Genomic DNA, 71,390 nt, shown 5'->3' with positions numbered 1-71,390 from the left:
GTTCGGAATTTCAGCAGGCAGCCGGTCACTCTGGGCCTAAGGGTCCAGGATATGAAGCATGGCCTTTCCACAGAGAAACAAAAGTCACCAGGCCAGGTTCCTGATGTCAGTTTGCAGGAGGCACTTGGCACTGTCAAACCAGCCACTGTTGCCTGTGGAGGTACCTTCGGTCTGAGAGGTATCCTGATCCGTTTGGAATTTCAGCAGGCAGCTGGCCACTCCGGGCCACCGGGCCCTGGACGTGTACAATGGCCTTTCCCCAGAGAAACAAAAGTCACCAGGCCAGGTTCCTGATGTCAGTTTGCAGGAGGCACTTGGCACTGTCAAACCAGCCACAGTTGCCTGTAGGGGCACCTTGCATCTGGGAGATATCCTCAGAATTGTGGAATTTCAGCAGGCGGACGGCCATTCAGGGCATCCAGGCCCTGTACATATACAATGGCCTGTCCCCAGAGAAACAAAAGTCACCAGGCCAGGTTCCTGATGTCAGTTTGCAGGAGGCACTTGGCACTGTCAAACCAGCCACTGTTGCCTGTGGGGGCTCCCTTCATCTAGGCGGTATCCTGATCCGTGCGGAATTTCAGCAGGCAGCCGGCAAATCAAGGCCACCAGGCCCTGGATAGCAACGATGGCCTTTCCCCAGAGAAACAAAAGTCACCATGCCAGGTTCCTGATGTCAGTTTGCAGGAGGCACTTGGCACTGTCAAACCAGCCACTGTTGCCTGTGGGGTCTCCTGTCATCTGGAGGCTATCCTGATTCATGCGGAATTTAACCAGGCAGCCGGCCACCACGGGCCACCGGGCCCTGGACATGAACCATGACCTTTCCCCAGAGAAACAAAAGTCACCAGGCCAGGTTCCTGATGTCAGTTTGCAGGAGGCACTTGGCTCTGTCAAACCAGCCACAGTTGCCTGTAGGTGTACCTTGCATCTGGGCGGCATCCTGATCCATTCGGAATTTCAGCAGGCAGGTGGCCACTCCGGGCCTAAGGGTCCAGGATATGAAGCATGGCCTTTCCACAGAGAAACAAAAGTCACCAGGCCAGGTTCCTGATGTCAGTTTGCAGGAGGCACTTGGCACTGTCAAACCAGCCACTGTTGCCTGTGGGGTCTCCTGTCATCTGGAGGCTATCCTGATTCATGCGGAATTTAACCAGGCAGCTGGCCACTCCGGGCCACCGGGCCCTGGACGTGTACAATGGCCTTTCCCCAGAGAAACAAAAGTCACCAGGCCAGGTTCCTGATGTCAGTTTGCAGGAGGCACTTGGCACTGTCAAACCAGCCACAGTTGCCTGTAGGGGCACCTTGCATCTGGGAGATATCCTCAGAATTGTGGAATTTCAGCAGGCGGACGGCCATTCAGGGCATCCAGGCCCTGTACATATACAATGGCCTTTCCCCAGAGAAACAAAAGTCACCAGGCCAGGTTCCTGATGTCAGTTTGCAGGAGGCACTTGGCACTGTCAAACCAGCCACTGTTGCCTGTGGGAGCACATTTCATCTGGGATGTATCCTCAACCGTTTGGAATTTCAGGAGGCAGCCGTCCACTACGGGCGACTGGCGCTGGGCACGAACTATGGCCTCTCCACAGAGAAACAAAAGTCACCAGGCCAGGTTCCTGATGTCAGTTTGCAGGAGGCACTTGGCACTGTCAAACCAGCCACTGTTGCCTGTGGGGGCACTTTCCATCTGGGAGGCATCCTGATCCGTGCGGAATTTCAGCAGGCAACCAGGCACGCCGGGCCGCAAGACCATGGACGCGAACTATGGCCTTTCCCCAGAGAAACAAAAGTCACCAGGCCAGGTTCCTGATGTCAGTTTGCAGGAGCCATTTGGCACTGTCAAACCAGCCACAATTCCCTGTGGGGGCACCTTGCATCTGGGAGATATCCTCAGCCATGCGGAATTTCAGCAGGTGGAGGGCCACTCAGGGCCTCCAGGCCCTGGACATATACAATGGCCTTTCCCCAGAGAAACAAAAGTCACCAGGCCAGGTTCCTGATGTCAGTTTGCAGGAGGCACTTGGCACTCTCAAACCAGCCACAGTTGCCTGTAGGGGCACCTTGCATCTGGGCGGCATCCTGATCCGTACAGTATTTCAGCAGGCAGAAGGGCACACAGGGCCGCTAGGCTCTGGAGACGATCTATGACCTTTCCCCAGAGAAACAAAAGTCACCAGGCCAGGTTCCTGATGTCAGTTTGCAGGAGGCACTTGGCACTGTCAAACCAGCCACTGTTGCCTGTGGGGGCACCTTGCATCTGGGAAGTATCCTGATCCGTGCGGAATTTCAGCAGGCAGCTCGCCACTCCAGGCCTAAGGGTCCAGGATATGAAGCATGGCCTTTCCCCCGAGAAACAAAAGTCACCATGCCAGGTTCCTGATGTCAGTTTGCAGGAGGCACTTGGCTCTGTCAAACCAGCCACTGTTGCCTGTGGAGGTACCTTCGGTCTGAGAGGTATCCTGATCCGTTTCGAATTTCAGCAGGCAGCCGGCCACTCTGGGCCACCGGGCCCTAGAGAGGAACGATGGCCTTTCCCCTGAGAAACAAAAGTCACCAGGTCAGGTTCCTGATGTCAGTTTGCAGGAGGCACTTGGCACTGTCAAACCAGCCACAGATGCCTTTGGGGGCACCTTGCATCTGGGAGGTATCCTGATCCGTGCGGAATTTCAGCAGGCAGCCGTCCACTCCGGGCCTTCGGGTCCAGGATGTGAAACATGGCCTTTCCCCAGAGAAACAAAAGTCACCAGGCCAGGTTGCTGATGTCAGTTTGCAGGAGGCACTTGGCACTGTCAAACCAGCCACTGTTGCCTGTGGGAGCACATTTCATCTGGGATGTATCCTCAACCGTTTGGAATTTCAGGAGGCAGCCGTCCACTACGGGCGACCGGCGCTGGGCACGAACTATGGCCTCTCCACAGAGAAACAAAAGTCACCAGGCCAGGTTCCTGATGTCAGTTTGCAGGAGGCACTTGGCACTGTCAAACCAGCCACTGTTGCCTGTGGAGGTACCTTCGGTCTGAGAGGTATCCTGATCCGTTTGGAATTTCAGCAGGCAGCCGGTCACTCTGGGCCTAAGGGTCCAGGATATGAAGCATGGCCTTTCCACAGAGAAACAAAAGTCACCAGGCCAGGTTCCTGATGTCAGTTTGCAGGAGGCACTTGGCACTGTCAAACCAGCCACTGTTGCCTGTGGAGGTACCTTCGGTCTGAGAGGTATCCTGATCCGTTTGGAATTTCAGCAGGCAGCTGGCCACTCCGGGCCACCGGGCCCTGGACGTGTACAATGGCCTTTCCCCAGAGAAACAAAAGTCACCAGGCCAGGTTCCTGATGTCAGTTTGCAGGAGGCACTTGGCACTGTCAAACCAGCCACAGTTGCCTGTAGGGGCACCTTGCATCTGGGAGATATCCTCAGAATTGTGGAATTTCAGCAGGCGGACGGCCATTCAGGGCATCCAGGCCCTGTACATATACAATGGCCTGTCCCCAGAGAAACAAAAGTCACCAGGCCAGGTTCCTGATGTCAGTTTGCAGGAGGCACTTGGCACTGTCAAACCAGCCACTGTTGCCTGTGGGGGCTCCCTTCATCTAGGCGGTATCCTGATCCGTGCGGAATTTCAGCAGGCAGCCGGCAAATCAAGGCCACCAGGCCCTGGATAGCAACGATGGCCTTTCCCCTGAGAAACAAAAGTCACCATGCCAGGTTCCTGATGTCAGTTTGCAGGAGGCACTTGGCACTGTCAAACCAGCCACTGTTGCCTGTGGGGTCTCCTGTCATCTGGAGGCTATCCTGATTCATGCGGAATTTAACCAGGCAGCCGGCCACCACGGGCCACCGGGCCCTGGACATGAACCATGACCTTTCCCCAGAGAAACAAAAGTCACCAGGCCAGGTTCCTGATGTCAGTTTGCAGGAGGCACTTGGCTCTGTCAAACCAGCCACAGTTGCCTGTAGGTGTACCTTGCATCTGGGCGGCATCCTGATCCATTCGGAATTTCAGCAGGCAGGTGGCCACTCCGGGCCTAAGGGTCCAGGATATGAAGCATGGCCTTTCCACAGAGAAACAAAAGTCACCATGCCAGGTTCCTGATGTCAGTTTGCAGGAGGCACTTGGCACTGTCAAACCAGCCACTGTTGCCTGTGGAGGTACCTTCGGTCTGAGAGGTATCCTGATCCGTTTCGAATTTCAGCAGGCAGCCGGCCACTCTGGGCCACCGGGCCCTAGAGAGGAACGATGGCCTTTCCCCTGAGAAACAAAAGTCACCAGGTCAGGTTCCTGATGTCAGTTTGCAGGAGGCACTTGGCACTGTCAAACCAGCCACAGATGCCTTTGGGGGCACCTTGCATCTGGGAGGTATCCTGATCCGTGCGGAATTTCAGCAGGCAGCCGGCCACTCCGGGCCTTCGGGTCCAGGATGTGAAACATGGCCTTTCCCCAGAGAAACAAAAGTCACCAGGCCAGGTTGCTGATGTCAGTTTGCAGGAGGCACTTGGCACTGTCAAACCAGCCACTGTTGCCTGTGGGAGCACATTTCATCTGGGATGTATCCTCAACCGTTTGGAATTTCAGGAGGCAGCCGTCCACTACGGGCGACCGGCGCTGGGCACGAACTATGGCCTCTCCACAGAGAAACAAAAGTCACCAGGCCAGGTTCCTGATGTCAGTTTGCAGGAGGCACTTGGCACTGTCAAACCAGCCACAGGTGTCTGTGGGGGCACCTTGAATCTGGGCGGCATCCTGATCCTTGCGGAATTTCAGCAGGCAGCCGGTCACTCTGGGCCTAAGGGTCCAGGATATGAAGCATGGCCTTTCCCCCGAGAAACAAAAGTCACCAGGCCAGGTTCCTGATGTCAGTTTGCAGGAGGCACTTGGCACTGTCAAACCAGCCACTGTTGCCTGTGGAGGTACCTTCGGTCTGAGAGGTATCCTGATCCGTTTGGAATTTCAGCAGGCAGCTGGCCACTCCGGGCCACCGGGCCCTGGACGTGTACAATGGCCTTTCCCCAGAGAAACAAAAGTCACCAGGCCAGGTTCCTGATGTCAGTTTGCAGGAGGCACTTGGCACTGTCAAACCAGCCACAGTTGCCTGTAGGGGCACCTTGCATCTGGGAGATATCCTCAGAATTGTGGAATTTCAGCAGGCGGACGGCCATTCAGGGCATCCAGGCCCTGTACATATACAATGGCCTGTCCCCAGAGAAACAAAAGTCACCAGGCCAGGTTCCTGATGTCAGTTTGCAGGAGGCACTTGGCACTGTCAAACCAGCCACTGTTGCCTGTGGGGGCTCCCTTCATCTAGGCGGTATCCTGATCCGTGCGGAATTTCAGCAGGCAGCCGGCAAATCAAGGCCACCAGGCCCTGGATAGCAACGATGGCCTTTCCCCTGAGAAACAAAAGTCACCATGCCAGGTTCCTGATGTCAGTTTGCAGGAGGCACTTGGCACTGTCAAACCAGCCACTGTTGCCTGTGGGGTCTCCTGTCATCTGGAGGCTATCCTGATTCATGCGGAATTTAACCAGGCAGCCGGCCACCACGGGCCACCGGGCCCTGGACATGAACCATGACCTTTCCCCAGAGAAACAAAAGTCACCAGGCCAGGTTCCTGATGTCAGTTTGCAGGAGGCACTTGGCTCTGTCAAACCAGCCACAGTTGCCTGTAGGTGTACCTTGCATCTGGGCGGCATCCTGATCCATTCGGAATTTCAGCAGGCAGGTGGCCACTCCGGGCCTAAGGGTCCAGGATATGAAGCATGGCCTTTCCACAGAGAAACAAAAGTCACCAGGCCAGGTTCCTGATGTCAGTTTGCAGGAGGCACTTGGCACTGTCAAACCAGCCACTGTTGCCTGTGGGGTCTCCTGTCATCTGGAGGCTATCCTGATTCAAGCGGAATTTAACCAGGCAGCCGGCCACTCCGGGCCACCGGGCCCTGGACATGTACAATGGCCTTTCCCCAGAGAAACAAAAGTCACCAAGCCAGGTTCCTGATGTCAGTTTGCAGGAGGCACTTGGCACTGTCAAACCAGCCACAGTTGCCTGTGGGGGCACTTTCCATCTGGGAGGCATCCTGATCCGTGCGGAATTTCAGCAGGCAGCCAGGCACGCCGGGCCGCAAGACCATGGACGCGAACTATGGCCTTTCCCCAGAGAAACAAAAGTCACCAGGCCAGGTTCCTGATGTCAGTTTGCAGGAGCCATTTGGCACTGTCAAACCAGCCACAATTCCCTGTGGGGGCACCTTGCATCTGGGAGATATCCTCAGCCATGCGGAATTTCAGCAGGTGGAGGGCCACTCAGGGCCTCCAGGCCCTGGACATATACAATGGCCTTTCCCCAGAGAAACAAAAGTCACCAGGCCAGGTTCCTGATGTCGGTTTGCAGGAGGCACTTGGCACTCTCAAACCAGCCACAGTTGCCTGTATGGGCACCTTGCATCTGGGCGGCATCCTGTTCCGTACAGTATTTCAGCAGGCAGAAGGGCACACAGGGCCGCTAGGCTCTGGAGACGATCTATGACCTTTCCCCAGAGAAACAAAAGTCACCAGGCCAGGTTCCTGATGTCAGTTTGCAGGAGGCACTTGGCACTGTCAAACCAGCCACAGGTGCCTGTGGGGGCACCTTGCATCTGGGAAGTATCCTGATCCGTGCGGAATTTCAGCAGGCAGCTCGCCACTCCAGGCCTAAGGGTCCAGGATATGAAGCATGGCCTTTCCCCCGAGAAACAAAAGTCACCATGCCAGGTTCCTGATGTCAGTTTGCAGGAGGCACTTGGCACTGTCAAACCAGCCACTGTTGCCTGTGGAGGTACCTTCGGTCTGAGAGGTATCCTGATCCGTTTCGAATTTCAGCAGGCAGCCGGCCACTCTGGGCCACCGGGCCCTAGAGAGGAACGATGGCCTTTCCCCTGAGAAACAAAAGTCACCAGGTCAGGTTCCTGATGTCAGTTTGCAGGAGGCACTTGGCACTGTCAAACCAGCCACAGATGCCTTTGGGGGCACCTTGCATCTGGGAGGTATCCTGATCCGTGCGGAATTTCAGCAGGCAGCCGTCCACTCCGGGCCTTCGGGTCCAGGATGTGAAACATGGCCTTTCCCCAGAGAAACAAAAGTCACCAGGCCAGGTTGCTGATGTCAGTTTGCAGGAGGCACTTGGCACTGTCAAACCAGCCACTGTTGCCTGTGGGAGCACATTTCATCTGGGATGTATCCTCAACCGTTTGGAATTTCAGGAGGCAGCCGTCCACTACGGGCGACCGGCGCTGGGCACGAACTATGGCCTCTCCACAGAGAAACAAAAGTCACCAGGCCAGGTTCCTGATGTCAGTTTGCAGGAGGCACTTGGCACTGTCAAACCAGCCACAGGTGTCTGTGGGGGCACCTTGAATCTGGGCGGCATCCTGATCCGTTCGGAATTTCAGCAGGCAGCCGGTCACTCTGGGCCTAAGGGTCCAGGATATGAAGCATGGCCTTTCCACAGAGAAACAAAAGTCACCAGGCCAGGTTCCTGATGTCAGTTTGCAGGAGGCACTTGGCACTGTCAAACCAGCCACTGTTGCCTGTGGAGGTACCTTCGGTCTGAGAGGTATCCTGATCCGTTTGGAATTTCAGCAGGCAGCTGGCCACTCCGGGCCACCGGGCCCTGGACGTGTACAATGGCCTTTCCCCAGAGAAACAAAAGTCACCAGGCCAGGTTCCTGATGTCAGTTTGCAGGAGGCACTTGGCACTGTCAAACCAGCCACAGTTGCCTGTAGGGGCACCTTGCATCTGGGAGATATCCTCAGAATTGTGGAATTTCAGCAGGCGGACGGCCATTCAGGGCATCCAGGCCCTGTACATATACAATGGCCTGTCCCCAGAGAAACAAAAGTCACCAGGCCAGGTTCCTGATGTCAGTTTGCAGGAGGCACTTGGCACTGTCAAACCAGCCACTGTTGCCTGTGGGGGCTCCCTTCATCTAGGCGGTATCCTGATCCGTGCGGAATTTCAGCAGGCAGCCGGCAAATCAAGGCCACCAGGCCCTGGATAGCAACGATGGCCTTTCCCCAGAGAAACAAAAGTCACCATGCCAGGTTCCTGATGTCAGTTTGCAGGAGGCACTTGGCACTGTCAAACCAGCCACTGTTGCCTGTGGGGTCTCCTGTCATCTGGAGGCTATCCTGATTCATGCGGAATTTAACCAGGCAGCCGGCCACCACGGGCCACCGGGCCCTGGACATGAACCATGACCTTTCCCCAGAGAAACAAAAGTCACCAGGCCAGGTTCCTGATGTCAGTTTGCAGGAGGCACTTGGCTCTGTCAAACCAGCCACAGTTGCCTGTAGGTGTACCTTGCATCTGGGCGGCATCCTGATCCATTCGGAATTTCAGCAGGCAGGTGGCCACTCCGGGCCTAAGGGTCCAGGATATGAAGCATGGCCTTTCCACAGAGAAACAAAAGTCACCAGGCCAGGTTCCTGATGTCAGTTTGCAGGAGGCACTTGGCACTGTCAAACCAGCCACTGTTGCCTGTGGGGTCTCCTGTCATCTGGAGGCTATCCTGATTCATGCGGAATTTAACCAGGCAGCTGGCCACTCCGGGCCACCGGGCCCTGGACGTGTACAATGGCCTTTCCCCAGAGAAACAAAAGTCACCAGGCCAGGTTCCTGATGTCAGTTTGCAGGAGGCACTTGGCACTGTCAAACCAGCCACAGTTGCCTGTAGGGGCACCTTGCATCTGGGAGATATCCTCAGAATTGTGGAATTTCAGCAGGCGGACGGCCATTCAGGGCATCCAGGCCCTGTACATATACAATGGCCTTTCCCCAGAGAAACAAAAGTCACCAGGCCAGGTTCCTGATGTCAGTTTGCAGGAGGCACTTGGCACTGTCAAACCAGCCACTGTTGCCTGTGGGAGCACATTTCATCTGGGATGTATCCTCAACCGTTTGGAATTTCAGGAGGCAGCCGTCCACTACGGGCGACTGGCGCTGGGCACGAACTATGGCCTCTCCACAGAGAAACAAAAGTCACCAGGCCAGGTTCCTGATGTCAGTTTGCAGGAGGCACTTGGCACTGTCAAACCAGCCACTGTTGCCTGTGGGGGCACTTTCCATCTGGGAGGCATCCTGATCCGTGCGGAATTTCAGCAGGCAACCAGGCACGCCGGGCCGCAAGACCATGGACGCGAACTATGGCCTTTCCCCAGAGAAACAAAAGTCACCAGGCCAGGTTCCTGATGTCAGTTTGCAGGAGCCATTTGGCACTGTCAAACCAGCCACAATTCCCTGTGGGGGCACCTTGCATCTGGGAGATATCCTCAGCCATGCGGAATTTCAGCAGGTGGAGGGCCACTCAGGGCCTCCAGGCCCTGGACATATACAATGGCCTTTCCCCAGAGAAACAAAAGTCACCAGGCCAGGTTCCTGATGTCAGTTTGCAGGAGGCACTTGGCACTCTCAAACCAGCCACAGTTGCCTGTAGGGGCACCTTGCATCTGGGCGGCATCCTGATCCGTACAGTATTTCAGCAGGCAGAAGGGCACACAGGGCCGCTAGGCTCTGGAGACGATCTATGACCTTTCCCCAGAGAAACAAAAGTCACCAGGCCAGGTTCCTGATGTCAGTTTGCAGGAGGCACTTGGCACTGTCAAACCAGCCACTGTTGCCTGTGGGGGCACCTTGCATCTGGGAAGTATCCTGATCCGTGCGGAATTTCAGCAGGCAGCTCGCCACTCCAGGCCTAAGGGTCCAGGATATGAAGCATGGCCTTTCCCCCGAGAAACAAAAGTCACCATGCCAGGTTCCTGATGTCAGTTTGCAGGAGGCACTTGGCTCTGTCAAACCAGCCACTGTTGCCTGTGGAGGTACCTTCGGTCTGAGAGGTATCCTGATCCGTTTCGAATTTCAGCAGGCAGCCGGCCACTCTGGGCCACCGGGCCCTAGAGAGGAACGATGGCCTTTCCCCTGAGAAACAAAAGTCACCAGGTCAGGTTCCTGATGTCAGTTTGCAGGAGGCACTTGGCACTGTCAAACCAGCCACAGATGCCTTTGGGGGCACCTTGCATCTGGGAGGTATCCTGATCCGTGCGGAATTTCAGCAGGCAGCCGTCCACTCTGGGCCTTCGGGTCCAGGATGTGAAACATGGCCTTTCCCCAGAGAAACAAAAGTCACCAGGCCAGGTTGCTGATGTCAGTTTGCAGGAGGCACTTGGCACTGTCAAACCAGCCACTGTTGCCTGTGGGAGCACATTTCATCTGGGATGTATCCTCAACCGTTTGGAATTTCAGGAGGCAGCCGTCCACTACGGGCGACCGGCGCTGGGCACGAACTATGGCCTCTCCACAGAGAAACAAAAGTCACCAGGCCAGGTTCCTGATGTCAGTTTGCAGGAGGCACTTGGCACTGTCAAACCAGCCACTGTTGCCTGTGGAGGTACCTTCGGTCTGAGAGGTATCCTGATCCGTTTGGAATTTCAGCAGGCAGCCGGTCACTCTGGGCCTAAGGGTCCAGGATATGAAGCATGGCCTTTCCCCCGAGAAACAAAAGTCACCAGGCCAGGTTCCTGATGTCAGTTTGCAGGAGGCACTTGGCACTGTCAAACCAGCCACTGTTGCCTGTGGAGGTACCTTCGGTCTGAGAGGTATCCTGATCCGTTTGGAATTTCAGCAGGCAGCTGGCCACTCCGGGCCACCGGGCCCTGGACGTGTACAATGGCCTTTCCCCAGAGAAACAAAAGTCACCAGGCCAGGTTCCTGATGTCAGTTTGCAGGAGGCACTTGGCACTGTCAAACCAGCCACAGTTGCCTGTAGGGGCACCTTGCATCTGGGAGATATCCTCAGAATTGTGGAATTTCAGCAGGCGGACGGCCATTCAGGGCATCCAGGCCCTGTACATATACAATGGCCTGTCCCCAGAGAAACAAAAGTCACCAGGCCAGGTTCCTGATGTCAGTTTGCAGGAGGCACTTGGCACTGTCAAACCAGCCACTGTTGCCTGTGGGGGCTCCCTTCATCTAGGCGGTATCCTGATCCGTGCAGAATTTCAGCAGGCAGCCGGCAAATCAAGGCCACCAGGCCCTGGATAGCAACGATGGCCTTTCCCCTGAGAAACAAAAGTCACCATGCCAGGTTCCTGATGTCAGTTTGCAGGAGGCACTTGGCACTGTCAAACCAGCCACTGTTGCCTGTGGGGTCTCCTGTCATCTGGAGGCTATCCTGATTCATGCGGAATTTAACCAGGCAGCCGGCCACCACGGGCCACCGGGCCCTGGACATGAACCATGACCTTTCCCCAGAGAAACAAAAGTCACCAGGCCAGGTTCCTGATGTCAGTTTGCAGGAGGCACTTGGCTCTGTCAAACCAGCCACAGTTGCCTGTAGGTGTACCTTGCATCTGGGCGGCATCCTGATCCATTCGGAATTTCAGCAGGCAGGTGGCCACTCCGGGCCTAAGGGTCCAGGATATGAAGCATGGCCTTTCCACAGAGAAACAAAAGTCACCATGCCAGGTTCCTGATGTCAGTTTGCAGGAGGCACTTGGTACTGTCAAACCAGCCACTGTTGCCTGTGGAGGTACCTTCGGTCTGAGAGGTATCCTGATCCGTTTCGAATTTCAGCAGGCAGCCGGCCACTCTGGGCCACCGGGCCCTAGAGAGGAACGATGGCCTTTCCCCTGAGAAACAAAAGTCACCAGGTCAGGTTCCTGATGTCAGTTTGCAGGAGGCACTTGGCACTGTCAAACCAGCCACAGATGCCTTTGGGGGCACCTTGCATCTGGGAGGTATCCTGATCCGTGCGGAATTTCAGCAGGCAGCCGGCCACTCCGGGCCTTCGGGTCCAGGATGTGAAACATGGCCTTTCCCCAGAGAAACAAAAGTCACCAGGCCAGGTTGCTGATGTCAGTTTGCAGGAGGCACTTGGCACTGTCAAACCAGCCACTGTTGCCTGTGGGAGCACATTTCATCTGGGATGTATCCTCAACCGTTTGGAATTTCAGGAGGCAGCCGTCCACTACGGGCGACCGGCGCTGGGCACGAACTATGGCCTCTCCACAGAGAAACAAAAGTCACCAGGCCAGGTTCCTGATGTCAGTTTGCAGGAGGCACTTGGCACTGTCAAACCAGCCACAGGTGTCTGTGGGGGCACCTTGAATCTGGGCGGCATCCTGATCCTTGCGGAATTTCAGCAGGCAGCCGGTCACTCTGGGCCTAAGGGTCCAGGATATGAAGCATGGCCTTTCCCCCGAGAAACAAAAGTCACCAGGCCAGGTTCCTGATGTCAGTTTGCAGGAGGCACTTGGCACTGTCAAACCAGCCACTGTTGCCTGTGGAGGTACCTTCGGTCTGAGAGGTATCCTGATCCGTTTGGAATTTCAGCAGGCAGCTGGCCACTCCGGGCCACCGGGCCCTGGACGTGTACAATGGCCTTTCCCCAGAGAAACAAAAGTCACCAGGCCAGGTTCCTGATGTCAGTTTGCAGGAGGCACTTGGCACTGTCAAACCAGCCACAGTTGCCTGTAGGGGCACCTTGCATCTGGGAGATATCCTCAGAATTGTGGAATTTCAGCAGGCGGACGGCCATTCAGGGCATCCAGGCCCTGTACATATACAATGGCCTGTCCCCAGAGAAACAAAAGTCACCAGGCCAGGTTCCTGATGTCAGTTTGCAGGAGGCACTTGGCACTGTCAAACCAGCCACTGTTGCCTGTGGGGGCTCCCTTCATCTAGGCGGTATCCTGATCCGTGCGGAATTTCAGCAGGCAGCCGGCAAATCAAGGCCACCAGGCCCTGGATAGCAACGATGGCCTTTCCCCTGAGAAACAAAAGTCACCATGCCAGGTTCCTGATGTCAGTTTGCAGGAGGCACTTGGCACTGTCAAACCAGCCACTGTTGCCTGTGGGGTCTCCTGTCATCTGGAGGCTATCCTGATTCATGCGGAATTTAACCAGGCAGCCGGCCACCACGGGCCACCGGGCCCTGGACATGAACCATGACCTTTCCCCAGAGAAACAAAAGTCACCAGGCCAGGTTCCTGATGTCAGTTTGCAGGAGGCACTTGGCTCTGTCAAACCAGCCACAGTTGCCTGTAGGTGTACCTTGCATCTGGGCGGCATCCTGATCCATTCGGAATTTCAGCAGGCAGGTGGCCACTCCGGGCCTAAGGGTCCAGGATATGAAGCATGGCCTTTCCACAGAGAAACAAAAGTCACCAGGCCAGGTTCCTGATGTCAGTTTGCAGGAGGCACTTGGCACTGTCAAACCAGCCACTGTTGCCTGTGGGGTCTCCTGTCATCTGGAGGCTATCCTGATTCAAGCGGAATTTAACCAGGCAGCCGGCCACTCCGGGCCACCGGGCCCTGGACATGTACAATGGCCTTTCCCCAGAGAAACAAAAGTCACCAAGCCAGGTTCCTGATGTCAGTTTGCAGGAGGCACTTGGCACTGTCAAACCAGCCACAGTTGCCTGTGGGGGCACTTTCCATCTGGGAGGCATCCTGATCCGTGCGGAATTTCAGCAGGCAGCCAGGCACGCCGGGCCGCAAGACCATGGACGCGAACTATGGCCTTTCCCCAGAGAAACAAAAGTCACCAGGCCAGGTTCCTGATGTCAGTTTGCAGGAGCCATTTGGCACTGTCAAACCAGCCACAATTCCCTGTGGGGGCACCTTGCATCTGGGAGATATCCTCAGCCATGCGGAATTTCAGCAGGTGGAGGGCCACTCAGGGCCTCCAGGCCCTGGACATATACAATGGCCTTTCCCCAGAGAAACAAAAGTCACCAGGCCAGGTTCCTGATGTCGGTTTGCAGGAGGCACTTGGCACTCTCAAACCAGCCACAGTTGCCTGTATGGGCACCTTGCATCTGGGCGGCATCCTGTTCCGTACAGTATTTCAGCAGGCAGAAGGGCACACAGGGCCGCTAGGCTCTGGAGACGATCTATGACCTTTCCCCAGAGAAACAAAAGTCACCAGGCCAGGTTCCTGATGTCAGTTTGCAGGAGGCACTTGGCACTGTCAAACCAGCCACAGGTGCCTGTGGGGGCACCTTGCATCTGGGAAGTATCCTGATCCGTGCGGAATTTCAGCAGGCAGCTCGCCACTCCAGGCCTAAGGGTCCAGGATATGAAGCATGGCCTTTCCCCCGAGAAACAAAAGTCACCATGCCAGGTTCCTGATGTCAGTTTGCAGGAGGCACTTGGCACTGTCAAACCAGCCACTGTTGCCTGTGGAGGTACCTTCGGTCTGAGAGGTATCCTGATCCGTTTCGAATTTCAGCAGGCAGCCGGCCACTCTGGGCCACCGGGCCCTAGAGAGGAACGATGGCCTTTCCCCTGAGAAACAAAAGTCACCAGGTCAGGTTCCTGATGTCAGTTTGCAGGAGGCACTTGGCACTGTCAAACCAGCCACAGATGCCTTTGGGGGCACCTTGCATCTGGGAGGTATCCTGATCCGTGCGGAATTTCAGCAGGCAGCCGTCCACTCCGGGCCTTCGGGTCCAGGATGTGAAACATGGCCTTTCCCCAGAGAAACAAAAGTCACCAGGCCAGGTTGCTGATGTCAGTTTGCAGGAGGCACTTGGCACTGTCAAACCAGCCACTGTTGCCTGTGGGAGCACATTTCATCTGGGATGTATCCTCAACCGTTTGGAATTTCAGGAGGCAGCCGTCCACTACGGGCGACCGGCGCTGGGCACGAACTATGGCCTCTCCACAGAGAAACAAAAGTCACCAGGCCAGGTTCCTGATGTCAGTTTGCAGGAGGCACTTGGCACTGTCAAACCAGCCACAGGTGTCTGTGGGGGCACCTTGAATCTGGGCGGCATCCTGATCCGTTCGGAATTTCAGCAGGCAGCCGGTCACTCTGGGCCTAAGGGTCCAGGATATGAAGCATGGCCTTTCCCCCGAGAAACAAAAGTCACCAGGCCAGGTTCCTGATGTCAGTTTGCAGGAGGCACTTGGCACTGTCAAACCAGCCACTGTTGCCTGTGGAGGTACCTTCGGTCTGAGAGGTATCCTGATCCGTTTGGAATTTCAGCAGGCAGCTGGCCACTCCGGGCCACCGGGCCCTGGACGTGTACAATGGCCTTTCCCCAGAGAAACAAAAGTCACCAGGCCAGGTTCCTGATGTCAGTTTGCAGGAGGCACTTGGCACTGTCAAACCAGCCACAGTTGCCTGTAGGGGCACCTTGCATCTGGGAGATATCCTCAGAATTGTGGAATTTCAGCAGGCGGACGGCCATTCAGGGCATCCAGGCCCTGTACATATACAATGGCCTGTCCCCAGAGAAACAAAAGTCACCAGGCCAGGTTCCTGATGTCAGTTTGCAGGAGGCACTTGGCACTGTCAAACCAGCCACTGTTGCCTGTGGGGGCTCCCTTCATCTAGGCGGTATCCTGATCCGTGCGGAATTTCAGCAGGCAGCCGGCAAATCAAGGCCACCAGGCCCTGGATAGCAACGATGGCCTTTCCCCTGAGAAACAAAAGTCACCATGCCAGGTTCCTGATGTCAGTTTGCAGGAGGCACTTGGCACTGTCAAACCAGCCACTGTTGCCTGTGGGGTCTCCTGTCATCTGGAGGCTATCCTGATTCATGCGGAATTTAACCAGGCAGCCGGCCACCACGGGCCACCGGGCCCTGGACATGAACCATGACCTTTCCCCAGAGAAACAAAAGTCACCAGGCCAGGTTCCTGATGTCAGTTTGCAGGAGGCACTTGGCTCTGTCAAACCAGCCACAGTTGCCTGTAGGTGTACCTTGCATCTGGGCGGCATCCTGATCCATTCGGAATTTCAGCAGGCAGGTGGCCACTCCGGGCCTAAGGGTCCAGGATATGAAGCATGGCCTTTCCACAGAGAAACAAAAGTCACCATGCCAGGTTCCTGATGTCAGTTTGCAGGAGGCACTTGGCACTGTCAAACCAGCCACTGTTGCCTGTGGGGTCTCCTGTCATCTGGAGGCTATCCTGATTCATGCGGAATTTAACCAGGCAGCCGGCCACTCCGGGCCACCGGGCCCTGGACATGTACAATGGCCTTTCCCCAGAGAAACAAAAGTCACCAAGCCAGGTTCCTGATGTCAGTTTGCAGGAGGCACTTGGCACTGTCAAACCAGCCACAGTTGCCTGTGGGGGCACTTTCCATCTGGGAGGCATCCTGATCCGTGCGGAATTTCAGCAGGCAGCCAGGCACGCCGGGCCGCAAGACCATGGACGCGAACTATGGCCTTTCCCCAGAGAAACAAAAGTCACCAGGCCAGGTTCCTGATGTCAGTTTGCAGGAGCCATTTGGCACTGTCAAACCAGCCACAATTCCCTGTGGGGGCACCTTGCATCTGGGAGATATCCTCAGCCATGCGGAATTTCAGCAGGTGGAGGGCCACTCAGGGCCTCCAGGCCCTGGACATATACAATGGCCTTTCCCCAGAGAAACAAAAGTCACCAGGCCAGGTTCCTGATGTCAGTTTGCAGGAGGCACTTGGCACTCTCAAACCAGCCACAGTTGCCTGTAGGGGCACCTTGCATCTGGGCGGCATCCTGATCCGTACAGTATTTCAGCAGGCAGAAGGGCACACAGGGCCGCTAGGCTCTGGAGACGATCTATGACCTTTCCCCAGAGAAACAAAAGTCACCAGGCCAGGTTCCTGATGTCAGTTTGCAGGAGGCACTTGGCACTGTCAAACCAGCCACAGGTGCCTGTGGGGGCACCTTGCATCTGGGAAGTATCCTGATCCGTGCGGAATTTCAGCAGGCAGCTCGCCACTCCAGGCCTAAGGGTCCAGGATGTGAAACATGGCCTTTCCCCAGAGAAACAAAAGTCACCAGGCCAGGTTGCTGATGTCAGTTTGCAGGAGGCACTTGGCACTGTCAAACCAGCCACTGTTGCCTGTGGGAGCACATTTCATCTGGGATGTATCCTCAACCGTTTGGAATTTCAGGAGGCAGCCGTCCACTACGGGCGACCGGCGCTGGGCACGAACTATGGCCTCTCCACAGAGAAACAAAAGTCACCAGGCCAGGTTCCTGATGTCAGTTTGCAGGAGGCACTAGGCACTGTCAAACCAGCCACAGGTGTCTGTGGGGGCACCTTGAATCTGGGCGGCATCCTGATCCGTTCGGAATTTCAGCAGGCAGCCGGTCACTCTGGGCCTAAGGGTCCAGGATATGAAGCATGGCCTTTCCCCCGAGAAACAAAAGTCACCAGGCCAGGTTCCTGATGTCAGTTTGCAGGAGGCACTTGGCACTGTCAAACCAGCCACTGTTGCCTGTGGAGGTACCTTCGGTCTGAGAGGTATCCTGATCCGTTTGGAATTTCAGCAGGCAGCTGGCCACTCCGGGCCACCGGGCCCTGGACGTGTACAATGGCCTTTCCCCAGAGAAACAAAAGTCACCAGGCCAGGTTCCTGATGTCAGTTTGCAGGAGGCACTTGGCACTGTCAAACCAGCCACAGTTGCCTGTAGGGGCACCTTGCATCTGGGAGATATCCTCAGAATTGTGGAATTTCAGCAGGCGGACGGCCATTCAGAGCATCCAGGCCCTGTACATATACAATGGCCTGTCCCCAGAGAAACAAAAGTCACCAGGCCAGGTTCCTGATGTCAGTTTGCAGGAGGCACTTGGCACTGTCAAACCAGCCACTGTTGCCTGTGGGGGCTCCCTTCATCTAGGCGGTATCCTGATCCGTGCGGAATTTCAGCAGGCAGCCGGCAAATCAAGGCCACCAGGCCCTGGATAGCAACGATGGCCTTTCCCCTGAGAAACAAAAGTCACCATGCCAGGTTCCTGATGTCAGTTTGCAGGAGGCACTTGGCACTGTCAAACCAGCCACTGTTGCCTGTGGGGTCTCCTGTCATCTGGAGGCTATCCTGATTCATGCGGAATTTAACCAGGCAGCCGGCCACCACGGGCCACCGGGCCCTGGACATGAACCATGACCTTTCCACAGAGAAACAAAAGTCACCATGCCAGGTTCCTGATGTCAGTTTGCAGGAGGCACTTGGCTCTGTCAAACCAGCCACAGTTGCCTGTAGGTGTACCTTGCATCTGGGCGGCATCCTGATCCATTCGGAATTTCAGCAGGCAGGTGGCCACTCCGGGCCTAAGGGTCCAGGATATGAAGCATGGCCTTTCCACAGAGAAACAAAAGTCACCATGCCAGGTTCCTGATGTCAGTTTGCAGGAGGCACTTGGCACTGTCAAACCAGCCACTGTTGCCTGTGGGGTCTCCTGTCATCTGGAGGCTATCCTGATTCATGCGGAATTTAACCAGGCAGCCGGCCACTCCGGGCCACCGGGCCCTGGACATGTACAATGGCCTTTCCCCAGAGAAACAAAAGTCACCAAGCCAGGTTGCTGATGTCAGTTTGCAGGAGGCACTTGGCACTGTCAAACCAGCCACTGTTGCCTGTGGGAGCACATTTCATCTGGGATGTATCCTCAACCGTTTGGAATTTCAGGAGGCAGCCGTCCACTACGGGCGACTGGCGCTGGGCACGAACTATGGCCTCTCCACAGAGAAACAAAAGTCACCAGGCCAGGTTCCTGATGTCAGTTTGCAGGAGGCACTTGGCACTGTCAAACCAGCCACTGTTGCCTGTGGGGGCACTTTCCATCTGGGAGGCATCCTGATCCGTGCGGAATTTCAGCAGGCAGCCAGGCACGCCGGGCCGCAAGACCATGGACGCGAACTATGGCCTTTCCCCAGAGAAACAAAAGTCACCAGGCCAGGTTCCTGATGTCAGTTTGCAGGAGCCATTTGGCACTGTCAAACCAGCCACAATTCCCTGTGGGGGCACCTTGCATCTGGGAGATATCCTCAGCCATGCGGAATTTCAGCAGGCGGAGGGCCACTCAGGGCCTCCAGGCCCTGGACATATACAATGGCCTTTCCCCAGAGAAACAAAAGTCACCAGGCCAGGTTCCTGATGTCAGTTTGCAGGAGGCACTTGGCACTCTCAAACCAGCCACTGTTGCCTGTAGGGGCACCTTGCATCTGGGCGGCATCCTGATCCGTACAGTATTTCAGCAGGCAGAAGGGCACACAGGGCCGCTAGGCTCTGGAGACGATCTATGACCTTTCCCCAGAGAAACAAAAGTCACCAGGCCAGGTTCCTGATGTCAGTTTGCAGGAGGCACTTGGCACTGTCAAACCAGCCACTGTTGCCTGTGGGGGCACCTTGCATCTGGGAAGTATCCTGATCCGTGCGGAATTTCAGCAGGCAGCTCGCCACTCCAGGCCTAAGGGTCCAGGATATGAAGCATGGCCTTTCCCCCGATAAACAAAAGTCACCATGCCAGGTTCCTGATGTCAGTTTGCAGGAGGCACTTGGCACTGTCAAACCAGCCACTGTTGCCTGTGGAGGTACCTTCGGTCTGAGAGGTATCCTGATCCGTTTCGAATTTCAGCAGGCAGCCGGCCACTCTGGGCCACCGGGCCCTAGAGAGGAACGATGGCCTTTCCCCTGAGAAACAAAAGTCACCAGGTCAGGTTCCTGATGTCAGTTTGCAGGAGGCACTTGGCACTGTCAAACCAGCCACAGATGCCTTTGGGGGCACCTTGCATCTGGGAGGTATCCTGATCCGTGCGGAATTTCAGCAGGCAGCCGTCCACTCCGGGCCTTCGGGTCCAGGATGTGAAACATGGCCTTTCCCCAGAGAAACAAAAGTCACCAGGCCAGGTTGCTGATGTCAGTTTGCAGGAGGCACTTGGCACTGTCAAACCAGCCACTGTTGCCTGTGGGAGCACATTTCATCTGGGATGTATCCTCAACCGTTTGGAATTTCAGGAGGCAGCCGTCCACTACGGGCGACCGGCGCTGGGCACGAACTATGGCCTCTCCACAGAGAAACAAAAGTCACCAGGCCAGGTTCCTGATGTCAGTTTGCAGGAGGCACTTGGCACTGTCAAACCAGCCACAGGTGTCTGTGGGGGCACCTTGAATCTGGGCGGCATCCTGATCCTTGCGGAATTTCAGCAGGCAGCCGGTCACTCTGGGCCTAAGGGTCCAGGATATGAAGCATGGCCTTTCCCCCGAGAAACAAAAGTCACCAGGCCAGGTTCCTGATGTCAGTTTGCAGGAGGCACTTGGCACTGTCAAACCAGCCACTGTTGCCTGTGGAGGTACCTTCGGTCTGAGAGGTATCCTGATCCGTTTGGAATTTCAGCAGGCAGCTGGCCACTCCGGGCCACCGGGCCCTGGACGTGTACAATGGCCTTTCCCCAGAGAAACAAAAGTCACCAGGCCAGGTTCCTGATGTCAGTTTGCAGGAGGCACTTGGCACTGTCAAACCAGCCACAGTTGCCTGTAGGGGCACCTTGCATCTGGGAGATATCCTCAGAATTGTGGAATTTCAGCAGGCGGACGGCCATTCAGGGCATCCAGGCCCTGTACATATACAATGGCCTGTCCCCAGAGAAACAAAAGTCACCAGGCCAGGTTCCTGATGTCAGTTTGCAGGAGGCACTTGGCACTGTCAAACCAGCCACTGTTGCCTGTGGGGGCTCCCTTCATCTAGGCGGTATCCTGATCCGTGCGGAATTTCAGCAGGCAGCCGGCAAATCAAGGCCACCAGGCCCTGGATAGCAACGATGGCCTTTCCCCTGAGAAACAAAAGTCACCATGCCAGGTTCCTGATGTCAGTTTGCAGGAGGCACTTGGCACTGTCAAACCAGCCACTGTTGCCTGTGGGGTCTCCTGTCATCTGGAGGCTATCCTGATTCATGCGGAATTTAACCAGGCAGCCGGCCACCACGGGCCACCGGGCCCTGGACATGAACCATGACCTTTCCCCAGAGAAACAAAAGTCACCAGGCCAGGTTCCTGATGTCAGTTTGCAGGAGGCACTTGGCTCTGTCAAACCAGCCACAGTTGCCTGTAGGTGTACCTTGCATCTTGGCCGCATCCTGATCCATTCGGAATTTCAGCAGGCAGGTGGCCACTCCGGGCCTAAGGGTCCAGGATATGAAGCATGGCCTTTCCACAGAGAAACAAAAGTCACCATGCCAGGTTCCTGATGTCAGTTTGCAGGAGGCACTTGGCACTGTCAAACCAGCCACTGTTGCCTGTGGGGTCTCCTGTCATCTGGAGGCTATCCTGATTCATGCGGAATTTAACCAGGCAGCCGGCCACTCCGGGCCACCGGGCCCTGGACATGCACAATGGCCTTTCCCCAGAGAAACAAAAGTCACCAAGCCAGGTTCCTGATGTCAGTTTGCAGGAGGCACTTGGCACTGTCAAACCAGCCACAGTTGCCTGTGGGGGCACTTTCCATCTGGGAGGCATCCTGATCCGTGCGGAATTTCAGCAGGCAGCCAGGCACGCCGGGCCGCAAGACCATGGACGCGAACTATGGCCTTTCCCCAGAGAAACAAAAGTCACCAGGCCAGGTTCCTGATGTCAGTTTGCAGGAGCCATTTGGCACTGTCAAACCAGCCACAATTCCCTGTGGGGGCACCTTGCATCTGGGAGATATCCTCAGCCATGCGGAATTTCAGCAGGTGGAGGGCCACTCAGGGCCTCCAGGCCCTGGACATATACAATGGCCTTTCCCCAGAGAAACAAAAGTCACCAGGCCAGGTTCCTGATGTCAGTTTGCAGGAGGCACTTGGCACTCTCAAACCAGCCACAGTTGCCTGTAGGGGCACCTTGCATCTGGGCGGCATCCTGATCCGTACAGTATTTCAGCAGGCAGAAGGGCACACAGGGCCGCTAGGCTCTGGAGACGATCTATGACCTTTCCCCAGAGAAACAAAAGTCACCAGGCCAGGTTCCTGATGTCAGTTTGCAGGAGGCACTTGGCACTGTCAAACCAGCCACAGGTGCCTGTGGGGGCACCTTGCATCTGGGAAGTATCCTGATCCGTGCGGAATTTCAGCAGGCAGCTCGCCACTCCAGGCCTAAGGGTCCAGGATGTGAAACATGGCCTTTCCCCAGAGAAACAAAAGTCACCAGGCCAGGTTGCTGATGTCAGTTTGCAGGAGGCACTTGGCACTGTCAAACCAGCCACTGTTGCCTGTGGGAGCACATTTCATCTGGGATGTATCCTCAACCGTTTGGAATTTCAGGAGGCAGCCGTCCACTACGGGCGACCGGCGCTGGGCACGAACTATGGCCTCTCCACAGAGAAACAAAAGTCACCAGGCCAGGTTCCTGATGTCAGTTTGCAGGAGGCACTTGGCACTGTCAAACCAGCCACAGGTGTCTGTGGGGGCACCTTGAATCTGGGCGGCATCCTGATCCGTTCGGAATTTCAGCAGGCAGCCGGTCACTCTGGGCCTAAGGGTCCAGGATATGAAGCATGGCCTTTCCCCCGAGAAACAAAAGTCACCAGGCCAGGTTCCTGATGTCAGTTTGCAGGAGGCACTTGGCACTGTCAAACCAGCCACTGTTGCCTGTGGAGGTACCTTCGGTCTGAGAGGTATCCTGATCCGTTTGGAATTTCAGCAGGCAGCTGGCCACTCCGGGCCACCGGGCCCTGGACGTGTACAATGGCCTTTCCCCAGAGAAACAAAAGTCACCAGGCCAGGTTCCTGATGTCAGTTTGCAGGAGGCACTTGGCACTGTCAAACCAGCCACAGTTGCCTGTAGGGGCACCTTGCATCTGGGAGATATCCTCAGAATTGTGGAATTTCAGCAGGCGGACGGCCATTCAGAGCATCCAGGCCCTGTACATATACAATGGCCTGTCCCCAGAGAAACAAAAGTCACCAGGCCAGGTTCCTGATGTCAGTTTGCAGGAGGCACTTGGCACTGTCAAACCAGCCACTGTTGCCTGTGGGGGCTCCCTTCATCTAGGCGGTATCCTGATCCGTGCGGAATTTCAGCAGGCAGCCGGCAAATCAAGGCCACCAGGCCCTGGATAGCAACGATGGCCTTTCCCCTGAGAAACAAAAGTCACCATGCCAGGTTCCTGATGTCAGTTTGCAGGAGGCACTTGGCACTGTCAAACCAGCCACTGTTGCCTGTGGGGTCTCCTGTCATCTGGAGGCTATCCTGATTCATGCGGAATTTAACCAGGCAGCCGGCCACCACGGGCCACCGGGCCCTGGACATGAACCATGACCTTTCCACAGAGAAACAAAAGTCACCATGCCAGGTTCCTGATGTCAGTTTGCAGGAGGCACTTGGCTCTGTCAAACCAGCCACAGTTGCCTGTAGGTGTACCTTGCATCTGGGCGGCATCCTGATCCATTCGGAATTTCAGCAGGCAGGTGGCCACTCCGGGCCTAAGGGTCCAGGATATGAAGCATGGCCTTTCCACAGAGAAACAAAAGTCACCATGCCAGGTTCCTGATGTCAGTTTGCAGGAGGCACTTGGCACTGTCAAACCAGCCACTGTTGCCTGTGGGGTCTCCTGTCATCTGGAGGCTATCCTGATTCATGCGGAATTTAACCAGGCAGCCGGCCACTCCGGGCCACCGGGCCCTGGACATGTACAATGGCCTTTCCCCAGAGAAACAAAAGTCACCAAGCCAGGTTGCTGATGTCAGTTTGTAGGAGGCACTTGGCACTGTCAAACCAGCCACTGTTGCCTGTGGGAGCACATTTCATCTGGGATGTAACCTCAACCGTTTGGAATTTCAGGAGGCAGCCGTCCACTACGGGCGACTGGCGCTGGGCACGAACTATGGCCTCTCCACAGAGAAACAAAAGTCACCAGGCCAGGTTCCTGATGTCAGTTTGCAGGAGGCACTTGGCACTGTCAAACCAGCCACTGTTGCCTGTGGGGGCACTTTCCATCTGGGAGGCATCCTGATCCGTGCGGAATTTCAGCAGGCAGCCAGGCACGCCGGGCCGCAAGACCATGGACGCGAACTATGGCCTTTCCCCAGAGAAACAAAAGTCACCAGGCCAGGTTCCTGATGTCAGTTTGCAGGAGCCATTTGGCACTGTCAAACCAGCCACAATTCCCTGTGGGGGCACCTTGCATCTGGGAGATATCCTCAGCCATGCGGAATTTCAGCAGGCGGAGGGCCACTCAGGGCCTCCAGGCCCTGGACATATACAATGGCCTTTCCCCAGAGAAACAAAAGTCACCAGGCCAGGTTCCTGATGTCAGTTTGCAGGAGGCACTTGGCACTCTCAAACCAGCCACAGTTGCCTGTAGGGGCACCTTGCATCTGGGCGGCATCCTGATCCGTACAGTATTTCAGCAGGCAGAAGGGCACACAGGGCCGCTAGGCTCTGGAGACGATCTATGACCTTTCCCCAGAGAAACAAAAGTCACCAGGCCAGGTTCCTGATGTCAGTTTGCAGGAGGCACTTGGCACTGTCAAACCAGCCACTGTTGCCTGTGGGGGCACCTTGCATCTGGGAAGTATCCTGATCCGTGCGGAATTTCAGCAGGCAGCTCGCCACTCCAGGCCTAAGGGTCCAGGATATGAAGCATGGCCTTTCCCCCGAGAAACAAAAGTCACCATGCCAGGTTCCTGATGTCAGTTTGCAGGAGGCACTTGGCACTGTCAAACCAGCCACTGTTGCCTGTGGAGGTACCTTCGGTCTGAGAGGTATCCTGATCCGTTTCGAATTTCAGCAGGCAGCCGGCCACTCTGGGCCACCGGGCCCTAGAGAGGAACGATGGCCTTTCCCCTGAGAAACAAAAGTCACCAGGTCAGGTTCCTGATGTCAGTTTGCAGGAGGCACTTGGCACTGTCAAACCAGCCACAGATGCCTTTGGGGGCACCTTGCATCTGGGAGGTATCCTGATCCGTGCGGAATTTCAGCAGGCAGCCGTCCACTCCGGGCCTTCGGGTCCAGGATGTGAAACATGGCCTTTCCCCAGAGAAACAAAAGTCACCAGGCCAGGTTGCTGATGTCAGTTTGCAGGAGGCACTTGGCACTGTCAAACCAGCCACTGTTGCCTGTGGGAGCACATTTCATCTGGGATGTATCCTCAACCGTTTGGAATTTCAGGAGGCAGCCGTCCACTACGGGCGACCGGCGCTGGGCACGAACTATGGCCTCTCCACAGAGAAACAAAAGTCACCAGGCCAGGTTCCTGATGTCAGTTTGCAGGAGGCACTTGGCACTGTCAAACCCGCCACAGGTGTCTGTGGGGGCACCTTGAATCTGGGCGGCATCCTGATCCTTGCGGAATTTCAGCAGGCAGCCGGTCACTCTGGGCCTAAGGGTCCAGGATATGAAGCATGGCCTTTCCCCCGAGAAACAAAAGTCACCAGGCCAGGTTCCTGATGTCAGTTTGCAGGAGGCACTTGGCACTGTCAAACCAGCCACTGTTGCCTGTGGAGGTACCTTCGGTCTGAGAGGTATCCTGATCCGTTTGGAATTTCAGCAGGCAGCTGGCCACTCCGGGCCACCGGGCCCTGGACGTGTACAATGGCCTTTCCCCAGAGAAACAAAAGTCACCAGGCCAGGTTCCTGATGTCAGTTTGCAGGAGGCACTTGGCACTGTCAAACCAGCCACAGTTGCCTGTAGGGGCACCTTGCATCTGGGAGATATCCTCAGAATTGTGGAATTTCAGCAGGCGGACGGCCATTCAGGGCATCCAGGCCCTGTACATATACAATGGCCTGTCCCCAGAGAAACAAAAGTCACCAGGCCAGGTTCCTGATGTCAGTTTGCAGGAGGCACTTGGCACTGTCAAACCAGCCACTGTTGCCTGTGGGGGCTCCCTTCATCTAGGCGGTATCCTGATCCGTGCGGAATTTCAGCAGGCAGCCGGCAAATCAAGGCCACCAGGCCCTGGATAGCAACGATGGCCTTTCCCCTGAGAAACAAAAGTCACCATGCCAGGTTCCTGATGTCAGTTTGCAGGAGGCACTTGGCACTGTCAAACCAGCCACTGTTGCCTGTGGGGTCTCCTGTCATCTGGAGGCTATCCTGATTCATGCGGAATTTAACCAGGCAGCCGGCCACCACGGGCCACCGGGCCCTGGACATGAACCATGACCTTTCCCCAGAGAAACAAAAGTCACCAGGCCAGGTTCCTGATGTCAGTTTGCAGGAGGCACTTGGCTCTGTCAAACCAGCCACAGTTGCCTGTAGGTGTACCTTGCATCTTGGCCGCATCCTGATCCATTCGGAATTTCAGCAGGCAGGTGGCCACTCCGGGCCTAAGGGTCCAGGATATGAAGCATGGCCTTTCCACAGAGAAACAAAAGTCACCATGCCAGGTTCCTGATGTCAGTTTGCAGGAGGCACTTGGCACTGTCAAACCAGCCACTGTTGCCTGTGGGGTCTCCTGTCATCTGGAGGCTATCCTGATTCATGCGGAATTTAACCAGGCAGCCGGCCACTCCGGGCCACCGGGCCCTGGACATGCACAATGGCCTTTCCCCAGAGAAACAAAAGTCACCAAGCCAGGTTCCTGATGTCAGTTTGCAGGAGGCACTTGGCACTGTCAAACCAGCCACAGTTGCCTGTGGGGGCACTTTCCATCTGGGAGGCATCCTGATCCGTGCGGAATTTCAGCAGGCAGCCAGGCACGCCGGGCCGCAAGACCATGGACGCGAACTATGGCCTTTCCCCAGAGAAACAAAAGTCACCAGGCCAGGTTCCTGATGTCAGTTTGCAGGAGCCATTTGGCACTGTCAAACCAGCCACAATTCCCTGTGGGGGCACCTTGCATCTGGGAGATATCCTCAGCCATGCGGAATTTCAGCAGGTGGAGGGCCACTCAGGGCCTCCAGGCCCTGTACATATACAATGGCCTTTCCCCAGAGAAACAAAAGTCACCAGGCCAGGTTCCTGATGTCAGTTTGCAGGAGGCACTTGGCACTCTCAAACCAGCCACAGTTGCCTGTAGGGGCACCTTGCATCTAGGCGGCATCCTGATCCGTACAGTATTTCAGCAGGCAGAAGGGCACACAGGGCCGCTAGGCTCTGGAGACGATCTATGACCTTTCCCCAGAGAAACAAAAGTCACCAGGCCAGGTTCCTGATGTCAGTTTGCAGGAGGCACTTGGCACTGTCAAACCAGCCACAGGTGCCTGTGGGGGCACCTTGCATCTGGGAAGTATCCTGATCCGTGCGGAATTTCAGCAGGCAGCTCGCCACTCCAGGCCTAAGGGTCCAGGATATGAAGCATGGCCTTTCCCCCGAGAAACAAAAGTCACCATGCCAGGTTCCTGATGTCAGTTTGCAGGAGGCACTTGGCACTGTCAAACCAGCCACTGTTGCCTGTGGAGGTACCTTCGGTCTGAGAGGTATCCTGATCCGTTTCGAATTTCAGCAGGCAGCCGGCCACTCTGGGCCACCGGGCCCTAGAGAGGAACGATGGCCTTTCCCCTGAGAAACAAAAGTCACCAGGTCAGGTTCCTGATGTCAGTTTGCAGGAGGCACTTGGCACTGTCAAACCAGCCACAGATGGCTTTGGGGGCACCTTGCATCTGGGAGGTATCCTGATCCGTGCGGAATTTCAGCAGGCAGCCGGCCACTCCGGGCCTTCGGGTCCAGGATGTGAAACATGGCCTTTCCCCAGAGAAACAAAAGTCACCAGGCCAGGTTGCTGATGTCAGTTTGCAGGAGGCACTTGGCACTGTCAAACCAGCCACTGTTGCCTGTGGGAGCACATTTCATCTGGGATGTATCCTCAACCGTTTGGAATTTCAGGAGGCAGCCGTCCACTACGGGCGACCGGCGCTGGGCACGAACTATGGCCTCTCCACAGAGAAACAAAAGTCACCAGGCCAGGTTCCTGATGTCAGTTTGCAGGAGGCACTTGGCACTGTCAAACCAGCCACAGGTGTCTGTGGGGGCACCTTGAATCTGGGCGGCATCCTGATCCTTGCGGAATTTCAGCAGGCAGCCGGTCACTCTGGGCCTAAGGGTCCAGGATATGAAGCATGGCCTTTCCCCCGAGAAACAAAAGTCACCAGGCCAGGTTCCTGATGTCAGTTTGCAGGAGGCACTTGGCACTGTCAAACCAGCCACTGTTGCCTGTGGAGGTACCTTCGGTCTGAGAGGTATCCTGATCCGTTTGGAATTTCAGCAGGCAGCTGGCCACTCCGGGCCACCGGGCCCTGGACGTGTACAATGGCCTTTCCCCAGAGAAACAAAAGTCACCAGGCCAGGTTCCTGATGTCAGTTTGCAGGAGGCACTTGGCACTGTCAAACCAGCCACAGTTGCCTGTAGGGGCACCTTGCATCTGGGAGATATCCTCAGAATTGTGGAATTTCAGCAGGCGGACGGCCATTCAGGGCATCCAGGCCCTGTACATATACAATGGCCTGTCCCCAGAGAAACAAAAGTCACCAGGCCAGGTTCCTGATGTCAGTTTGCAGGAGGCACTTGGCACTGTCAAACCAGCCACTGTTGCCTGTGGGGGCTCCCTTCATCTAGGCGGTATCCTGATCCGTGCGGAATTTCAGCAGGCAGCCGGCAAATCAAGGCCACCAGGCCCTGGATAGCAACGATGGCCTTTCCCCTGAGAAACAAAAGTCACCATGCCAGGTTCCTGATGTCAGTTTGCAGGAGGCACTTGGCACTGTCAAACCAGCCACTGTTGCCTGTGGGGTCTCCTGTCATCTGGAGGCTATCCTGATTCATGCGGAATTTAACCAGGCAGCCGGCCACCACGGGCCACCGGGCCCTGGACATGAACCATGACCTTTCCCCAGAGAAACAAAAGTCACCAGGCCAGGTTCCTGATGTCAGTTTGCAGGAGGCACTTGGCTCTGTCAAACCAGCCACAGTTGCCTGTAGGTGTACCTTGCATCTGGGCGGCATCCTGATCCATTCGGAATTTCAGCAGGCAGGTGGCCACTCTGGGCCTAAGGGTCCAGGATATGAAGCATGGCCTTTCCACAGAGAAACAAAAGTCACCATGCCAGGTTCCTGATGTCAGTTTGCAGGAGGCACTTGGCACTATCAAACCAGCCACTGTTGCCTGTGGGGTCTCCTGTCATCTGGAGGCTATCCTGATTCATGCGGAATTTAACCAGGCAGCCGGCCACTCCGGGCCACCGGGCCCTGGACATGTAAAATGGCCTTTCCCCAGAGAAACAAAAGTCACCAAGCCAGGTTCCTGATGTCAGTTTGCAGGAGGCACTTGGCACTGTCAAACCAGCCACAGATGCCTGTGGGGGCACCTTGCATCTGGGAGGTATCCTGATCCGTGCGGAATTTCAGCAGGCAGCCGGCCACTCCGGGCCTTCGGGTCCAGGATGTGAACCATGGCCTTTCCCCTGAGAAACAAAAGTCACCAGGCCAGGTTGCTGATGTCAGTTTGCAGGAGGCACTTGGCACTGTCAAACCAGCCACTGTTGCCTGTGGGAGCACATTTCATCTGGGATGTATCCTCAACCGTTTGGAATTTCAGGAGGCAGCCGTCCACTACGGGCGACTGGCGCTGGGCACGAACTATGGCCTGTCCACAGAGAAACAAAAGTCACCAGGCCAGGTTCCTGATGTCAGTTTGCAGGAGGCACTAGGCACTGTCAAACCAGCCACAGGTGTCTGTGGAGGCACCTTGAATCTGGGCGGCATCCTGATCCGTTCGGAATTTCAGCAGGCAGCCGGTCACTCTGGGCCTAAGGGTCCAGGATATGAAGCATGGCCTTTCCCCCGAGAAACAAAAGTCACCAGGCCAGGTTCCTGATGTCAGTTTGCAGGAGGCACTTGGCACTGTCAAACCAGCCACTGTTGCCTGTGGAGGTACCTTCGGTCTGAGAGGTATCCTGATCCGTTTGGAATTTCAGCAGGCAGCTGGCCACTCCGGGCCACCGGGCCCTGGACGTATACAATGGCCTTTCCCCAGAGAAACAAAAGTCACCAGGCCAGGTTCCTGATGTCAGTTTGCAGGAGGCACTTGGCACTGTCAAACCAGCCACAGTTGCCTGTAGGGGCACCTTGCATCTGGGAGATATCCTCAGAATTGTGGAATTTCAGCAGGCGGACGGCCATTCAGGGCATCCAGGCACTGTACATATACAATGGCCTGTCCCCAGAGAAACAAAAGTCACCAGGCCAGGTTCCTGATGTCAGTTTGCAGGAGGCACTTGGCACTGTCAAACCAGCCACTGTTGCCTTTGGGGGCTCCTGTCATCTGGAGGCTATCCTGATTCATGCGGAATTTAACCAGGCAGCCGGCCACTCCGGGCCACCGGGCCCTGGACATGAACCATGACCTTTCCCCAGAGAAACAAAAGTCACCAGGCCAGGTTCCTGATGTCAGTTTGCAGGAGGCACTTGGCTCTGTCAAACCAGCCACAGTTGCCTGTAGGTGTACCTTGCATCTGGGCGGCATCCTGATCCATTCGGAATTTCAGCAGGCAGGTGGCCACTCCGGGCCTAAGGGTCCAGGATATGAAGCATGGCCTTTCCACAGAGAAACAAAAGTCACCATGCCAGGTTCCTGATGTCAGTTTGCAGGAGGCACTTGGCACTGTCAAACCAGCCACTGTTGCCTGTGGGGTCTCCTGTCATCTGGAGGCTATCCTGATTCATGCGGAATTTAACCAGGCAGCCGGCCACTCCGGGCCACCGGGCCCTGGACATGTACAATGGCCTTTCCCCAGAGAAACAAAAGTCACCAAGCCAGGTTGCTGATGTCAGTTTGCAGGAGGCACTTGGCACTGTCAAACCAGCCACTGTTGCCTGTGGGGGCACTTTCCATCTGGGAGGCATCCTGATCGGTGCGGAATTTCAGCAGGCAGCCGAGCAGGCCGGGCCACCCGGCCCTGGACACGAACGATGGCCTTTCCCCTGAGAAACAAAAGTCACCAGGCCAGGTTCCTGATGTCAGATTGCAGGAGGCACTTGGCACTGTCAAACCAGCCACAGTTGCCTGTAGGGGCACCTTGCATCTGGGAGATATCCTCAGCCGTGTGGAATTTCAGCAGGCGGACGGCCATTCAGAGCATCCAGGCCCTGTACATATACAATGGCCTGTCCCCAGAGAAACAAAAGTCACCATGCCAGGTTGCTGATGTCAGTTTGCAGGAGGCACTTGGCACTGTCAAACCAGCCACAGTTGCCTGTGGGAGCACATTTCATCTGGGATGTATCCTGATCCGTTTGGAATTTCAGGAGGCAGCCGTCCACTACGGGCGACCGGCGCTGGGCACGAACTGTGGCCTCTCCACAGAGAAACAAAAGTCACCAGGCCAGGTTCCTGATGTCAGTTTGCAGGAGGCACTTGGCACTGTCAAACCAGCCACAGGTGTCTGTGGGGGCACCTTGAATCTGGGCGGCATCCTGATCCGTTCGGAATTTCAGCAGGCAGCCGGTCACTCTGGGCCTAAGGGTCCAGGATATGAAGCATGGCCTTTCCCCCGAGAAACAAAAGTCACCAGGCCAGGTTCCTGATGTCAGTTTGCAGGAGGCACTTGGCACTGTCAAACCAGCCACTGTTGCCTGTGGAGGTACCTTCGGTCTGAGAGGTATCCTGATCCGTTTGGAATTTCAGCAGGCAGCTGGCCACTCCGGGCCACCGGGCCCTGGACGTGTACAATGGCCTTTCCCCAGAGAAACAAAAGTCACCAGACCAGGTTCCTGATGTCAGTTTGCAGGAGGCACTTGGCACTGTCAAACCAGCCACAGTTGCCTGTAGGGGCACCTTGCATCTGGGAGATATCCTCAGATTTGTGGAATTTCAGCAGGCGGACGGCCATTCAGGGCATCCAGGCCCTGTACATATACAATGGCCTGTCCCCAGAGAAACAAAAGTCACCAGGCCAGGTTCCTGATGTCAGTTTGCAGGAGGCACTTGGCACTGTCAAACCAGCCACTGTTGCCTGTGGGGGCTCCCTTCATCTAGGCGGTATCCTGATCCGTGCGGAATTTCAGCAGGCAGCCGGCAAATTAAGGCCACCAGGCCCTGGATAGAAACGATGGCCTTTCCCCCGAGAAACAAAAGTCACCATGCCAGGTTCCTGATGTCAGTTTGCAGGAGGCACTTGGCACTGTCAAACCAGCCACAGTTGCCTGTGGGGTCTCCTGTCATCTGGAGGCTATCCTGATTCATGCGGAATTTAACCAGGCAGCCGGCCACCACGGGCCACCGGGCCCTGGACATGAACCATGACCTTTCCCCAGAGAAACAAAAGTCACCAGGCCAGGTTCCTGATGTCAGTTTGCAGGAGGCACTTGGCTCTGTCAAACCAGCCACAGTTGCCTGTAGGTGTACCTTGCATCTGGGCGGCATCCTGATCCATTCGGAATTTCAGCAGGCAGCTGGCCACTCCGGGCCACCGGGTCCAGGATATGAAGCATGGCCTTTCCACAGAGAAACAAAAGTCACCAGGCCAGGTTCCTGATGTCAGTTTGCAGGAGGCACTTGGCACTGTCAAACCAGCCACTGTTGCCTGTGGGGTCTCCTGTCATCTGGAGGCTATCCTGATTCATGAGGAATTTAACCAGGCAGCCGGCCACTCCGGGCCACCGGGCACTGGACATGTTCAATGGCCTTTCCCCAGAGAAACAAAAGTCACCAAGCCAGGTTCCTGATGTCAGTTTGCAGGAGGCACTTGGCACTGTCAAACAAGCCACAGTTGCCTGTGGGGGCACTTTCCATCTGGGAGGCATCCTGATCCGTTCGGAATTTCAGCAGGCAGCCGAGCAGGCCGGGCCACCCGGCCCTGGACACGAACGATGGCCTTTCCCCTGAGAAACAAAAGTCACCAGCCCAGGTTCCTGATGTCAGTTTGCAGGAGGCACTTGGCACTGTCAAACCAGCCACAGTTGCCTGTAGGGGCACCTTGCATCTGGGAGATATCCTCAGCCGTGTGGAATTTCAGCAGGCGGACGGCCATTCAGAGCATCCAGGCCCTGTACATATACAATGGCCTGTCCCCAGAGAAACAAAAGTCACCAGGCCAGGTTCCTGATGTCAGTTTGCAGGAGGCACTTGGCACTGTCAAACCAGCCACAGATGCCTGTGGGGGCACCTTGCATCTGGGAAGTATCCTGATCCGTGAGGAATTTCAGCAGGCAGCTGGCCACTCCGGGCCTAAGGGTCCAGGATATGAAGCATGGCCTTTCCCCTGAGAAACAAAAGTCACCAGGCCAGGTTCCTGATGTCAGTTTGCAGGAGGCACTTGGCACTGTCAAACCAGCCACTGTTGCCTGTGGAGGTACCTTCGGTCTGAGAGGTATCCTGATCCGTTTCGAATTTCAGCAGGCAGCCGGCCACTCTGGGCCACCGGGCCCTAGAGAGGAACGATGGCCTTTCCCCTGAGAAACAAAAGTCACCAGGTCAGGTTCCTGATGTCAGTTTGCAGGAGGCACTTGGCACTGTCAAACCAGCCACAGATGCCTTTGGGGGCATCTTGCATCTGGGAGGTATCCTGATCCGTGCGGAATTTCAGCAGGCAGCCGGCCACTCCGGGCCTTCGGGTCCAGGATGTGAACCATGGCCTTTCCCCAGAGAAACAAAAGTCACCAGGCCAGGTTGCTGATGTCAGTTTGCAGGAGGCACTTGGCACTGTCAAACCAGCCACTGTTGCCTGTGGGAGCACATTTCATCTGGGATGTATCCTCAACCGTTTGGAATTTCAGGAGGCAGCCGTCCACTACGGGCGACCGGCGCTGGGCACGAACTATGGCCTCTCCACAGAGAAACAAAAGTCACCAGGCCAGGTTCCTGATGTCAGTTTGCAGGAGGCACTTGGCACTGTCAAACCAGCCACAGGTGTCTGTGGGGGCACCTTGAATCTGGGCGGCATCCTGATCCTTGCGGAATTTCAGCAGGCAGCCGGTCACTCTGGGCCTAAGGGTCCAGGATATGAAGCATGGCCTTTCCCCCGAGAAACAAAAGTCACCAGGCCAGGTTCCTGATGTCAGTTTGCAGGAGGCACTTGGCACTGTCAAACCAGCCACTGTTGCCTGTGGAGGTACCTTCGGTCTGAGAGGTATCCTGATCCGTTTGGAATTTCAGCAGGCAGCTGGCCACTCCGGGCCACCGGGCCCTGGACGTGTACAATGGCCTTTCCCCAGAGAAACAAAAGTCACCAGGCCAGGTTCCTGATGTCAGTTTGCAGGAGGCACTTGGCACTGTCAAACCAGCCACAGTTGCCTGTAGGGGCACCTTGCATCTGGGAGATATCCTCAGAATTGTGGAATTTCAGCAGGCGGACGGCCATTCAGGGCATCCAGGCCCTGTACATATACAATGGCCTGTCCCCAGAGAAACAAAAGTCACCAGGCCAGGTTCCTGATGTCAGTTTGCAGGAGGCACTTGGCACTGTCAAACCAGCCACTGTTGCCTGTGGGGGCTCCCTTCATCTAGGCGGTATCCTGATCCGTGCGGAATTTCAGCAGGCAGCCGGCAAATCAAGGCCACCAGGCCCTGGATAGCAACGATGGCCTTTCCCCTGAGAAACAAAAGTCACCATGCCAGGTTCCTGATGTCAGTTTGCAGGAGGCACTTGGCACTGTCAAACCAGCCACTGTTGCCTGTGGGGTCTCCTGTCATCTGGAGGCTATCCTGATTCATGCGGAATTTAACCAGGCAGCCGGCCACCACGGGCCACCGGGCCCTGGACATGAACCATGACCTTTCCCCAGAGAAACAAAAGTCACCAGGCCAGGTTCCTGATGTCAGTTTGCAGGAGGCACTTGGCTCTGTCAAACCAGCCACAGTTGCCTGTAGGTGTACCTTGCATCTGGGCGGCATCCTGATCCATTCGGAATTTCAGCAGGCAGGTGGCCACTCCGGGCCTAAGGGTCCAGGATATGAAGCATGGCCTTTCCACAGAGAAACAAAAGTCACCATGCCAGGTTCCTGATGTCAGTTTGCAGGAGGCACTTGGCACTATCAAACCAGCCACTGTTGCCTGTGGGGTCTCCTGTCATCTGGAGGCTATCCTGATTCATGCGGAATTTAACCAGGCAGCCGGCCACTCCGGGCCACCGGGCCCTGGACATGTAAAATGGCCTTTCCCCAGAGAAACAAAAGTCACCAAGCCAGGTTCCTGATGTCAGTTTGCAGGAGGCACTTGGCACTGTCAAACCAGCCACAGATGCCTGTGGGGGCACCTTGCATCTGGGAGGTATCCTGATCCGTGCGGAATTTCAGCAGGCAGCCGGCCACTCCGGGCCTTCGGGTCCAGGATGTGAACCATGGCCTTTCCCCTGAGAAACAAAAGTCACCAGGCCAGGTTGCTGATGTCAGTTTGCAGGAGGCACTTGGCACTGTCAAACCAGCCACTGTTGCCTGTGGGAGCACATTTCATCTGGGATGTATCCTCAACCGTTTGGAATTTCAGGAGGCAGCCGTCCACTACGGGCGACTGGCGCTGGGCACGAACTATGGCCTGTCCACAGAGAAACAAAAGTCACCAGGCCAGGTTCCTGATGTCAGTTTGCAGGAGGCACTAGGCACTGTCAAACCAGCCACAGGTGTCTGTGGAGGCACCTTGAATCTGGGCGGCATCCTGATCCGTTCGGAATTTCAGCAGGCAGCCGGTCACTCTGGGCCTAAGGGTCCAGGATATGAAGCATGGCCTTTCCCCCGAGAAACAAAAGTCACCAGGCCAGGTTCCTGATGTCAGTTTGCAGGAGGCACTTGGCACTGTCAAACCAGCCACTGTTGCCTGTGGAGGTACCTTCGGTCTGAGAGGTATCCTGATCCGTTTGGAATTTCAGCAGGCAGCTGGCCACTCCGGGCCACCGGGCCCTGGACGTATACAATGGCCTTTCCCCAGAGAAACAAAAGTCACCAGGCCAGGTTCCTGATGTCAGTTTGCAGGAGGCACTTGGCACTGTCAAACCAGCCACAGTTGCCTGTAGGGGCACCTTGCATCTGGGAGATATCCTCAGAATTGTGGAATTTCAGCAGGCGGACGGCCATTCAGGGCATCCAGGCACTGTACATATACAATGGCCTGTCCCCAGAGAAACAAAAGTCACCAGGCCAGGTTCCTGATGTCAGTTTGCAGGAGGCACTTGGCACTGTCAAACCAGCCACTGTTGCCTTTGGGGGCTCCTGTCATCTGGAGGCTATCCTGATTCATGCGGAATTTAACCAGGCAGCCGGCCACTCCGGGCCACCGGGCCCTGGACATGAACCATGACCTTTCCCCAGAGAAACAAAAGTCACCAGGCCAGGTTCCTGATGTCAGTTTGCAGGAGGCACTTGGCTCTGTCAAACCAGCCACAGTTGCCTGTAGGTGTACCTTGCATCTGGGCGGCATCCTGATCCATTCGGAATTTCAGCAGGCAGGTGGCCACTCCGGGCCTAAGGGTCCAGGATATGAAGCATGGCCTTTCCACAGAGAAACAAAAGTCACCATGCCAGGTTCCTGATGTCAGTTTGCAGGAGGCACTTGGCACTGTCAAACCAGCCACTGTTGCCTGTGGGGTCTCCTGTCATCTGGAGGCTATCCTGATTCATGCGGAATTTAACCAGGCAGCCGGCCACTCCGGGCCACCGGGCCCTGGACATGTACAATGGCCTTTCCCCAGAGAAACAAAAGTCACCAAGCCAGGTTGCTGATGTCAGTTTGCAGGAGGCACTTGGCACTGTCAAACCAGCCACTGTTGCCTGTGGGGGCACTTTCCATCTGGGAGGCATCCTGATCGGTGCGGAATTTCAGCAGGCAGCCGAGCAGGCCGGGCCACCCGGCCCTGGACACGAACGATGGCCTTTCCCCTGAGAAACAAAAGTCACCAGGCCAGGTTCCTGATGTCAGATTGCAGGAGGCACTTGGCACTGTCAAACCAGCCACAGTTGCCTGTAGGGGCACCTTGCATCTGGGAGATATCCTCAGCCGTGTGGAATTTCAGCAGGCGGACGGCCATTCAGAGCATCCAGGCCCTGTACATATACAATGGCCTGTCCCCAGAGAAACAAAAGTCACCATGCCAGGTTGCTGATGTCAGTTTGCAGGAGGCACTTGGCACTGTCAAACCAGCCACAGTTGCCTGTGGGAGCACATTTCATCTGGGATGTATCCTGATCCGTTTGGAATTTCAGGAGGCAGCCGTCCACTACGGGCGACCGGCGCTGGGCACGAACTGTGGCCTCTCCACAGAGAAACAAAAGTCACCAGGCCAGGTTCCTGATGTCAGTTTGCAGGAGGCACTTGGCACTGTCAAACCAGCCACAGGTGTCTGTGGGGGCACCTTGAATCTGGGCGGCATCCTGATCCGTTCGGAATTTCAGCAGGCAGCCGGTCACTCTGGGCCTAAGGGTCCAGGATATGAAGCATGGCCTTTCCCCCGAGAAACAAAAGTCACCAGGCCAGGTTCCTGATGTCAGTTTGCAGGAGGCACTTGGCACTGTCAAACCAGCCACTGTTGCCTGTGGAGGTACCTTCGGTCTGAGAGGTATCCTGATCCGTTTGGAATTTCAGCAGGCAGCTGGCCACTCCGGGCCACCGGGCCCTGGACGTGTACAATGGCCTTTCCCCAGAGAAACAAAAGTCACCAGACCAGGTTCCTGATGTCAGTTTGCAGGAGGCACTTGGCACTGTCAAACCAGCCACAGTTGCCTGTAGGGGCACCTTGCATCTGGGAGATATCCTCAGATTTGTGGAATTTCAGCAGGCGGACGGCCATTCAGGGCATCCAGGCCCTGTACATATACAATGGCCTGTCCCCAGAGAAACAAAAGTCACCAGGCCAGGTTCCTGATGTCAGTTTGCAGGAGGCACTTGGCACTGTCAAACCAGCCACTGTTGCCTGTGGGGGCTCCCTTCATCTAGGCGGTATCCTGATCCGTGCGGAATTTCAGCAGGCAGCCGGCAAATTAAGGCCACCAGGCCCTGGATAGAAACGATGGCCTTTCCCCCGAGAAACAAAAGTCACCATGCCAGGTTCCTGATGTCAGTTTGCAGGAGGCACTTGGCACTGTCAAACCAGCCACAGTTGCCTGTGGGGTCTCCTGTCATCTGGAGGCTATCCTGATTCATGCGGAATTTAACCAGGCAGCCGGCCACCACGGGCCACCGGGCCCTGGACATGAACCATGACCTTTCCCCAGAGAAACAAAAGTCACCAGGCCAGGTTCCTGATGTCAGTTTGCAGGAGGCACTTGGCTCTGTCAAACCAGCCACAGTTGCCTGTAGGTGTACCTTGCATCTGGGCGGCATCCTGATCCATTCGGAATTTCAGCAGGCAGCTGGCCACTCCGGGCCACCGGGTCCAGGATATGAAGCATGGCCTTTCCACAGAGAAACAAAAGTCACCAGGCCAGGTTCCTGATGTCAGTTTGCAGGAGGCACTTGGCACTGTCAAACCAGCCACTGTTGCCTGTGGGGTCTCCTGTCATCTGGAGGCTATCCTGATTCATGAGGAATTTAACCAGGCAGCCGGCCACTCCGGGCCACCGGGCACTGGACATGTTCAATGGCCTTTCCCCAGAGAAACAAAAGTCACCAAGCCAGGTTCCTGATGTCAGTTTGCAGGAGGCACTTGGCACTGTCAAACAAGCCACAGTTGCCTGTGGGGGCACTTTCCATCTGGGAGGCATCCTGATCCGTTCGGAATTTCAGCAGGCAGCCGAGCAGGCCGGGCCACCCGGCCCTGGACACGAACGATGGCCTTTCCCCTGAGAAACAAAAGTCACCAGCCCAGGTTCCTGATGTCAGTTTGCAGGAGGCACTTGGCACTGTCAAACCAGCCACAGTTGCCTGTAGGGGCACCTTGCATCTGGGAGATATCCTCAGCCGTGTGGAATTTCAGCAGGCGGACGGCCATTCAGAGCATCCAGGCCCTGTACATATACAATGGCCTGTCCCCAGAGAAACAAAAGTCACCAGGCCAGGTTCCTGATGTCAGTTTGCAGGAGGCACTTGGCACTGTCAAACCAGCCACAGATGCCTGTGGGGGCACCTTGCATCTGGGAAGTATCCTGATCCGTGAGGAATTTCAGCAGGCAGCTGGCCACTCCGGGCCTAAGGGTCCAGGATATGAAGCATGGCCTTTCCCCTGAGAAACAAAAGTCACCAGGCCAGGTTCCTGATGTCAGTTTGCAGGAGGCACTTGGCACTGTCAAACCAGCCACTGTTGCCTGTGGAGGTACCTTCGGTCTGAGAGGTATCCTGATCCGTTTCGAATTTCAGCAGGCAGCCGGCCACTCTGGGCCACCGGGCCCTAGAGAGGAACGATGGCCTTTCCCCTGAGAAACAAAAGTCACCAGGTCAGGTTCCTGATGTCAGTTTGCAGGAGGCACTTGGCACTGTCAAACCAGCCACAGATGCCTTTGGGGGCATCTTGCATCTGGGAGGTATCCTGATCCGTGCGGAATTTCAGCAGGCAGCCGGCCACTCCGGGCCTTCGGGTCCAGGATGTGAACCATGGCCTTTCCCCAGAGAAACAAAAGTCACCAGGCCAGGTTGCTGATGTCAGTTTGCAGGAGGCACTTGGCACTGTCAAACCAGCCACTGTTGCCTGTGGGAGCACATTTCATCTGGGATGTATCCTCAACCGTTTGGAATTTCAGGAGGCAGCCGTCCACTACGGGCGACCGGCGCTGGGCACGAACTATGGCCTCTCCACAGAGAAACAAAAGTCACCAGGCCAGGTTCCTGATGTCAGTTTGCAGGAGCCATTTGGCACTGTCAAACCAGCCACAGTTGCCTGTGGGGGCACTTTCCATCTGGGAGGCATCCTGATCCGTGCGGAATTTCAGCAGGCAGCCAGGCACGCCGGGCCGCAAGACCATGGACGCGAACTATGGCCTTTCCCCAGAGAAACAAAAGTCACCAGGCCAGGTTCCTGATGTCAGTTTGCAGGAGCCATTTGGCACTGTCAAACCAGCCACAATTCCCTGTGGGGGCACCTTGCATCTGGGAGATATCCTCAGCCATGCGGAATTTCAGCAGGCGGAGGGCCACTCAGGGCCTCCAGGCCCTGGACATATACAATGGCCATTCCCCAGAGAAACAAAAGTCACCAGGCCAGGTTCCTGATGTCAGTTTGCAGGAGGCACTTGGCACTCTCAAACCAGCCACAGTTGCCTGTAGGGGCACCTTGCATCTGGGCGGCATCCTGATCCGTACAGTATTTCAGCAGGCAGAAGGGCACACAGGGCCGCTAGGCTCTGGAGACGATCTATGACCTTTCCCCAGAGAAACAAAAGTCACCAGGCCAGGTTCCTGATGTCAGTTTGCAGGAGGCACTTGGCACTGTCAAACCAGCCACAGATGCCTGTGGGGGCACCTTGCATCTGGGAAGTATCCTGATCCGTGCGGAATTTCAGCAGGCAGCTGGCCACTCCGGGCCTAAGGGTCCAGGATATGAAGCATGGCCTTTCCCCTGAGAAACAAAAGTCACCAGGCCAGGTTCCTGATGTCAGTTTGCAGGAGGCACTTGGCACTCTCAAACCAGCCACAGTTGCCTGTAGGGGCACCTTGCATCTGGGAGATATCCTCAGAAATGTGGAATTTCAGCAGGCGGACGGCCATTCAGGGCATCCAGGCCCTGTACATATACAATGGCCTGTCCCCAGAGAAACAAAAGTCACCAGGCCAGGTTCCTGATGTCAGTTTGCAGGAGGCACTTGGCACTGTCAAACCAGCCACTGTTGCCTGTGGGGGCTCCCTTCATCTAGGCGGTATCCTGATCCGTGCGGAATTTCAGCAGGCAGCCGGCAAATCAAGGCCACCAGGCCCTGGATAGCAACGATGGCCTTTCCCCTGAGAAACAAAAGTCACCATGCCAGGTTCCTGATGTCAGTTTGCAGGAGGCACTTGGCACTGTCAAACCAGCCACTGTTGCCTGTGGGGTCTCCTGTCATCTGGAGGCTATCCTGATTCATGCGGAATTTAACCAGGCAGCCGGCCACTCCGGGCCACCGGGCCCTGGACATGTACAATGGCCTTTCCCCAGAGAAACAAAAGTCACCAAGCCAGGTTGCTGATGTCAGTTTGCAGGAGGCACTTGGCACTGTCAAACCAGCCACTGTTGCCTGTGGGAGCACATTTCATCTGGGATGTATCCTCAACCGTTTGGAATTTCAGGAGGCAGCCGTCCACTACGGGCGACTGGCGCTGGGCACGAATTATGGCCTCTCCACAGAGAAACAAAAGTCACCAGGCCAGGTTCCTGATGTCAGTTTGCAGGAGGCACTTGGCTCTGTCAAACCAGCCACAGTTGCCTGTAGGTGTACCTTGCATCTGGGCGGCATCCTGATCCATTCGGAATTTCAGCAGGCAGGTGGCCAGTCCGGGCCTAAGGGTCCAGGATATGAAGCATGGCCTTTCCACAGAGAAACAAAAGTCACCATGCCAGGTTCCTGATGTCAGTTTGCAGGAGGCACTTGGCACTGTCAAACCAGCCACAGTTGCCTGTGGGGTCTCCTGTCATCTGGAGGCTATCCTGATTCATGCGGAATTTAACCAGGCAGCCGGCCACTCCGGGCCACCGGGCCCTGGACATGTACAATGGCCTTTCCCCAGAGAAACAAAAGTCACCAAGCCAGGTTCCTGATGTCAGTTTGCAGGAGGCACTTGGCACTGTCAAACCAGCCACAGTTGCCTGTGGGGGCACTTTCCATCTGGGAGGCATCCTGATCCGTGCGGAATTTCAGCAGGCAGCCAGGCACGCCGGGCCGCAAGACCATGGACGCGAACTATGGCCTTTCCCCAGAGAAACAAAAGTCACCAGGCCAGGTTCCTGATGTCAGTTTGCAGGAGCCATTTGGCACTGTCAAACCAGCCACAATTCCCTGTGGGGGCACCTTGCATCTGGGAGATATCCTCAGCCATGCGGAATTTCAGCAGGTGGAGGGCCACTCAGGGCCTCCAGGCCCTGGACATATACAATGGCCTTTCCCCAGAGAAACAAAAGTCACCAGGCCAGGTTCCTGATGTAAGTTTGCAGGAGGCACTTGGCACTCTCAAACCAGCCACAGTTGCCTGTATGGGCACCTTGCATCTGGGCGGCATCCTGATCCGTACAGTATTTCAGCAGGCAGAAGGGCACACAGGGCCGCTAGGCTCTGGAGACGATCTATGACCTTTCCCCAGAGAAACAAAAGTCACCAGGCCAGGTTCCTGATGTCAGTTTGCAGGAGGCACTTGGCAGTGTCAAACCAGCCACAGGTGCCTGTGGGGGCACCTTGCATCTGGGAAGTATCCTGATCCGTGCGGAATTTCAGCAGGCAGCTCGCCACTCCAGGCCTAAGGGTCCAGGATATGAAGCATGGCCTTTCCCCCGAGAAACAAAAGTCACCATGCCAGGTTCCTGATGTCAGTTTGCAGGAGGCACTTGGCACTGTCAAACCAGCCACTGTTGCCTGTGGAGGTACCTTCGGTCTGAGAGGTATCCTGATCCGTTTCGAATTTCAGCAGGCAGCCGGCCACTCTGGGCCACCGGGCCCTAGAGAGGAACGATGGCCTTTCCCCTGAGAAACAAAAGTCACCAGGTCAGGTTCCTGATGTCAGTTTGCAGGAGGCACTTGGCACTGTCAAACCAGCCACAGATGCCTTTGGGGGCACCTTGCATCTGGGAGGTATCCTGATCCGTGCGGAATTTCAGCAGGCAGCCGTCCACTCCGGGCCTTCGGGTCCAGGATGTGAAACATGGCCTTTCCCCAGAGAAACAAAAGTCACCAGGCCAGGTTGCTGATGTCAGTTTGCAGGAGGCACTTGGCACTGTCAAACCAGCCACTGTTGCCTGTGGGAGCACATTTCATCTGGGATGTATCCTCAACCGTTTGGAATTTCAGGAGGCAGCCGTCCACTACGGGCGACCGGCGCTGGGCACGAACTATGGCCTCTCCACAGAGAAACAAAAGTCACCAGGCCAGGTTCCTGATGTCAGTTTGCAGGAGGCACTTGGCACTGTCAAACCAGCCACAGGTGTCTGTGGGGGCACCTTGAATCTGGGCGGCATCCTGATCCTTGCGGAATTTCAGCAGGCAGCCGGTCACTCTGGGCCTAAGGGTCCAGGATATGAAGCATGGCCTTTCCCCCGAGAAACAAAAGTCACCAGGCCAGGTTCCTGATGTCAGTTTGCAGGAGGCACTTGGCACTGTCAAACCAGCCACTGTTGCCTGTGGAGGTACCTTCGGTCTGAGAGGTATCCTGATCCGTTTGGAATTTCAGCAGGCAGCTGGCCACTCCGGGCCACCGGGCCCTGGATGTGTACAATGGCCTTTCCCCAGAGAAACAAAAGTCACCAGGCCAGGTTCCTGATGTCAGTTTGCAGGAGGCACTTGGCACTGTCAAACCAGCCACAGTTGCCTGTAGGGGCACCTTGCATCTGGGAGATATCCTCAGAATTGTGGAATTTCAGCAGGCGGACGGCCATTCAGGGCATCCAGGCCCTGTACATATACAATGGCCTGTCCCCAGAGAAACAAAAGTCACCAGGCCAGGTTCCTGATGTCAGTTTGCAGGAGGCACTTGGCACTGTCAAACCAGCCACTGTTGCCTGTGGGGGCTCCCTTCATCTAGGCGGTATCCTGATCCGTGCGGAATTTCAGCAGGCAGCCGGCAAATCAAGGCCACCAGGCCCTGGATAGCAACGATGGCCTTTCCCCTGAGAAACAAAAGTCACCATGCCAGGTTCCTGATGTCAGTTTGCAGGAGGCACTTGGCACTGTCAAACCAGCCACTGTTGCCTGTGGGGTCTCCTGTCATCTGGAGGCTATCCTGATTCATGCGGAATTTAACCAGGCAGCCGGCCACCACGGGCCACCGGGCCCTGGACATGAACCATGACCTTTCCCCAGAGAAACAAAAGTCACCAGGCCAGGTTCCTGATGTCAGTTTGCAGGAGGCACTTGGCTCTGTCAAACCAGCCACAGTTGCCTGTAGGTGTACCTTGCATCTGGGCGGCATCCTGATCCATTCGGAATTTCAGCAGGCAGGTGGCCACTCCGGGCCTAAGGGTCCAGGATATGAAGCATGGCCTTTCCACAGAGAAACAAAAGTCACCAGGCCAGGTTCCTGATGTCAGTTTGCAGGAGGCACTTGGCACTGTCAAACCAGCCACTGTTGCCTGTGGGGTCTCCTGTCATCTGGAGGCTATCCTGATTCATGCGGAATTTAACCAGGCAGCCGGCCACTCCGGGCCACCGGGCCCTGGACATGTACAATGGCCTTTCCCCAGAGAAACAAAAGTCACCAAGCCAGGTTCCTGATGTCAGTTTGCAGGAGGCACTTGGCACTGTCAAACCAGCCACAGTTGCCTGTGGGGGCACTTTCCATCTGGGAGGCATCCTGATCCGTGCGGAATTTCAGCAGGCAGCCGAGCAGGCCGGGCCACCCGGCCCTGGACACGAACGATGGCCTTTCCCCTGAGAAACAAAAGTTACCAGGCCAGGTTCCTGATGTCAGTTTGCAGGAGGCACTTGGCACTGTCAAACCAGCCACAGATGCCTGTGGGGGCACCTTGCATCTGGGAGGTATCCTGATCCGTGCGGAATTTCAGCAGGCAGCCGGCCACTCCGGGCCTTCGGGTCCAGGATGTGAACCATGGCCTTTCCCCTGAGAAACAAAAGTCACCAGGCCAGGTTGCTGATGTCAGTTTGCAGGAGGCACTTGGCACTGTCAAACCAGCCACTGTTGCCTGTGGGAGCACATTTCATCTGGGATGTATCCTCAACCGTTTGGAATTTCAGGAGGCAGCCGTCCACTACGGGCGACTGGCGCTGGGCACGAACTATGGCCTGTCCACAGAGAAACAAAAGTCACCAGGCCAGGTTCCTGATGTCAGTTTGCAGGAGGCACTAGGCACTGTCAAACCAGCCACAGGTGTCTGTGGAGGCACCTTGAATCTGGGCGGCATCCTGATCCGTTCGGAATTTCAGCAGGCAGCCGGTCACTCTGGGCCTAAGGGTCCAGGATATGAAGCATGGCCTTTCCCCCGAGAAACAAAAGTCACCAGGCCAGGTTCCTGATGTCAGTTTGCAGGAGGCACTTGGCACTGTCAAACCAGCCACTGTTGCCTGTGGAGGTACCTTCGGTCTGAGAGGTATCCTGATCCGTTTGGAATTTCAGCAGGCAGCTGGCCACTCCGGGCCACCGGGCCCTGGACGTATACAATGGCCTTTCCCCAGAGAAACAAAAGTCACCAGGCCAGGTTCCTGATGTCAGTTTGCAGGAGGCACTTGGCACTGTCAAACCAGCCACAGTTGCCTGTAGGGGCACCTTGCATCTGGGAGATATCCTCAGAATTGTGGAATTTCAGCAGGCGGACGGCCATTCAGGGCATCCAGGCCCTGTACATATACAATGGCCTGTCCCCAGAGAAACAAAAGTCACCAGGCCAGGTTCCTGATGTCAGTTTGCAGGAGGCACTTGGCACTGTCAAACCAGCCACTGTTGCCTGTGGGGGCTCCTGTCATCTGGAGGCTATCCTGATTCATGCGGAATTTAACCAGGCAGCCGGCCACTCCGGGCCACCGGGCCCTGGACATGAACCATGACCTTTCCCCAGAGAAACAAAAGTCACCAGGCCAGGTTCCTGATGTCAGTTTGCAGGAGGCACTTGGCTCTGTCAAACCAGCCACAGTTGCCTGTAGGTGTACCTTGCATCTGGGCGGCATCCTGATCCATTCGGAATTTCAGCAGGCAGGTGGCCACTCCGGGCCTAAGGGTCCAGGATATGAAGCATGGCCTTTCCACAGAGAAACAAAAGTCACCAGGCCAGGTTCCTGATGTCAGTTTGCAGGAGGCACTTGGCACTGTCAAACCAGCCACTGTTGCCTGTGGGGTCTCCTGTCATCTGGAGGCTATCCTGATTCATGCGGAATTTAACCAGGCAGCCGGCCACTCCGGGCCACCGGGCCCTGGACATGTACAATGGCCTTTCCCCAGAGAAACAAAAGTCACCAAGCCAGGTTCCTGATGTCAGTTTGCAGGAGGCACTTGGCACTGTCAAACCAGCCACTGTTGCCTGTGGGGGCACTTTCCATCTGGGAGGCATCCTGATCCGTGCGGAATTTCAGCAGGCAGCCGAGCAGGCCGGGCCACCCGGCCCTGGACACGAACGATGGCCTTTCCCCTGAGAAACAAAAGTCACCAGGCCAGGTTCCTGATGTCAGATTGCAGGAGGCACTTGGCACTGTCAAACCAGCCACAGTTGCCTGTAGGGGCACCTTGCATCTGGGAGATATCCTCAGCCGTGTGGAATTTCAGCAGGCGGACGGCCATTCAGAGCATCCAGGCCCTGTACATATACAATGGCCTGTCCCCAGAGAAACAAAAGTCACCATGCCAGGTTGCTGATGTCAGTTTGCAGGAGGCACTTGGCACTGTCAAACCAGCCACTGTTGCCTGTGGGAGCACATTTCATCTGGGATGTATCCTGATCCGTTTGGAATTTCAGGAGGCAGCCGTCCACTACGGGCGACCGGCGCTGGGCACGAACTGTGGCCTCTCCACAGAGAAACAAAAGTCACCAGGCCAGGTTCCTGATGTCAGTTTGCAGGAGGCACTTGGCACTGTCAAACCAGCCACAGGTGTCTGTGGGGGCACCTTGAATCTGGGCGGCATCCTGATCCGTTCGGAATTTCAGCAGGCAGCCGGTCACTCTGGGCCTAAGGGTCCAGGATATGAAGCATGGCCTTTCCCCCGAGAAACAAAAGTCACCAGGCCAGGTTGCTGATGTCAGTTTGCAGGAGGCACTTGGCACTGTCAAACCAGCCACTGTTGCCTGTGGAGGTACCTTCGGTCTGAGAGGTATCCTGATCCGTTTGGAATTTCAGCAGGCAGCTGGCCACTCCGGGCCACCGGGCCCTGGACGTGTACAATGGCCTTTCCCCAGAGAAACAAAAGTCAGCAGGCCAGGTTCCTGATGTCAGTTTGCAGGAGGCACTTGGCACTGTCAAACCAGCCACAGTTGCCTGTAGGGGCACCTTGCATCTGGGAGATATCCTCAGATTTGTGGAATTTCAGCAGGCGGACGGCCATTCAGGGCATCCAGGCCCTGTACATATACAATGGCCTGTCCCCAGAGAAACAAAAGTCACCAGGCCAGGTTCCTGATGTCAGTTTGCAGGAGGCACTTGGCACTGTCAAACCAGCCACTGTTGCCTGTGGGGGCTCCTGTCATCTGGAGGCTATCCTGATTCATGCGGAATTTAACCAGGCAGCCGGCCACCAAGGGCCACCGGGCCCTGGACATGAACCATGACCTTTCCCCAGAGAAACAAAAGTCACCAGGCCAGGTTCCTGATGTCAGTTTGCAGGAGGCACTTGGCTCTGTCAAACCAGCCACAGTTGCCTGTAGGTGTACCTTGCATCTGGGTGGCATCCTGATCCATTCGGAATTTCAGCAGGCAGGTGGCCACTCCGGGCCTAAGGGTCCAGGATATGAAGCATGGCCTTTCCACAGAGAAACAAAAGTCACCAGGCCAGGTTGCTGATGTCAGTTTGCAGGAGGCACTTGGCACTGTCAAACCAGCCACTGTTGCCTGTGGGAGCACATTTCATCTGGGATGTATCCTCAACCGTTTGGAATTTCAGGAGGCAGCCGTCCACTACGGGCGACCGGCGCTGGGCACGAACTGTGGCCTCTCCACAGAGAAACAAAAGTCACCAGGCCAGGTTCCTGATGTCAGTTTGCAGGAGGCACTTGGCACTGTCAAACCAGCCACAGGTGTCTGTGGGGGCACCTTGAATCTGGGCGGCATCCTGATCCGTTTGGAATTTCAGCAGGCAGCCGGTCACTCTGGGCCTAAGGGTCCAAGATATGAAGCATGGCCTTTCCCCCGAGAAACAAAAGTCACCAGGCCGGGTTCCTGATGTCAGTTTGCAGGAGGCACTTGGCACTGTCAAACCAGCCACTGTTGCCTGTGGAGGTACCTTCGGTCTGAGAGGTATCCTGATCCGTTTGGAATTTCAGCAGGCAGCTGGCCACTCCGGGCCACCGGGCCCTGGACGTATACAATGGCCTTTCCCCAGAGAAACAAAAGTCACCAGGCCAGGTTCCTGATGTCAGTTTGCAGGAGGCACTTGGCACTGTCAAACCAGCCACAGTTGCCTGTAGGGGCACCTTGCATCCGGGAGATATCCTCAGAATTGTGAATTTCAGCAGGCGGACGGCCATTCAGGGCATCCAGGCCCTGTACATATACAATGGCCTGTCCCCAGAGAAACAAAAGTCACCAGGCCAGGTTCCTGATGTCAGTTTGCAGGAGGCACTTGGCACTGTCAAACCAGCCACTGTTGCCTGTGGGGGCTCCCTTCATCTAGGCGGTATCCTGATCCGTGCGGAATTTCAGCAGGCAGCCGGCAAATCAAGGCCACCAGGCCCTGGATAGCAAGGATGGCCTTTCCCCTGAGAAACAAATGTCACCATGCCAGGTTCCTGATGTCAGTTTGCAGGAGGCACTTGGCACTGTCAAACCAGCCACTGTTGCCTGTGGGGGCTCCCTTCATCTCGGCGGTATCCTGATCCGTGCGGAATTTCAGCAGGCAGCCACCGGGGCCTGGACATGAACCATGACCTTTCCCCAGAGAAACAAAAGTCACCAGGCCAGGTTCCTGATGTCAGTTTGCAGGAGGCACTTGGCTCTGTCAAACCAGCCACAGTTGCCTGTAGGTGTACCTTGCATCTGGGCGGCATCCTGATCCATTCGGAATTTCAGCCGGAAGCCGGCCACTCCGGGCCACCGGGCCCTGGACATGTACAATGGCCTTTCCAGAGAGAAACAAAAGTCACAAGGCCAGGTTCCTGATGGCAGTTTGCAGGAGGCACTTGGCACTGTCAAACCAGCCACAGTTGCCTGTGGGGGCACATTCCATCTTGGAGGCATCCTGATCCGTGCAGAATTTCAGCAGGCAGCCGAGCAGGCCGGGCCACCTGGCCCTGGACACGAACGATGGCCTTTCCCCTGAGAAACAAAAGTCACCAGGCCAGGTTCCTGATGTCAGTTTGCAGGAGGCACTTGGCACTGTCAAACCAGCCACTGTTGCCTGTAGGGGCACCTTGCATCTGGGAGATATCCTCAGCCGTGTGGAATTTCAGCAGGCGGACGGCCATTCAGAGCATCCAGGCCCTGTACATATACAATGGCCTGTCCCCAGAGAAACAAAAGTCACCAGGCCAGGTTCCTGATGTCAGTTTGCAGGAGGCACTTGGCACTGTCAAACCAGCCACAGATGCCTGTGGGGGCACCTTGCATCTGGGAAGTATCCTGATCCGTGCGGAATTTCAGCAGGCAGCTGGCCACTCCGGGCCTAAGGGTCCAGGATATGAAGCATGGCCTTTCCCCCGAGAAACAAAAGTCACCAGGCCAGGTTCCTGATGTCAGTTTGCAGGAGGCACTTGGCACTGTCAAACCAGCCACTGTTGCCTGTGGGAGCACATTTCATCTGGGATGTATCCTCAACCGTTTCGAATTTCAGGAGGCAGCCGTCCACTACGGGCGACCGGCGCTGGGCACGAACTATGGCCTCTCCACAGAGAAACAAAAGTCACCAGGCCAGGTTCCTGATGTCAGTTTGCAGGAGGCACTAGGCACTGTCAAACCAGCCACAGGTGTCTGTGGAGGCACCTTGAATCTGGGCGGCATCCTGATCCGTTCGGAATTTCAGCAGGCAGCCGGTCACTCTGGGCCTAAGGGTCCAGGATATGAAGCATGGCCTTTCCCCCGAGAAACAAAAGTCACCAGGCCAGGTTCCTGATGTCAGTTTGCAGGAGGCACTTGGCACTGTCAAACCAGCCACTGTTGCCTGTGGAGGTACCTTCGGTCTGAGAGGTATCCTGATCCGTTTGGAATTTCAGCAGGCAGCTGGCCACTCCGGGCCACCGGGCCCTGGACGTGCACAACGGCCTTTCCCCAGAGAAACAAAGTCACCAGGCCAGGTTCCTGATGTCAGTTTGCAGGAGGCACTTGGCACTCTCAAACCAGCCACAGTTGCCTGTAGGGGCACCTTGCATCTGGGAGATATCCTCAGATTTGTGGAATTTCAGCAGGCGGACGGCCATTCAGGGCATCCAGGCCCTGTACATATACAATGGCCTGTCCCCAGAGAAACAAAAGTCACCATGCCAGGTTCCTGATGTCAGTTTGCAGGAGGCACTTGGCACTGTCAAACCAGCCACTGTTGCCTGTGGGGGCTCCCTTCATCTCGGCGGTATCCTGATCCGTGCGGAATTTCAGCAGGCAGCCACCGGGGCCTGGACATGAACCATGACCTTTCCCCAGAGAAACAAAAGTCACCAGGCCAGGTTCCTGATGTCAGTTTGCAGGAGGCACTTGGCTCTGTCAAACCAGCCACAGTTGCCTGTAGGTGTACCTTGCATCTGGGCGGCATCCTGATCCATTCGGAATTTCAGCCGGAAGCCGGCCACTCCGGGCCACCGGGCCCTGGACATGTACAATGGCCTTTCCAGAGAGAAACAAAAGTCACAAGGCCAGGTTCCTGATGGCAGTTTGCAGGAGGCACTTGGCACTGTCAAACCAGCCACAGTTGCCTGTGGGGGCACATTCCATCTTGGAGGCATCCTGATCCGTGCAGAATTTCAGCAGGCAGCCGAGCAGGCCGGGCCACCTGGCCCTGGACACGAACGATGGCCTTTCCCCTGAGAAACAAAAGTCACCAGGCCAGGTTCCTGATGTCAGTTTGCAGGAGGCACTTGGCACTGTCAAACCAGCCACTGTTGCCTGTAGGGGCACCTTGCATCTGGGAGATATCCTCAGCCGTGTGGAATTTCAGCAGGCGGACGGCCATTCAGAGCATCCAGGCCCTGTACATATACAATGGCCTGTCCCCAGAGAAACAAAAGTCACCAGGCCAGGTTCCTGATGTCAGTTTGCAGGAGGCACTTGGCACTGTCAAACCAGCCACAGATGCCTGTGGGGGCACCTTGCATCTGGGAAGTATCCTGATCCGTGCGGAATTTCAGCAGGCAGCTGGCCACTCCGGGCCTAAGGGTCCAGGATATGAAGCATGGCCTTTCCCCCGAGAAACAAAAGTCACCAGGCCAGGTTCCTGATGTCAGTTTGCAGGAGGCACTTGGCACTGTCAAACCAGCCACTGTTGCCTGTGGGAGCACATTTCATCTGGGATGTATCCTCAACCGTTTCGAATTTCAGGAGGCAGCCGTCCACTACGGGCGACCGGCGCTGGGCACGAACTATGGCCTCTCCACAGAGAAACAAAAGTCACCAGGCCAGGTTCCTGATGTCAGTTTGCAGGAGGCACTAGGCACTGTCAAACCAGCCACAGGTGTCTGTGGAGGCACCTTGAATCTGGGCGGCATCCTGATCCGTTCGGAATTTCAGCAGGCAGCCGGTCACTCTGGGCCTAAGGGTCCAGGATATGAAGCATGGCCTTTCCCCCGAGAAACAAAAGTCACCAGGCCAGGTTCCTGATGTCAGTTTGCAGGAGGCACTTGGCACTGTCAAACCAGCCACTGTTGCCTGTGGAGGTACCTTCGGTCTGAGAGGTATCCTGATCCGTTTGGAATTTCAGCAGGCAGCTGGCCACTCCGGGCCACCGGGCCCTGGACGTGCACAACGGCCTTTCCCCAGAGAAACAAAGTCACCAGGCCAGGTTCCTGATGTCAGTTTGCAGGAGGCACTTGGCACTCTCAAACCAGCCACAGTTGCCTGTAGGGGCACCTTGCATCTGGGAGATATCCTCAGATTTGTGGAATTTCAGCAGGCGGACGGCCATTCAGGGCATCCAGGCCCTGTACATATACAATGGCCTGTCCCCAGAGAAACAAAAGTCACCAGGCCAGGTTCCTGATGTCAGTTTGCAGGAGGCACTTGGCACTGTCAAACCAGCCACTGTTGCCTGTGGGGGCTCCCTTCATCTAGGCGGTATCCTGATCCGTGCGGAATTTCAGCAGGCAGCCGGCAAATCAAGGCCACCAGGCCCTGGATAGCAACGATGGCCTTTCCCCAGAGAAACAAAAGTCACCAGGCCAGGTTCCTGATGTCAGTTTGCAGGAGGCACTTGGCACTGTCAAACCAGCCACTGTTGCCTGTGGGGTCTCCTGTCATCTGGAGGCTATCCTGATTCATGCGGAATTTAACCAGGCAGCCGGCCACCACGGGCCACCGGGCCCTGGACATGAACCATGACCTTTCCCCAGAGAAACAAAAGTCACCAGGCCAGGTTCCTGATGTCAGTTTGCAGGAGGCACTTGGCTCTGTCAAACCAGCCACAGTTGCCTGTAGGTGTATCTTGCATCTGGGCGGCATCCTGATCCATTCGGAATTTCAGCAGGCAGCTGGCCACTCCGGGCCTAAGGGTCCAGGATATGAAGCATGGCCTTTCCACAGAGAAACAAAAGTCACCATGCCAGGTTCCTGATGTCAGTTTGCAGGAGGCACTTGGCACTGTCAAACCAGCCACTGTTGCCTGTGGGGTCTCCTGTCATCTGGAGGCTATCCTGATTCATGCGGAATTTAACCAGGCAGCCGGCCACTCCGGGCCACCGGGCACTGGACATGTACAATGGCCTTTCCCCAGAGAAACAAAAGTCACCAAGCCAGGTTCCTGATGTCAGTTTGCAGGAGGCACTTGGCACTGTCAAACCAGCCACAGTTGCCTGTGGGGGCACTTTCCATCTGGGAGGCATCCTGATCCGTTCGGAATTTCAGCAGGCAGCCGAGCAGGCCGGGCCACCTGGCCCTGGACACGAACGATGGCCTTTCCCCTGAGAAACAAAAGTCACCAGCCCAGGTTCCTGATGTCAGTTTGCAGGAGGCACTTGGCACTGTCAAACCAGCCACAGTTGCCTGTAGGGGCACCTTGAATCTGGGAGATATCCTCAGCCGTGTGGAATTTCAGCAGGCGGACGGCCATTCAGAGCATCCAGGCCCTGTACATATACAATGGCCTGTCCCCAGAGAAACAAAAGTCACCAGGCCAGGTTCCTGATGTCAGTTTGCAGGAGGCACTTGGCACTGTCAAACCAGCCACAGATGCCTGTGGGGGCACCTTGCATCTGGGAAGTATCCTGATCCGTGAGGAATTTCAGCAGGCAGCTGGCCACTGCGGGCCTAAGGGTCCAGGATATGAAGCATGGCCTTTCCACAGAGAAACAAAAGTCACCAGGCCAGGTTCCTGATGTCAGTTTGCAGGAGGCACTAGGCACTGTCAAACCAGCCACAGGTGTCTGTGGAGGCACCTTGAATCTGGGCGGCATCCTGATCCGTTCGGAATTTCAGCAGGCAGCCGGTCACTCTGGGCCTAAGGGTCCAGGATATGAAGCATGGCCTTTCCCCCGAGAAACAAAAGTCACCAGGCCAGGTTCCTGATGTCAGTTTGCAGGAGGCACTTGGCACTGTCAAACCAGCCACTGTTGCCTGTGGAGGTACCTTCGGTCTGAGAGGTATCCTGATCCGTTTGGAATTTCAGCAGGCAGCTGGCCACTCCGGGCCACCGGGCCCTGGACGTATACAATGGCCTTTCCCCAGAGAAACAAAAGTCACCAGGCCAGGTTCCTGATGTCAGTTTGCAGGAGGCACTTGGCACTGTCAAACCAGCCACAGTTGCCTGTAGGGGCACCTTGCATCTGGGAGATACCCTCAGAATTGTGGAATTTCAGCAGGCGGACGGCCATTCAGGGCATCCAGGCCCTGTACATATACAATGGCCTGTCCCCAGAGAAACAAAAGTCACCAGGCCAGGTTCCTGATGTCAGTTTGCAGGAGGCACTTGGCACTGTCAAACCAGCCACTGTTGCCTGTGGGGGCTCCTGTCATCTGGAGGCTATCCTGATTCATGCGGAATTTAACCAGGCAGCCGGCCACCAAGGGCCACCGGGCCCTGGACATGAACCATGACCTTTCCCCAGAGAAACAAAAGTCACCAGGCCAGGTTCCTGATGTCAGTTTGCAGGAGGCACTTGGCTCTGTCAAACCAGCCACAGTTGCCTGTAGGTGTACCTTGCATCTGGGTGGCATCCTGATCCATTCGGAATTTCAGCAGGCAGGTGGCCACTCCGGGCCTAAGGGTCCAGGATATGAAGCATGGCCTTTCCACAGAGAAACAAAAGTCACCAGGCCAGGTTGCTGATGTCAGTTTGCAGGAGGCACTTGGCACTGTCAAACCAGCCACTGTTGCCTGTGGGAGCACATTTCATCTGGGATGTATCCTCAACCGTTTGGAATTTCAGGAGGCAGCCGTCCACTACGGGCGACCGGCGCTGGGCACGAACTGTGGCCTCTCCACAGAGAAACAAAAGTCACCAGGCCAGGTTCCTGATGTCAGTTTGCAGGAGGCACTTGGCACTGTCAAACCAGCCACAGGTGTCTGTGGGGGCACCTTGAATCTGGGCGGCATCCTGATCCGTTTGGAATTTCAGCAGGCAGCCGGTCACTCTGGGCCTAAGGGTCCAAGATATGAAGCATGGCCTTTCCCCCGAGAAACAAAAGTCACCAGGCCGGGTTCCTGATGTCAGTTTGCAGGAGGCACTTGGCACTGTCAAACCAGCCACTGTTGCCTGTGGAGGTACCTTCGGTCTGAGAGGTATCCTGATCCGTTTGGAATTTCAGCAGGCAGCTGGCCACTCCGGGCCACCGGGCCCTGGACGTGTACAATGGCCTTTCCCCAGAGAAACAAAAGTCACCAGGCCAGGTTCCTGATGTCAGTTTGCAGGAGGCACTTGGCACTGTCAAACCAGCCACAGTTGCCTGTAGGGGCACCTTGCATCCGGGAGATATCCTCAGAATTGTGAATTTCAGCAGGCGGACGGCCATTCAGGGCATCCAGGCCCTGTACATATACAATGGCCTGTCCCCAGAGAAACAAAAGTCACCAGGCCAGGTTCCTGATGTCAGTTTGCAGGAGGCACTTGGCACTGTCAAACCAGCCACTGTTGCCTGTGGGGGCTCCCTTCATCTAGGCGGTATCCTGATCCGTGCGGAATTTCAGCAGGCAGCCGGCAAATCAAGGCCACCAGGCCCTGGATAGCAAGGATGGCCTTTCCCCTGAGAAACAAATGTCACCATGCCAGGTTCCTGATGTCAGTTTGCAGGAGGCACTTGGCACTGTCAAACCAGCCACTGTTGCCTGTGGGGGCTCCCTTCATCTCGGCGGTATCCTGATCCGTGCGGAATTTCAGCAGGCAGCCACCGGGGCCTGGACATGAACCATGACCTTTCCCCAGAGAAACAAAAGTCACCAGGCCAGGTTCCTGATGTCAGTTTGCAGGAGGCACTTGGCTCTGTCAAACCAGCCACAGTTGCCTGTAGGTGTACCTTGCATCTGGGCGGCATCCTGATCCATTCGGAATTTCAGCCGGAAGCCGGCCACTCCGGGCCACCGGGCCCTGGACATGTACAATGGCCTTTCCAGAGAGAAACAAAAGTCACAAGGCCAGGTTCCTGATGGCAGTTTGCAGGAGGCACTTGGCACTGTCAAACCAGCCACAGTTGCCTGTGGGGGCACATTCCATCTTGGAGGCATCCTGATCCGTGCAGAATTTCAGCAGGCAGCCGAGCAGGCCGGGCCACCTGGCCCTGGACACGAACGATGGCCTTTCCCCTGAGAAACAAAAGTCACCAGGCCAGGTTCCTGATGTCAGTTTGCAGGAGGCACTTGGCACTGTCAAACCAGCCACTGTTGCCTGTAGGGGCACCTTGCATCTGGGAGATATCCTCAGCCGTGTGGAATTTCAGCAGGCGGACGGCCATTCAGAGCATCCAGGCCCTGTACATATACAATGGCCTGTCCCCAGAGAAACAAAAGTCACCAGGCCAGGTTCCTGATGTCAGTTTGCAGGAGGCACTTGGCACTGTCAAACCAGCCACAGATGCCTGTGGGGGCACCTTGCATCTGGGAAGTATCCTGATCCGTGCGGAATTTCAGCAGGCAGCTGGCCACTCCGGGCCTAAGGGTCCAGGATATGAAGCATGGCCTTTCCCCCGAGAAACAAAAGTCACCAGGCCAGGTTCCTGATGTCAGTTTGCAGGAGGCACTTGGCACTGTCAAACCAGCCACTGTTGCCTGTGGGAGCACATTTCATCTGGGATGTATCCTCAACCGTTTCGAATTTCAGGAGGCAGCCGTCCACTACGGGCGACCGGCGCTGGGCACGAACTATGGCCTCTCCACAGAGAAACAAAAGTCACCAGGCCAGGTTCCTGATGTCAGTTTGCAGGAGGCACTAGGCACTGTCAAACCAGCCACAGGTGTCTGTGGAGGCACCTTGAATCTGGGCGGCATCCTGATCCGTTCGGAATTTCAGCAGGCAGCCGGTCACTCTGGGCCTAAGGGTCCAGGATATGAAGCATGGCCTTTCCCCCGAGAAACAAAAGTCACCAGGCCAGGTTCCTGATGTCAGTTTGCAGGAGGCACTTGGCACTGTCAAACCAGCCACTGTTGCCTGTGGAGGTACCTTCGGTCTGAGAGGTATCCTGATCCGTTTGGAATTTCAGCAGGCAGCTGGCCACTCCGGGCCACCGGGCCCTGGACGTGCACAACGGCCTTTCCCCAGAGAAACAAAGTCACCAGGCCAGGTTCCTGATGTCAGTTTGCAGGAGGCACTTGGCACTCTCAAACCAGCCACAGTTGCCTGTAGGGGCACCTTGCATCTGGGAGATATCCTCAGATTTGTGGAATTTCAGCAGGCGGACGGCCATTCAGGGCATCCAGGCCCTGTACATATACAATGGCCTGTCCCCAGAGAAACAAAAGTCACCATGCCAGGTTCCTGATGTCAGTTTGCAGGAGGCACTTGGCACTGTCAAACCAGCCACTGTTGCCTGTGGGGGCTCCCTTCATCTCGGCGGTATCCTGATCCGTGCGGAATTTCAGCAGGCAGCCACCGGGGCCTGGACATGAACCATGACCTTTCCCCAGAGAAACAAAAGTCACCAGGCCAGGTTCCTGATGTCAGTTTGCAGGAGGCACTTGGCTCTGTCAAACCAGCCACAGTTGCCTGTAGGTGTACCTTGCATCTGGGCGGCATCCTGATCCATTCGGAATTTCAGCCGGAAGCCGGCCACTCCGGGCCACCGGGCCCTGGACATGTACAATGGCCTTTCCAGAGAGAAACAAAAGTCACAAGGCCAGGTTCCTGATGGCAGTTTGCAGGAGGCACTTGGCACTGTCAAACCAGCCACAGTTGCCTGTGGGGGCACATTCCATCTTGGAGGCATCCTGATCCGTGCAGAATTTCAGCAGGCAGCCGAGCAGGCCGGGCCACCTGGCCCTGGACACGAACGATGGCCTTTCCCCTGAGAAACAAAAGTCACCAGGCCAGGTTCCTGATGTCAGTTTGCAGGAGGCACTTGGCACTGTCAAACCAGCCACTGTTGCCTGTAGGGGCACCTTGCATCTGGGAGATATCCTCAGCCGTGTGGAATTTCAGCAGGCGGACGGCCATTCAGAGCATCCAGGCCCTGTACATATACAATGGCCTGTCCCCAGAGAAACAAAAGTCACCAGGCCAGGTTCCTGATGTCAGTTTGCAGGAGGCACTTGGCACTGTCAAACCAGCCACAGATGCCTGTGGGGGCACCTTGCATCTGGGAAGTATCCTGATCCGTGCGGAATTTCAGCAGGCAGCTGGCCACTCCGGGCCTAAGGGTCCAGGATATGAAGCATGGCCTTTCCCCCGAGAAACAAAAGTCACCAGGCCAGGTTCCTGATGTCAGTTTGCAGGAGGCACTTGGCACTGTCAAACCAGCCACTGTTGCCTGTGGGAGCACATTTCATCTGGGATGTATCCTCAACCGTTTCGAATTTCAGGAGGCAGCCGTCCACTACGGGCGACCGGCGCTGGGCACGAACTATGGCCTCTCCACAGAGAAACAAAAGTCACCAGGCCAGGTTCCTGATGTCAGTTTGCAGGAGGCACTAGGCACTGTCAAACCAGCCACAGGTGTCTGTGGAGGCACCTTGAATCTGGGCGGCATCCTGATCCGTTCGGAATTTCAGCAGGCAGCCGGTCACTCTGGGCCTAAGGGTCCAGGATATGAAGCATGGCCTTTCCCCCGAGAAACAAAAGTCACCAGGCCAGGTTCCTGATGTCAGTTTGCAGGAGGCACTTGGCACTGTCAAACCAGCCACTGTTGCCTGTGGAGGTACCTTCGGTCTGAGAGGTATCCTGATCCGTTTGGAATTTCAGCAGGCAGCTGGCCACTCCGGGCCACCGGGCCCTGGACGTGCACAACGGCCTTTCCCCAGAGAAACAAAGTCACCAGGCCAGGTTCCTGATGTCAGTTTGCAGGAGGCACTTGGCACTCTCAAACCAGCCACAGTTGCCTGTAGGGGCACCTTGCATCTGGGAGATATCCTCAGATTTGTGGAATTTCAGCAGGCGGACGGCCATTCAGGGCATCCAGGCCCTGTACATATACAATGGCCTGTCCCCAGAGAAACAAAAGTCACCAGGCCAGGTTCCTGATGTCAGTTTGCAGGAGGCACTTGGCACTGTCAAACCAGCCACTGTTGCCTGTGGGGGCTCCCTTCATCTAGGCGGTATCCTGATCCGTGCGGAATTTCAGCAGGCAGCCGGCAAATCAAGGCCACCAGGCCCTGGATAGCAACGATGGCCTTTCCCCAGAGAAACAAAAGTCACCAGGCCAGGTTCCTGATGTCAGTTTGCAGGAGGCACTTGGCACTGTCAAACCAGCCACTGTTGCCTGTGGGGTCTCCTGTCATCTGGAGGCTATCCTGATTCATGCGGAATTTAACCAGGCAGCCGGCCACCACGGGCCACCGGGCCCTGGACATGAACCATGACCTTTCCCCAGAGAAACAAAAGTCACCAGGCCAGGTTCCTGATGTCAGTTTGCAGGAGGCACTTGGCTCTGTCAAACCAGCCACAGTTGCCTGTAGGTGTATCTTGCATCTGGGCGGCATCCTGATCCATTCGGAATTTCAGCAGGCAGCTGGCCACTCCGGGCCTAAGGGTCCAGGATATGAAGCATGGCCTTTCCACAGAGAAACAAAAGTCACCATGCCAGGTTCCTGATGTCAGTTTGCAGGAGGCACTTGGCACTGTCAAACCAGCCACTGTTGCCTGTGGGGTCTCCTGTCATCTGGAGGCTATCCTGATTCATGCGGAATTTAACCAGGCAGCCGGCCACTCCGGGCCACCGGGCACTGGACATGTACAATGGCCTTTCCCCAGAGAAACAAAAGTCACCAAGCCAGGTTCCTGATGTCAGTTTGCAGGAGGCACTTGGCACTGTCAAACCAGCCACAGTTGCCTGTGGGGGCACTTTCCATCTGGGAGGCATCCTGATCCGTTCGGAATTTCAGCAGGCAGCCGAGCAGGCCGGGCCACCTGGCCCTGGACACGAACGATGGCCTTTCCCCTGAGAAACAAAAGTCACCAGCCCAGGTTCCTGATGTCAGTTTGCAGGAGGCACTTGGCACTGTCAAACCAGCCACAGTTGCCTGTAGGGGCACCTTGAATCTGGGAGATATCCTCAGCCGTGTGGAATTTCAGCAGGCGGACGGCCATTCAGAGCATCCAGGCCCTGTACATATACAATGGCCTGTCCCCAGAGAAACAAAAGTCACCAGGCCAGGTTCCTGATGTCAGTTTGCAGGAGGCACTTGGCACTGTCAAACCAGCCACAGATGCCTGTGGGGGCACCTTGCATCTGGGAAGTATCCTGATCCGTGAGGAATTTCAGCAGGCAGCTGGCCACTGCGGGCCTAAGGGTCCAGGATATGAAGCATGGCCTTTCCACAGAGAAACAAAAGTCACCAGGCCAGGTTCCTGATGTCAGTTTGCAGGAGGCACTAGGCACTGTCAAACCAGCCACAGGTGTCTGTGGAGGCACCTTGAATCTGGGCGGCATCCTGATCCGTTCGGAATTTCAGCAGGCAGCCGGTCACTCTGGGCCTAAGGGTCCAGGATATGAAGCATGGCCTTTCCCCCGAGAAACAAAAGTCACCAGGCCAGGTTCCTGATGTCAGTTTGCAGGAGGCACTTGGCACTGTCAAACCAGCCACTGTTGCCTGTGGAGGTACCTTCGGTCTGAGAGGTATCCTGATCCGTTTGGAATTTCAGCAGGCAGCTGGCCACTCCGGGCCACCGGGCCCTGGACGTATACAATGGCCTTTCCCCAGAGAAACAAAAGTCACCAGGCCAGGTTCCTGATGTCAGTTTGCAGGAGGCACTTGGCACTGTCAAACCAGCCACAGTTGCCTGTAGGGGCACCTTGCATCTGGGAGATACCCTCAGAATTGTGGAATTTCAGCAGGCGGACGGCCATTCAGGGCATCCAGGCCCTGTACATATACAATGGCCTGTCCCCAGAGAAACAAAAGTCACCAGGCCAGGTTCCTGATGTCAGTTTGCAGGAGGCACTTGGCACTGTCAAACCAGCCACTGTTGCCTGTGGGGGCTCCTGTCATCTGGAGGCTATCCTGATTCATGCGGAATTTAACCAGGCAGCCGGCCACCAAGGGCCACCGGGCCCTGGACATGAACCATGACCTTTCCCCAGAGAAACAAAAGTCACCAGGCCAGGTTCCTGATGTCAGTTTGCAGGAGGCACTTGGCTCTGTCAAACCAGCCACAGTTGCCTGTAGGTGTACCTTGCATCTGGGTGGCATCCTGATCCATTCGGAATTTCAGCAGGCAGGTGGCCACTCCGGGCCTAAGGGTCCAGGATATGAAGCATGGCCTTTCCACAGAGAAACAAAAGTCACCAGGCCAGGTTGCTGATGTCAGTTTGCAGGAGGCACTTGGCACTGTCAAACCAGCCACTGTTGCCTGTGGGAGCACATTTCATCTGGGATGTATCCTCAACCGTTTGGAATTTCAGGAGGCAGCCGTCCACTACGGGCGACCGGCGCTGGGCACGAACTGTGGCCTCTCCACAGAGAAACAAAAGTCACCAGGCCAGGTTCCTGATGTCAGTTTGCAGGAGGCACTTGGCACTGTCAAACCAGCCACAGGTGTCTGTGGGGGCACCTTGAATCTGGGCGGCATCCTGATCCGTTTGGAATTTCAGCAGGCAGCCGGTCACTCTGGGCCTAAGGGTCCAAGATATGAAGCATGGCCTTTCCCCCGAGAAACAAAAGTCACCAGGCCGGGTTCCTGATGTCAGTTTGCAGGAGGCACTTGGCACTGTCAAACCAGCCACTGTTGCCTGTGGAGGTACCTTCGGTCTGAGAGGTATCCTGATCCGTTTGGAATTTCAGCAGGCAGCTGGCCACTCCGGGCCACCGGGCCCTGGACGTATACAATGGCCTTTCCCCAGAGAAACAAAAGTCACCAGGCCAGGTTCCTGATGTCAGTTTGCAGGAGGCACTTGGCACTGTCAAACCAGCCACAGTTGCCTGTAGGGGCACCTTGCATCCGGGAGATATCCTCAGAATTGTGAATTTCAGCAGGCGGACGGCCATTCAGGGCATCCAGGCCCTGTACATATACAATGGCCTGTCCCCAGAGAAACAAAAGTCACCAGGCCAGGTTCCTGATGTCAGTTTGCAGGAGGCACTTGGCACTGTCAAACCAGCCACTGTTGCCTGTGGGGGCTCCCTTCATCTAGGCGGTATCCTGATCCGTGCGGAATTTCAGCAGGCAGCCGGCAAATCAAGGCCACCAGGCCCTGGATAGCAAGGATGGCCTTTCCCCTGAGAAACAAAAGTCACCATGCCAGGTTCCTGATGTCAGTTTGCAGGAGGCACTTGGCACTGTCAAACCAGCCACTGTTGCCTGTGGGGGCTCCCTTCATCTCGGCGGTATCCTGATCCGTGCGGAATTTCAGCAGGCAGCCACCGGGGCCTGGACATGAACCATGACCTTTCCCCAGAGAAACAAAAGTCACCAGGCCAGGTTCCTGATGTCAGTTTGCAGGAGGCACTTGGCTCTGTCAAACCAGCCACAGTTGCCTGTAGGTGTACCTTGCATCTGGGCGGCATCCTGATCCATTCGGAATTTCAGCCGGAAGCCGGCCACTCCGGGCCACCGGGCCCTGGACATGTACAATGGCCTTTCCAGAGAGAAACAAAAGTCACAAGGCCAGGTTCCTGATGGCAGTTTGCAGGAGGCACTTGGCACTGTCAAACCAGCCACAGTTGCCTGTGGGGGCACATTCCATCTTGGAGGCATCCTGATCCGTGCAGAATTTCAGCAGGCAGCCGAGCAGGCCGGGCCACCTGGCCCTGGACACGAACGATGGCCTTTCCCCTGAGAAACAAAAGTCACCAGGCCAGGTTCCTGATGTCAGTTTGCAGGAGGCACTTGGCACTGTCAAACCAGCCACTGTTGCCTGTAGGGGCACCTTGCATCTGGGAGATATCCTCAGCCGTGTGGAATTTCAGCAGGCGGACGGCCATTCAGAGCATCCAGGCCCTGTACATATACAATGGGCTGTCCCCAGAGAAACAAAAGTCACCAGGCCAGGTTCCTGATGTCAGTTTGCAGGAGGCACTTGGCACTGTCAAACCAGCCACAGATGCCTGTGGGGGCACCTTGCATCTGGGAAGTATCCTGATCCGTGCGGAATTTCAGCAGGCAGCTGGCCACTCCGGGCCTAAGGGTCCAGGATATGAAGCATGGCCTTTCCCCCGAGAAACAAAAGTCACCAGGCCAGGTTCCTGATGTCAGTTTGCAGGAGGCACTTGGCACTGTCAAACCAGCCACTGTTGCCTGTGGGAGCACATTTCATCTGGGATGTATCCTCAACCGTTTGGAATTTCAGGAGGCAGCCGTCCACTACGGGCGACCGGCGCTGGGCACGAACTATGGCCTCTCCACAGAGAAACAAAAGTCACCAGGCCAGGTTCCTGATGTCAGTTTGCAGGAGGCACTAGGCACTGTCAAACCAGCCACAGGTGTCTGTGGAGGCACCTTGAATCTGGGCGGCATCCTGATCCGTTCGGAATTTCAGCAGGCAGCCGGTCACTCTGGGCCTAAGGGTCCAGGATATGAAGCATGGCCTTTCCCCCGAGAAACAAAAGTCACCAGGCCAGGTTCCTGATGTCAGTTTGCAGGAGGCACTTGGCACTGTCAAACCAGCCACTGTTGCCTGTGGAGGTACCTTCGGTCTGAGAGGTATCCTGATCCGTTTGGAATTTCAGCAGGCAGCTGGCCACTCCGGGCCACCGGGCCCTGGACGTGCACAACGGCCTTTCCCCAGAGAAACAAAAGTCACCAGGCCAGGTTCCTGATGTCAGTTTGCAGGAGGCACTTGGCACTCTCAAACCAGCCACAGTTGCCTGTAGGGGCACCTTGCATCTGGGAGATATCCTCAGATTTGTGGAATTTCAGCAGGCGGACGGCCATTCAGGGCATCCAGGCCCTGTACATATACAATGGCCTGTCCCCAGAGAAACAAAAGTCACCAGGCCAGGTTCCTGATGTCAGTTTGCAGGAGGCACTTGGCACTGTCAAACCAGCCACTGTTGCCTGTGGGGGCTCCCTTCATCTAGGCGGTATCCTGATCCGTGCGGAATTTCAGCAGGCAGCCGGCAAATCAAGGCCACCAGGCCCTGGATAGCAACGATGGCCTTTCCCCAGAGAAACAAAAGTCACCAGGCCAGGTTCCTGATGTCAGTTTGCAGGAGGCACTTGGCACTGTCAAACCAGCCACTGTTGCCTGTGGGGTCTCCTGTCATCTGGAGGCTATCCTGATTCATGCGGAATTTAACCAGGCAGCCGGCCACCACGGGCCACCGGGCCCTGGACATGAACCATGACCTTTCCCCAGAGAAACAAAAGTCACCAGGCCAGGTTCCTGATGTCAGTTTGCAGGAGGCACTTGGCTCTGTCAAACCAGCCACAGTTGCCTGTAGGTGTATCTTGCATCTGGGCGGCATCCTGATCCATTCGGAATTTCAGCAGGCAGCTGGCCACTCCGGGCCTAAGGGTCCAGGATATGAAGCATGGCCTTTCCACAGAGAAACAAAAGTCACCAGGCCAGGTTCCTGATGTCAGTTTGCAGGAGGCACTTGGCACTGTCAAACCAGCCACTGTTGCCTGTGGGGTCTCCTGTCATCTGGAGGCTATCCTGATTCATGCGGAATTTAACCAGGCAGCCGGCCACTCCGGGCCACCGGGCACTGGACATGTACAATGGCCTTTCCCCAGAGAAACAAAAGTCACCAAGCCAGGTTCCTGATGTCAGTTTGCAGGAGGCACTTGGCACTGTCAAACCAGCCACAGTTGCCTGTGGGGGCACTTTCCATCTGGGAGGCATCCTGATCCGTTCGGAATTTCAGCAGGCAGCCGAGCAGGCCGGGCCACCTGGCCCTGGACACGAACGATGGCCTTTCCCCTGAGAAACAAAAGTCACCAGCCCAGGTTCCTGATGTCAGTTTGCAGGAGGCACTTGGCACTGTCAAACCAGCCACAGTTGCCTGTAGGGGCACCTTGAATCTGGGAGATATCCTCAGCCGTGTGGAATTTCAGCAGGCGGACGGCCATTCAGAGCATCCAGGCCCTGTACATATACAATGGCCTGTCCCCAGAGAAACAAAAGTCACCAGGCCAGGTTCCTGATGTCAGTTTGCAGGAGGCACTTGGCACTGTCAAACCAGCCACAGATGCCTGTGGGGGCACCTTGCATCTGGGAAGTATCCTGATCCGTGAGGAATTTCAGCAGGCAGCTGGCCACTGCGGGCCTAAGGGTCCAGGATATGAAGCATGGCCTTTCCACAGAGAAACAAAAGTCACCAGGCCAGGTTCCTGATGTCAGTTTGCAGGAGGCACTAGGCACTGTCAAACCAGCCACAGGTGTCTGTGGAGGCACCTTGAATCTGGGCGGCATCCTGATCCGTTCGGAATTTCAGCAGGCAGCCGGTCACTCTGGGCCTAAGGGTCCAGGATATGAAGCATGGCCTTTCCCCCGAGAAACAAAAGTCACCAGGCCAGGTTCCTGATGTCAGTTTGCAGGAGGCACTTGGCACTGTCAAACCAGCCACTGTTGCCTGTGGAGGTACCTTCGGTCTGAGAGGTATCCTGATCCGTTTGGAATTTCAGCAGGCAGCTGGCCACTCCGGGCCACCGGGCCCTGGACGTATACAATGGCCTTTCCCCAGAGAAACAAAAGTCACCAGGCCAGGTTCCTGATGTCAGTTTGCAGGAGGCACTTGGCACTGTCAAACCAGCCACAGTTGCCTGTAGGGGCACCTTGCATCTGGGAGATACCCTCAGAATTGTGGAATTTCAGCAGGCGGACGGCCATTCAGGGCATCCAGGCCCTGTACATATACAATGGCCTGTCCCCAGAGAAACAAAAGTCACCAGGCCAGGTTCCTGATGTCAGTTTGCAGGAGGCACTTGGCACTGTCAAACCAGCCACTGTTGCCTGTGGGGGCTCCTGTCATCTGGAGGCTATCCTGATTCATGCGGAATTTAACCAGGCAGCCGGCCACCACGGGCCACCGGGCCCTGGACATGAACCATGACCTTTCCCCAGAGAAACAAAAGTCACCAGGCCAGGTTCCTGATGTCAGTTTGCAGGAGGCACTTGGCTCTGTCAAACCAGCCACAGTTGCCTGTAGGTGTACCTTGCATCTGGGTGGCATCCTGATCCATTCGGAATTTCAGCAGGCAGGTGGCCACTCCGGGCCTAAGGGTCCAGGATATGAAGCATGGCCTTTCCACAGAAAAACAAAAGTCACCAGGCCAGGTTCCTGATGTCAGTTTGCAGGAGGCACTTGGCACTGTCAAACCAGCCACTGTTGCCTGTGGGGGCTCCTGTCATCTGGAGGCTATCCTGATTCATGCGGAATTTAACCAGGCAGCCGGCCACTCCGGGCCACCGGGCCCTGGACATGTACAATGGCCTTTCCCCAGAGAAACAAAAGTCACCAAGCCAGGTTCCTGATGTCAGTTTGCAGGAGGCACTTGGCACTGTCAAACCAGCCACAGTTGCCTATGGGGGCACTTTCCATCTGGGAGGCATCCTGATCCGTGCGGAATTTCAGCAGGCAGCCGAGCAGGCCGGGCCACCCGGCCCTGGACACGAACGATGGCCTTTCCCCTGAGAAACAAAAGTCACCAGGCCAGGTTCCTGATGTCAGTTTGCAGGAGGCACTTGGCACTGTCAAACCAGCCACAGTTGCCTGTAGGGGCACCTTGCATCTGGGAGATATCCTCAGCCGTGTGGAATTTCAGCAGGCGGACGGCCATTCAGAGCATCCAGGCCCTGTACATATACAATGGCCTGTCCCCAGAGAAACAAAAGTCACCATGCCAGGTTGCTGATGTCAGTTTGCAGGAGGCACTTGGCACTGTAAAACCAGCCACTGTTGCCTGTGGGAGCACATTTCATCTGGGAAGTATCCTGATCCGTTTGGAATTTCAGGAGGCAGCCGTCCACTACGGGCGACCGGCGCTGGGCACGAACTGTGGCCTCTCTACAGAGAAACAAAAGTCACCAGGCCAGGTTCCTGATGTCAGTTTGCAGGAGGCACTTGGCACTGTCAAACCAGCCACAGGTGTCTGTGGGGGCACCTTGAATCTGGGCGGCATCCTGATCCTTGCGGAATTTCAGCAGGCAGCCGGTCACTCTGGGCCTAAGGGTCCAGGATATGAAGCATGGCCTTTCCCCCGAGAAACAAAAGTCACCAGGCCAGGTTCCTGATGTCAGTTTGCAGGAGGCACTTGGCACTGTCAAACCAGCCACTGTTGCCTGTGGAGGTACCTTCGGTCTGAGAGGTATCCTGATCCGTTTGGAATTTCCGCAGGCAGCTGTCCACTCCGTGCCACCGGGCCCTGGACGTGTACAATGGCCTTTCCCCAGAGAAACAAAAGTCACCAGGCCAGGTTCCTGATGTCAGTTTGCAGGAGGCACTTGGCACTCTCAAACCAGCCACAGTTGCCTGTAGGGGCACCTTGCATCTGGGAGATATCCTCAGATTTGTGGAATTTCAGCAGGCGGACGGCCATTCAGGGCATCCAGGCCCTGTACATATACAATGGCCTGTCCCCAGAGAAACAAAAGTCACCAGGCCAGGTTCCTGATGTCAGTTTGCAGGAGGCACTTGGCACTGTCAAACCAGCCACTGTTGCCTGTGGGGGCTCCCTTCATCTAGGCGGTATCCTGATCCGTGCGGAATTTCAGCAGGCAGCCGGCAAATCAAGGCCACCAGGCCCTGGATAGCAACGATGGCCTTTCCCCTGAGAAACAAAAGTCACCAGGCCAGGTTCCTGATGTCAGTTTGCAGGAGGCACTTGGCACTGTCAAACCAGCCACTGTTGCCTGTGGGGTCTCCTGTCATCTGGAGGCTATCCTGATTCATGCGGAATTTAACCAGGCAGCCGGCCACCACGGGCCATCGGGCCCTGGACATGAACCATGACCTTTCCCCAGAGAAACAAAAGTCACCAGGCCAGGTTCCTGATGTCAGTTTGCAGGAGGCACTTGGCTCTGTCAAACCAGCCACAGTTGCCTGTAGGTGTACCTTGCATCTGGGCGGCATCCTGATCCATTCGGAATTTCAGCAGGCAGCTGGCCACTCCGGGCCTAAGGGTCCAGGATATGAAGCATGGCCTTTCCACAGAGAAACAAAAGTCACCAGGCCAGGTTCCTGATGTCAGTTTGCAGGAGGCACTTGGCACTGTCAAACCAGCCACTGTTGCCTGTGGGGTCTCCTGTCATCTGGAGGCTATCCTGATTCATGCGGAATTTAACCAGGCAGCCGGCCACTCCGGGCCACCGGGCACTGGACATGTACAATGGCCTTTCCCCAGAGAAACAAAAGTCACCAGGCCACGTTCCTGATGTCAGTTTGCAGGAGGCACTTGGCACTGTCAAACCAGCCACTGTTGCCTGTGGAGGTACCTTCGGTCTGAGAGGTATCCTGATCCGTTTCGAATTTCAGCAGGCAGCCGGCCACTCTGGGCCACCGGGCCCTAGAGAGGAACGATGGCCTTTCCCCTGAGAAACAAAAGTCACCAGGTCAGGTTCCTGATGTCAGTTTGCAGGAGCCATTTGGCACTGTCAAACCAGCCACAGTTGCCTGTGGGGGCACTTTCCATCTGGGAGGCATCCTGATCCGTGCGGAATTTCAGCAGGCAGCCAGGCACGCCGGGCCGCAAGACCATGGACGCGAACTATGGCCTTTCCCCAGAGAAACAAAAGTCACCAGGCCAGGTTCCTGATGTCAGTTTGCAGGAGCCATTTGGCACTGTCAAACCAGCCACAATTCCCTGTGGGGGCACCTTGCATCTGGGAGATATCCTCAGCCATGCGGAATTTCAGCAGGCGGAGGGCCACTCAGGGCCTCCAGGCCCTGGACATATACAATGGCCATTCCCCAGAGAAACAAAAGTCACCAGGCCAGGTTCCTGATGTCAGTTTGCAGGAGGCACTTGGCACTCTCAAACCAGCCACAGTTGCCTGTAGGGGCACCTTGCATCTGGGCGGCATCCTGATCCGTACAGTATTTCAGCAGGCAGAAGGGCACACAGGGCCGCTAGGCTCTGGAGACGATCTATGACCTTTCCCCAGAGAAACAAAAGTCACCAGGCCAGGTTCCTGATGTCAGTTTGCAGGAGGCACTTGGCACTGTCAAACCAGCCACTGTTGCCTGTGGGGGCTCCCTTCATCTAGGCGGTATCCTGATCCGTGCGGAATTTCAGCAGGCAGCCGGCAAATCAAGGCCACCAGGCCCTGGATAGCAACGATGGCCTTTCCCCTGAGAAACAAATGTCACCATGCCAGGATCCTGATGTCAGTTTGCAGGAGGCACTTGGCACTGTCAAACCAGCCACTGTTGCCTGTGGGGGCTCCCTTCATCTCGGCGGTATCCTGATCCGTGCGGAATTTCAGCAGGCAGCCGGCCACCACGGGCCACCGGGGCCTGGACATGAACCATGACCTTTCCCCAGAGAAACAAAAGTCACCAGGCCAGGTTCCTGATGTCAGTTTGCAGGAGGCACTTGGCTCTGTCAAACCAGCCACAGTTGCCTGTAGGTGTACCTTGCATCTGGGCGGCATCCTGATCCATTCGGAATTTCAGCAGGCAGGTGGCCACTCCGGGCCTAAGGGTCTAGGATATGAAGCATGGCCTTTCCACAGAGAAACAAAAGTCACCAGGCCAGGTTCCTGATGTCAGTTTGCAGGAGGCACTTGGCACTGTCAAACCAGCCACTGTTGCCTGTGGGGTCTCCTGTCATCTGGAGGCTATCCTGATTCATGCGGAATTTAACCAGGCAGCCGGCCACTCCGGGCCACCGGGCCCTGGACATGTACAATGGCCTTTCCCCAGAGAAACAAAAGTCACAAGGCCAGGTTCCTGATGGCAGTTTGCAGGAGGCACTTGGCACTGTCAAACCAGCCACAGTTGCCTGTGGGGGCACATTCCATCTTGGAGGCATCCTGATCCGTGCAGAATTTCAGCAGGCAGCCGAGCAGGCCGGGCCACCCGGCCCTGGACACGAACGATGGCCTTTCCCCTGAGAAACAAAAGTCACCAGGCCAGGTTCCTGATGTCAGTTTGCAGGAGGCACTTGGCACTGTCAAACCAGCCACAGTTGCCTGTAGGGGCACCTTGCATCTGGGAGATATCCTCAGCCGTGTGGAATTTCAGCAGGCGGACGGCCATTCAGGGCATCCAGGCCCTGTACATATACAATGGCCTGTCCCCAGAGAAACAAAAGTCACCAGGCCAGGTTCCTGATGTCAGTTTGCAGGAGGCACTTGGCACTGTCAAACCAGCCACAGATGCCTGTGGGGGCACCTTGCATCTGGGAAGTATCCTGATCCGTGCGGAATTTCAGCAGGCAGCTGGCCACTCCGGGCCTAAGGGTCCAGGATATGAAGCATGGCCTTTCCCCCGAGAAACAAAAGTCACCAGGCCAGGTTCCTGATGTCAGTTTGCAGGAGGCACTTGGCACTGTCAAACCAGCCACTGGTGCCTGTGGAGGTACCTTCGGTCTGAGAGGTATCCTGATCCGTTTCGAATTTCAGCAGGCAGCCGGCCACTCTGGGCCACCGGGCCCTAGAGAGGAACGATGGCCTTTCCCCTGAGAAACAAAAGTCACCAGGTCAGGTTCCTGATGTCAGTTTGCAGGAGGCACTTGGCACTGTCAAACCAGCCACAGATGCCTTTGGGGGCACCTTGCATCTGGGAGGTATCCTGATCCGTGCGGAATTTCAGCAGGCAGCCGGCCACTCCGGGCCTTCGGGTCCAGGATGTGAACCATGACCTTTCCCCAGAGAAACAAAAGTCACCAGGCCAGGTTGCTGATGTCAGTTTGCAGGAGGCACTTGGCTCTGTCACACCAGCCACAGTTGCCTCTAGGTGTACCTTGCATCTGGGCGGCATCCTGATCCATTCGGAATTTCAGCAGGCAGGTGGCCACTCCGGGCCTAAGGGTCCAGGATATGAAGCATGGCCTTTCCACAGAGAAACAAAAGTCACCATGCCAGGTTCCTGATGTCAGTTTGCAGGAGGCACTTGGCACTGTCAAACCAGCCACTGTTGCCTCTGGAGGTACCTTCGGTCTGAGAGGGATCCTGATCCGTTTCGAATTTCAGCAGGCAGCCGGCCACTCTGGGCCACCGGGCCCTAGAGAGGAACGATGGCCTTTCCCCTGAGAAACAAAAGTCACCAGGTCAGGTTCCTGATGTCAGTTTGCAGGAGGCACTTGGCACTGTCAAACCAGCCACAGATGCCTTTGGGGGCACCTTGCATCTGGGAGGGATCCTGATCCGTGCGGAATTTCAGCAGGCAGCCGGCCACTCCGGGCCTTCGGGTCCAGGATGTGAACCCTGGCCTTTCCTCAGAGAAACAAAAGTCACCAGGCCAGGTTCCTGATGTCAGTTTGCAGGAGGCACTTGGCACTGTCAAACCAGCCACTGTTGCCTGTGGGAGCACATTTCATCTGGGATGTATCCTCAACCGTTTGGAATTTCAGGAGGCAGCCGTCCACTACGGGCGACCGGCGCTGGGCACGAACTATGGCCTCTCCACAGAGAAACAAAAGTCACCAGGCCAGGTTCCTGATGTCAGTTTGCAGGAGGCACTTGGCACTGTCAAACCAGCCACAGTTGCCTGTGGGGGCACTTTCCATCTGGGAGGCATCCTGATCCATGCGGAATTTCAGCAGGCAGCCAGGCACGCCGGGCCGCAAGACCATGGACGCGAACTATGGCCTTTCCCAGAGAAACAAAAGTCACCAGGCCTGGTTCCTGATGTCAGTTTGCAGGAGCCATTTGGCACTGTCAAACCAGCCACAATACCCTGTGGGGGCACCTTGCATCTGGGAGATACCCTCAGCCATGCGGAATTTCAGCAGGCGGAGGGCCACTCAGGGCCTCCAGGCCCTGGACATATACAATGGCCTTTCCCCAGAGAAACAAAAGTCACCAGGCCAGGTTCCTGATGTCAGTTTGCAGGAGGCACTTGGCACTCTCAAACCAGCCACAGTTGCCTGTAGGGGCACCTTGCATCTGGGCGGCATCCTGATCCGTACAGTATTTCAGCAGGCAGAAGGGCACACAGGGCCGCTAGGCTCTGGAGACGATCTATGACCTTTCCCCAGAGAAACAAAAGTCACCAGGCCAGGTTCCTGATGTCAGTTTGCAGGAGGCACTTGGCACTGTCAAACCAGCAGCTGTTGCCTGTGGAGGTACCTTCGGTCTGAGAGGTATCCTGATCCGTTTCGAATTTCAGCAGGCAGCCGGCCACTCTGGGCCACCGGGCCCTAGAGAGGAACGATGGC

The sequence above is a fragment of the Passer domesticus genome, chromosome 11, assembly GCF_036417665.1.
Source record: "Passer domesticus isolate bPasDom1 chromosome 11, bPasDom1.hap1, whole genome shotgun sequence".
Taxonomy (NCBI): Eukaryota; Metazoa; Chordata; class Aves; order Passeriformes; family Passeridae; genus Passer; species Passer domesticus.
Note: the sequence above shows the minus strand (reverse complement) of the source record.